The 60,948-nt window shown below is 51.3% G+C and overlaps 1 protein-coding gene and 3 non-coding genes across 4 annotated transcripts; all 4 read right to left on the reverse strand.

Annotated features, from left to right (window-relative positions):
- Positions 1 to 45,739: 45,739 nt before the first annotated feature.
- RPL3 (ribosomal protein L3) lies at positions 45,740 to 53,235 on the reverse strand. The gene is made up of 10 exons (XM_049885203.1): positions 53,176 to 53,235; positions 52,128 to 52,320; positions 51,045 to 51,213; positions 50,263 to 50,398; positions 48,874 to 49,060; positions 48,129 to 48,289; positions 47,326 to 47,427; positions 46,965 to 47,060; positions 46,356 to 46,475; positions 45,740 to 45,840 (listed from the first exon to the last, which is right to left on the reverse strand). Exons 1-10 carry the CDS (start codon positions 53,176 to 53,178, stop codon positions 45,796 to 45,798), a joined length of 1,212 nt encoding a protein of 403 aa, XP_049741160.1. The 5' UTR covers positions 53,179 to 53,235; the 3' UTR covers positions 45,740 to 45,795.
- LOC126076599 (small nucleolar RNA U83B) lies at positions 48,719 to 48,813 on the reverse strand. The gene has a single exon (XR_007517530.1). It is a non-coding gene; the product is annotated as a small nucleolar RNA U83B (small nucleolar RNA).
- On the reverse strand, positions 50,399 to 50,453 carry LOC126076609 (small nucleolar RNA U82P). The gene has a single exon (XR_007517537.1). It is a non-coding gene; the product is annotated as a small nucleolar RNA U82P (small nucleolar RNA).
- Positions 52,629 to 52,693, reverse strand: LOC126076589 (small nucleolar RNA SNORD43). Its single transcript, XR_007517520.1, has one exon. It is a non-coding gene; the product is annotated as a small nucleolar RNA SNORD43 (small nucleolar RNA).
- Positions 53,236 to 60,948: the final 7,713 nt, after the last annotated feature.

The following is a 60,948-nucleotide window of genomic DNA, read 5'->3' on the forward strand; positions in this document are numbered from 1 at the left end:
CACAGGGTTCTGTCACAGACACACATGTGATCACATGTATGTGCATGCCACACGCATGTCCAGGTTCCGCATACCCGGGTTTCTTTTTTGTGTACACGCTGCCTGTCCTGAGACAACCTTCACTCTCCCCCTCCACAGGGCCCTCCAAGGAGCTGAATGGGACTGAGGGAAACCAGGGTCTAAGGCCACAGGCCACACATGGAAAGTTCCAGGGAACCCAGCAAGAAAGCGTTGGTTCTTGTGCTCCTGGGTCAGTGTCCCTGAGAGCATAGGCAAGATGGCCTCGTTCAAACAGATTTTAGGAATCGTGAGCCCAGAGCCCACTGCAGAGGGGAAGCTGAGGCCCAGGAAGGCTGAGTGACTTGCCCAAGGTCACACAGCAACAAGGAAGAGACAGGACCAGAACCAGGACTCTGACTCCCTGGCCGTCATCATTATGGCTGTGTGTCAGCTTGGCTGGCCCATGATTCTCACTGGTTTAGCAGTTATGATGTAGTTTGGGAGTCGTACGATGATGTGACCATTTCCATGATAAGATTTGATACAGTGTGATCACCTCCACGATGGGATCTGCTGTGAGTAGCCAATCAGCTCAAAGGGAGTTTCCTTGGGGATGTGGCCTGCATCCAACATAGGCAGACTCTCTGGCAAGGCTCAGAGGCTTTTGCTCGCTCTGGATCCTGCAGCTGGCCCCTGTTCATCAGACCTCCAGTTCTTGGGACTTGAGCTAGCAGCTTACCTGCTATATTACCTGTAGATCTTGGGATCTGTCAGTCTTCACAGCCTGTGAGCACAAGCCCTGCTGTCTGATCTGCCTGTCTTGGGTTCGTCAGCCCCTGTGGCTGCATGAATCAGGAGAAGCCTCCAGGCTGATCCTCAGACTTGGGACATTCCAGCCTCTACAACCGCCATTTCCTTGATAGGAATCTCTCTATGTAGGTACTTATACGATTTACAGGTTTTTTTTCTCTAGAGAACCCAGCCTAAGACACTGGCCATGCTTGTCCCCTGCACGGTGATACATTTCTGGAAATCACCCAGTTCTGCTTTTCAAAATGAGTGAGCAGCATCTGTACCTCCAGGGCCAACGCTACTCTCAGGGATGCCCTGCCGGGATGCTGACATCTTTCTGAAGTGTCTGGAAGTGGAACTGGCCTGCCCAGGATGAATGATAATGATACCATTTCACTTTTAGTTAGAGACCAAGAAAGCCTTGCAAAGCCTGTTCCTGCCCTCTTCTCTCTGCTCCCCTGTGAAACTGGGGTCCAGACCCCAGGTGACAGATAATGCCACTGGGGCCCAAAGGGGCCACACAGGCAGCCCTGGTTCCCACCCCAAGCCCAGAACCTTCCCTGATATACGGGAGCTAAGGTTGGCCTCTCCTCCAGAGACCCACGTGCCTGGGCAGATCTCAGTAGCACCGATTCTCACCCCCCAATTCTAATTTTTTCGGGTTTTTTTTTTAATGCATTTACTATAAAAGCAACAATACATGTTCACTCAGGAAAATTCAAAAAATGCAGAAAAAGTCAAAATAAGGAAGAAAAATCACCACCCACAGCCCCACCACCCAGAGACGAGCATTGTTCAGGTTTGATGTATTTCCTGCCATAGTTTTCTGTTTTGGGGGCTTTTTTTTTTTAAACATGGCTGAGATCATACTGTAAATTAAAAGGAAAAAAAAAAAAACCCATAGTAGTATCCTTCCTTTTTGACTTGCCATTATATCACGAGCATTTTTCTGGTTATTTCCCTCTCTGTAACCTCGGGGGTTGTTTTTTTTTTTCCTTTTTACTGAACTTCATTTTTATTGGCTGCCTGATGTTCTGTCAAGCGGAAGTTCCAAAGTTTATTTGGGCATTCCCTTAGAGTTGAACAGCTCGGTTATTTCCAGTTTTTCAACATTATAAATAATATATTTTGATGAATCCCTTTGTACAGAAGCTTTCCTTTTTTTCCATATTTAGGGATATCTCCTTGGCTGGAATGGAATTACTGGGTCAGTGAGTCATATACATTTCAGGCACGTTCAATCAAAATGCATTGGAAGGCCCAGAGCTTTGTCCATTCTGCAGGGAGACTCTTCCAGGGTGTTTAAATCTTGAAATGTGCCCGAGCCAATTGGTAACTAGCCATTGCCCCAAGCCTCTGAGTGACCCTTCACTCCCCAGACCCTCCCCTAGAGCCCCCCGACCTCCTCAGCACCTGACTCCCCAGGGTCAGGGCCCCAGCCACAGTGGGTGTTAAGTATTTTGAATCTTCCCCTGTCTGGGCATATAGTAGGTATACAATGACTGGGTGGTGAATGGGTTAAAGGGGGCTGCAAAGCCTGTCCCTGCCCTCTTCTCTCTGTAACCCTGTGAAATCGGGGTCCAGGCTCCCTGCTCTATTCAGCCTCAATTCCTGTCCCCAACCATGGCCCCCAGGAGGAAAGGGGACCTCAGTGCTGCAGGTGGTGCCCCCCCATTTCCCTAGGAACCAGTGGGTGTGAAGGGGGCGGGCAGGGGTGCAGAACAAGAGGGCTTTGAGACAGCCCTATCTCCGGAGGGAAGTGGAGGAGATAACACACCTTCTCACTTTCACAGCCTATCCCAGACCAGAGATAACGGGGGGGAGGGGTGGGGGAAGATGAGGTGCCAAAGCCCTGCTAGCAGCGGGGCCACCCATCTGCCCCCCGGGTCTCCCACAATTCCACTATCGTAGTCTCTGGGCAAAACCCGAGGAGCCTCCCGGAAGAGAGGCCGGAGATGGACAGGCAGATGATAACCCAGGCCAGGACTGGTGGGGAGGGGACAAGTCTCCAGCGTCCCCTGGAAAATGACCCGTAGGCTGCAGCTGACCCTCCCCCAATCCTCATTCCACCCACACCTCCCCCAGGGAGCCCACCTGGACCCCCCATGCTCTCCCGAGTTGTCCCAAGACACAGCCGTTCCTGGGGGGCCATTCACAGATCCAAAGACGCTTCAAAGCACCCCAGTCCAGCCCTCTCACTGACCAGTGAAGAACCAGAGACCAGAAGAGTGGCTGGGCAGCCTTGCCCAAGTCACACAGCATTTTGATACAGAGAGAGGACTTGAATGCAGGTCCCTGGTGGCTGCAAGTTTCTCTGCAACCCACCAACTTCCATACCCACATATTGGTCAAACATGAGGTGGTGGGGGGGCCTGTGAAGGGTGGTAGGGTGGAGGGGACCTGGTCTAATTTCTAGAGGGTGGGGCCGGGAACAGGAGACCAGGTCTCCACCCAGCTCTGCAACTAGCCCTGTGACCCCTTGACCTAGTCCCTTCGCCTCTCTGAGCCTCAGTTTCTCCAATGGAGGCCTGGATGAGAACAGTGGTTCCAACCTATTTTTTCCTCCCTGTTTGGGAAGATCTTATCTGCTGGACCATGAGCTTCTCCAGGTCAGGACCGAACTTTTTCGGCCTGGAGCCTGGCCTGGCATGAAAGGAAATGAATAGATGGACATGGACTCGGGGACTGCCATGTGCTCCAGCAGAAGCAGCTCTTTGAGGGTGGAGGTGGCCAGCTAGGCACGTGGGAGTGTGACATTCATAATAAAAAGCAGCCCTGCCACCCACTGAGTGCTTGCTACGTATCAGGTGTCACCCACCTAATAGCTCATTGTTGCTGTTGGGTGCCGTTGAGTCAATTCCAACTCTTAGGACCCTGTATGATAGAGTAGAATTATCATTCCTATTTCACAGATGAGAAAACTGAGGCACACAGGAGTTAAGAAAGTTGTCTGAGATCATTCAGCTACTCAGTGGAGGAGGCAGAATTCCAGTCCATTGTCCAGCTCTTGGATCTCCCCAGCTACCACCTCAAGGACCTGAAGGGTCTGGGAACCACTGGGTTAAGGGTTTTTTTTTAAGTTCATAGTCAGCAAAAAAGAGGAAGACCCTCATAGAGATGGATTGACACAGTGCTACAACAATGGGCTCAAACCTAACAAAGATTGTGAGGATGGCACGGGACCCAGCAGTGCTTCATTCTGTCGTACAGAGGGTCACTATGAGTCGAAAATGACTTGATGGCACCTAACAACAACAAGTTTCTTTCAGAAGGAGCCCTGGTGGTGCAGTGGTTAAGCACTCAGCTGCTATCTGAAAAGTGGGCAATTCAAACCCAGCAGCCATTCCAAGGGAGAAAGATGTGGCCATCTGCTTCCTTAAAGATTACAGCCTTGGAAACCCTACGGGGCAGCTCTACTCTGTCCTTTAGGGTCACTATGAGTTGGAATCGGCTCGTCGGCAACAGGTTTGGTTTAGGGGTTTAAGTTCCTTCCTCCTCCTTGAGCTCCTTGTTCTAAGTTTCCTCCCCTCCCTGCATCCATTGGGGAAGACGGGAGTGAGTCGGGGTGGGAGGTTCCACAGGACACACAGTGGGAGAATCCCCAGGGCCTGGAATGCCACCCCGCTTCCTCCACAAAATACTCCAACTCCAGTTTTTTCATCTGTCAGTGGGGCTGACTGAAGTACAGAATTGAATGAGCTGCTGACGTTTGAATAGACAGTTCTCCAGAAAAAACATGGGAATGGCTAATGAGCATGTGAAAAGATGTTCGACATCATTAGTGATTGGGGAAATGACGACCAAAGCCTCAACGAAATACCACTTCACCCCACTAGGATGGCTGTTATCAGAAAAAAACTGAAAACAACACACGTTGGTGAGGATGTGGAAAAATCAGACCCGTCATATATTGCTGACAAAAATGTAAAATGGTACAGCCACTGTGGAAGACAGATTGTCAGTTCCTCAAAAAGTTAAACGTAGAATTACCATATAGCTCAGCGATTCTGCTCCTAGGTACACACCCAGCAGAACTGAAAGATATGTTCACGCAAAAACGTGCACACAAACGCTTACAGCAGTATCACTCATAATAGTTAAGAAGTGGAAATGCCCGTCAGTTAATGAATGGATAGACAAAATGTGGCCGATCCATTCAATGGTTTACTACTCAGCCATAAACAGGAATAAAGTCCTGACACATGTTACGACATGGAGGAACTGCAGAACCATCATGCTAAGGGAAAAGCCACCATTCGTCTGTCAGCTTGTCGTCCTGTGGTACCTTGCGTGTTGCTGTGATGCTGGAAGCTATGCCACCGGTATTTCAAATACCAGCAGGGTCACCCATGGTGGGCAGGTTTCAGCTGAGCTTCCAGACTAAGACAGGCTAGTATGGCACCTAACAACAGCAAGGGAAAGCCAGTCACAAAAGGCCATGTGTTATACTGTTTCATTTATATAAAAAGTCCAGAATAGGCAAATCCATAGAGACAGAAAGTAGATTCCGTGTCCAGAGCTGGCAGGGGGTAGGGTAGGGGTGGCAATGGGAAGTGACTGTTAATGGGTATGAGGTTTCTTTGGGGGATGATGAAATGCTGTAAAATTACATCATGGTGATGGTTGCACAACTCTGTAGATACATTAAAAATTATGGAATCATACACTTTAACCGGGTGAACTTTAAGGTGTGTGCATTGTATCTCAATAAAGCTGTTCCAAAACATGAGATGCTCCAAGTCCAGGGCACTCAGCACATCGTTAGAGCTCAGAAGGTGGTAGCTGCTACTATTATTATCTCCTTTTCTCATGATTATCTCTTTTGCTCCTCACAACAAGTCTTTGAGGTGGGCATTTTGTTGTTGTCAGGTGTCATTAGGTGCCATCGAGTTTTGACTCACAGTGACCCTACATAAAACAAAATGAAACACTGCCTAGTCCTTCACCATCCTCACAATCGTTGCTATGTTTGAGCCCGTTGCTGGAGCCACTGTGTCAATCCACCTCGTCGAGGGTCTTCCTCTCTTTTGTTGACCCTCTACTTTACCAAGCATGATGTCCTTCTCCAGGAACTAGTCCCTCCTGATAGCACGTCCAAAGTATGTGAGACGTAATCTTGCCATCCTCACTTCTAATGAACATTCTGACTGTACTTCCTGTAAGACAGGTTTGTTCCTTCTTCTGGAAGTCCATGGTATATATATTCAATATTCTTCATCAACACCATAACTTAAAGGCATCAACTCTTCTTCTGTCTTCCTTATTCATTGTCCAACTTTCACATGCGTTTGAGATGATTGAAAACACTATGGTTTAGGTCAGGCATACCTTACTCCTCAGCAGTGTTTTCCATGGGCGTTGATTGTGGGTCCAAGTAAAATGAAATCCTTGACAACTTCAATATTTTCTCTGTTTATCACGATGTTGCTTATTGGCCCAGTTGTGAGGATTTTTGTTTTCTTTACGTTGAGGTATAATCCATACTGAAGGTTGTGGTCTTTGATCTTCATCAGCATGTGCTTCAAATCCTCTTGACTTTCGGCAAGCAAGGTTGTGTCATCTGCATATCACAGGTTGTTGGTGAGTCTTCCTCCAATCCTGATGCCCCGTTCTTCTATATAGTCCAGCTTCTGAGCTTACTTGCCCAGCATACAGATTGAATAAATATGGTGAAATAATACTACCCTGACGCACACCTTTCCTGACTTTAAACCACCCAGTATTCCCTTGTTGTGTTTGAACAACTGCCTCTAGGTCTATATACAGGTTCCATGTGAGCACAATTAAGTCTTCCTGAATTCCCATTCTTCACAATGTTATCCGTAATTCATTATAATCCACACAGTCAACTGCCTTTGCATAGTCAATAAAACTCAGGTAAACATCTTTCTGGTATTCTCCGCTTTCAGCCAAGACCCATCTGACATCAGCAATGGTATTCCTCATTTCATGTCCTGTTCTGAATCCGGCTTGAATTTCTGGCAGCTCCCTGTCAATGTACTGTTGTAACTCTTTTTTAATTATCTTCGGCAAAATTTTACATGCATGTGATATTAACGATATTGTTCAATAATTCCGTATCCTGTTGGATCACCTTTCTTTGAAATGGACACAAATATGAATCTCTTTCAGTCAGTTGGCCAGATAGCTGTCTTCCAAATTTCTTGGCATACACCAGTGAGTGCTTCCAACATTGCATCAATTTGTTGAAACACCTCAATTGATATTCCATCAATTCCTGAAGCCTTATTTTTCGACAATGTCTTCAGTGCAGCTTGGACTTCTTCCTTCAATACCATCATAATTCAATCCATGACACCATTGGTTTTTTATCATATGCTACTTCTTTGAATGGTTGAATGCGGACTAAATTATTTTTGTATTTCTGTGTAGTCCTTCCATCTTCTTTTGATGCTTCTTGTGTCATTCAATATTTTCTCCATAGAATCCTTCAATATTGCAACTTGGAGGCTTAAGTTTTTTCTTCAGTTCTTTCAGCTTGAGAAATATTGAGGGTGTTTTTCTCTTTTAGTTTTATAACTCCAGGTCTTTGCATATGTCGTCATAATACTTTGTCTTTTTGAGCTGCCCTTTGATATCTTCTGTTCAGCTCTTTTACTTCATCATTGCTTCCATCGCTTTAGCTACTCTACACTCAAAAGCAAGTTTCAAAGTCTCTTCTGACAACCATTTTGGTCTTTTCTTTCTCTCCTGTCTTTTTAATGACCTTTTGCTTTCTTCATGTATAATATCTTTGATGTTATTCCACAGCTAGGCTGGTCTTCAGCCATTACCATTTAGTGAGTTAAATCTATTCCTGAGATGCTCTTTAAATTTAAGTGAGATATATTCAAGGCTGTACTTTGGCTCTTGTGGACTTGTTTTAATTCTCTTCAGCTTCAACTTGAACTTGCATATAAACAATTGAAGGTCTGTTCCACAGCCAGCCCCTGGCCTTGTTCTGATTGATGATACTGAGCCTTTCCATCGTCTCTTTCCACAGATACAGTCGATTTGACTCCTGTGTATTCCATCTGGTGAGGTACATGTATACAGTTGTCATTTATGTTGTTGAAAAAGGTGTTTCCAATGAATAGGTTGTTGGTCTTGAAAAATGCTATCATTCGATCTCCAGCGTCATTTCTATCACCAAGTCCATATTTTGCAACCACTGATCCTTCTTTGTTTCCAACTTTCTCACTCCAATCACCAGTAATTATCGATGCATCTTGATTGCATGTTTGATCAATTTCAGACTGCAGAAGTTTGTAAAAATCTTCAATTTCCACATTCTGCATCCCACTTTGGTAAGTGGTGTCTGGGGTCTTAAACACTAGCAAGTGGCCATCTAAGATGCGTCAATTGGTCCTAATCCATCTGTAGCAAAGGAGAATGAAGAACACCAAATACACGAGGTAATTATGAGCCCAAGAGACAGGAAGGGCCACATAAATCAGAAACTACATCAGCCTGAGACCAGAAGAACTAGGTGGTGCCCATCTACAACCAATGGCTGCCCTGACAGGGAACACAACAGAGAACCCCTGAGGGAGCAGGAGAACAGTGGGATGCAGACCTCAAATTCTCGTAAAAAGACCAGATATAATGATCTGACTGGGACTAGAAGGACCACGGATGTCACAGTCCCCAGACCTTCTGTTAGCCCAAGACAGGAACCATTCCCAAAGCCAACTCTTCAGACATGAATTAGACTGGACTGTAAGATAGAAAATGATACTGGTGAGGAGTGAGCTTCTTGGCTCAAGTAGACACATGAGACTATGAGGGAAGCTCCTGTCTAGAGGGGGGATGAGAAGTCAGAGGGGGACAGAGGCTGGCTGAATGGACATGGGGAATACAGAGTAGAGAGGAGTGTGCTGTCTCATTAGGGGGAGAGCAGCTAGGAGTACATAACAAATGTATATAAATTTTTGTATGAGAGACTAACTTGATTTGTAAACTTTCACTTAAAGCACAAGAAAAAGAAAAATAAAAAATCTTCAATTTCCTCATCTTTGACGTTAGTGGTTGGCATGTAAATTTGAATAATAATCATATTAACTGGCCTTCCTTATAGGCATATGGATATTATCCTCTCACTGACAGTGTTGTGCTTCAGGATAGATCTTGAAATGTTCTTTTGGATGATGAATGTGGTGCCAGTCCTCTTCAACTTATCATTCCCAGCACAGTAGACCATGTGATTGTCTGATTCAAAATGGCCAATACCAGTCCATTTCAGCTCACTAATGCCTAGGCTATCAATCTTCAAGGGTTTCATTTCATTTCTGACAACTTCCAATCTTCCTAGGTTCATACTTCATACATTCCTCGTTCCAATTATTAATGGATATTTACAGCTGTTTCTTCTCATTTTGAGTCATGCCACATCAGCAAATGAAGGCCCCGAAAGCTTTACTCCATCCACGTCATTAAGGTCAACTCTACTTTGAGGAGGAAGCACTTCCCCAGTCATATGTTGAGAGCCTTCCAACCTGAGGGGCTCATCTTCTGGCACTATACCAGACAATGCTCTGCTACTATTCATAAGCTTTCACTGGCCAATTTTTTCACAAGTAGATAGCCAGGTCCTTCTTCCTAGTCTTGCTTAGTCTGGTATTTGAAATATTGGTGGCATAGCTTCCAGCATCACAGAGACATGCAAGCCACCACAGTACAACAAACTGACAGACAAGTGGTAGTCCAGTTTGGATGATGAGGCAAACTGAGGCTCAGAGAGCTGGAGTGTCCAGCACAGAACATAATGCAGCCCCAAGGCCAACTCTTGGCCTCTGGAAACTACAAATGCAATGGGACGGGCGGCTGGGGAGGGGAGGCAGGCTAGGTCACTGTGAATTGCATTTCTGAGCCACTTCATGAGCCAAGTGCCAGGACCTATAGTGGACTCATGGAATAGGGATGCGACTGCCAGAGCCCTCAGGTCACACCTGAGCTGTGACCTCTGACCCCCCACCCTTCCCCACAGTAGGCTTGTTCTCCCATCTATCAAATGCTCTCCATCTGTGGTTTTCGAACTGTGCCCCAAGGCACCCTGGAGCCATAAAGGGATTTCAATAGCCCTGGAGAGGATGTCCCCAAGGTCCCCCAGGACTCCACCCACATCCCTGTCTCCCCTCGGGCCTGACCCACCCCTTGAAGACAGGATGTGACCACTGGATGTAGGTGGGGAAGACGAAGGCGTGGGGGGGTCGTGCACAGGGATCCGCATCCTGGGGACCAGAAGATGGGAACTCCAGGTGCCTGGAGCCCAGCTTCCGGCTCCAGCCTGGAGAAGAAGCCTTGGCTGTTGCCTCTCGGGACAAGGCCCCCTGGCTCGGAGCCCAGAGCCCTTTCCGGACATGGACTTCCGCTTCTCTCCTGGTGGGAAGACACTCTGGAGCCTTTTGCTTGGGTGCCTGGATTCTCTGTGGCTCTTGCTACAGAGACCCATAGATCCCAGGTACTCAGCAAGAGGGTATAGCTTGGCCTGTGCTGGGTGCTGGGGTGTGAACCCGCTCAGAAGGCATCCTGCCCTTGAGAAGTTCACACAGCCCCCACTGAGTCTGCATAACTCTATAAACCCCAGTCCATCAAAGACCTTCCTGTCAAGAACTCTGAAAGCTAGGAGGCCTATAACAGCAGGCAGGAATGTAAAGGAGCAATAGGGAGTGGTAGGGCCTGTGGCAAATGGGGAGCCCTTGCCCTGTCCAATCGGAGCAGCTGCTACTTGGCTCTAAAAGTCTGTTGTCAGATTTTTTATTTTTTAAGAGAAGTCAGAAATGTGGATTTTAACTGGAAATCTTCCAGATCTTAGAAAAATTGGGGGAGCAAAACACATTCATGAACAATATATAGCCTGTGGCCCCTTGTTGGCAACATGATCTCCTTGAGCAATACAACCACCGTCTTGCAGTTGAGAAAACAGAGGCTAAGGCAGGAGAAAACATCAAAGCTGTCAGGGACTTCGTTTTACTTGGCTCCACAATCAATGCCCATGGAGGCAGCAGTTAAGAAATCAAATGATGTATTGCATTGGGCAAATCTGCTACAAAAGACCTCTCTCTTTAAAGTGTGAGGACTAAGGTGCGCCTAGCCCAAGCCATGATATTTTCAATCGCCTCATGTGCGTGCAAAAGCCGAACAATGAATAAGGAAGAGCGAAGAAGAGTTGGTGCCTTTGAATCATGGTGTTGGCAAGAATATTGACTATACCATGGACTGCCAGAAGTACCACGAATCTGTCTTGGAAGAAATACAGCCAGAATGCTCATTAGAAGTGAAGATGGTGAGACTATGTCTCACATACTTTGGACATGTTATCAGGAGGGACCAGTCCCAGGAGGAGGACATCATGCGTGGTAAAGTGGAGGGTCATTGAAAAAGAGGAAGACCCTCAGCAAGACGGACTGACAGAGTGGTTGCAACAATGGGCTCCAGCATAGCAAAGATCGTGAGGATGGCACAGGACAGGGCAGTGTTTCATTTCAGGTATACAGAGGGTTGCTGTGAGTTGGAACTGACCCAACAGAGCCTAATAACAACAAGGTAGGAAAAGCAGCAAGAGCAGGGCCCCCGCACCACCAGTGTCAGAGTTCCAGGCTAGGATTGTGGCTTCAAGGAAGGACGCTTCCATAAGGCCATTCTCTGGCTTAAAAAAAAGAGTCTGCTTTCCACCTACAGCCTGGTTAAATAAACGATGGAACTCCCGTGCACCGCAGCCACGGAAAAGAATAAGGAAGCCCTTTAGGTACTGATGCACGCCAATCCCCAAGGTACAAAATAGAACTCTGCCAATTATGGGTGTGTGTGTTTAAGGCAGAGTCCCTGGGTGGTCCAAACAGTTAACACACTCAGCTGTTAACTGAAAGGTTGGAGGTTCGAGTCCACTGAGAGGCACCTTAGAAGAAAGGCCTGGCAATCTAAGTACCAAAAAGTCAGCCACTGAAAGCACTAGGGAGCACAGTTCTACTCTGACGCACATGGAATCGCCATGAGTCAGGGTCAACTTTAAAGCAACTCGTGTTTAAGGTGGGGAAACCCAAAAACAACAAACTCGTTGCCGTTGAGTTGATTCTGACTCACAGCGACCTTATAGGACAGAACAGAACTGTACCATAGATAGGGTTTCCAAGGAGTGGATTCGAACTGTCGACATTTTGGTTAACAGCCAAGCTCTTAACCACTGTGTCACCAGAGCTCCAATATAAATATATCTTTGCACGTTTCTGCACAGACTATGCCTGAAAGAATACTCAAGAAGCAAGCTGGCAGGCAGGGGTGGAAGGGGAACTTTTCATGACACGCCTTTTTGATGGTTGGACCATGTGAATGTATTACCTCTTCAGCAAGAAAATTCTCTTTGTTTGTTTAATTGTCTCCTCCTCTCTCCCTCCCTTTCATTCTCTCAGCCTGGCTCGCAGGAGAGGAGCACGTTTCCTGGGGTCTGGGGCCAGCTCCCTGGGAGCTGGGGAGGGCGGGGCAGAGGGCTAAGCCTGGATGAGGCCTACTGTGTGCCCAGCCCCTGCGTATGTGAACTCAGCCCTCATAACAACGTGTGAGATGAGACAGTTAGAATTCCCATTTGACAGACGAGGAAACTGAGGCTCAGAGAGGGATCACATAGGCTGGAAGTTATGGAGGCTGGCTGGGAGCTCAAGGGCCAGATCCTTGGGCACCCTACACCTCCCCTCTCAGCTGGGGATTTGCAGCCTGGACTCAGTTTTGACTCTTCCCAGACCCCAGGCTCCCTCTTTGGTTCCTTCCGGTGAGCCAGCAGGGCAGTTTCCAGCCCTCTAGCCACACCCTACACTCCTGCCCACCCAGCTGGCTTTGAAGCAGCTGGATTCCTTCCGGGCATAGATGACCCCAGGTCCGGAGACCATCTGGGTTCCTGCCAGAGGCACTTCCACCCACCAACCTCCGGCCCAGCTGGGGGCTATAGAGGCCCCCAGAAAGAGCCTGTGTCTGAGAATTGCTCAGTGCATTCAGCTCAACTTGGCCCTCGAAGGCAGGATACCCGGAGAATTCATGGTATCCCCTTGGGCAATGCTCAGCATTGTTGGGAGAGGATTTGCACCCCCAATGAGTCGTTGGATGTGGAGACCAGAGAGGTTAAGCCACTAACCTAGAGTCACACGGCAAATGAGCTGGAGGATGAAAGGTGCTATGATTCAAAGTCCCGTGGACCTGTACTGGGTTATACAAGAAGCACACAAATATCTTCTTATTGTAAAGGAGTCACACTACGCAGATGAAGCCCCCAGCCCCATCTTTCTCTATCCCCTCTACTTAACTTTTCTCCTCAGCATTTACCCCTCCAATCTTACCTCCATGAGGCCAGGATGTTGTCTGGTGTGCTCACCGCTGTATTCCCAGCACCTTGCACGTTTGCTGAACAACCAAATGAGGCTCATATTGCCTTTGGCAGTCCTCTTTACAGGCCCTGTCCTGGGGGAACCCCTGGTGTCAGCTAGAGTGGCAGGCAAAATAATGGCCCCCAAAGGCGTCCCCGTCCTAATCCCCAGAACCAGTGAATATGTTATCTCACATGGCTAAGGGGGAATGGGAAACCCTGGTGGCATAGTGGTTGAGTGCTACGGTTGCTAAGCAAAGGGTCAGTAGTTCGAATCCACCAGACGCTCCTTGGAAACTCTACGGGGCAGTTCTGCTGTGTCCTATAGGGTCGCTCTGTCCTATAGGGTCACTATGAGTCAGAATCGACTCGACGGCACTGGGTTTGTTTGGGGTTTTTTTTTTTGGTTTTTAAGTGGGAATGAAAGTTGCAGATGGAATTAAGTTTGCTACTCAGCTGACTTTAAAATAGGGAGATTATCCTAGGTTATCTGGTGGGTCCAGGATAATCACAAGGGTCCTCCGGTGTAGAAGAGGGAGGCAGAAGTTTAGTGTCAGAATCACAGAGAGATTTGAAGACACGACATTGCTGGCTTTGAAGATAGAGAAAGGGGCTGCATTCAAGCCTAGGAACCTGGAAAAGACAAGGAATAGATCCTTCAGAAGTAATGTCCCTTGATTTTAGCCCCAATTTTCAGATTTTTGGCCTCTAGAACTGTAAAATAATAAATTTATGTTGTTTTAAGGCCCTAAGCTTATGGTAACTTGTTACAGCAGCAATAAGAAACTAATGCAGTTAATGTCGACCCTTACGGAATATTTCTTCTCTGAGTTTTTTTAAAGTATACGCTATGTTTGAGCCATTGTTCTGAGGAGTTTACACATCTTAACTCGTTGAATCCTCACACCACTCTATAAGGCAGGCGTTCGTACCAGCTTTGCTTTCCAGCAGAGGAAGTTGAGGCACGGCACAGAGAGGTTAAGTCCTTGCCCAGGGTGGCCCAGCCAGTATGTGGCAAGACTGGGATTCAAACCTAGGCCACCTGCCGCTAACTCTGGGCCCTTAACTGACCACAGCCTCCCCTGCCTCTATGTAAACATCTGTGAAACATGTAGCTTTGTCTGTTTTGAGGTGTTTAGAAATTTGCTTCATGCCTGGAGGTCCCACCTGGTCGCCTCTTGTTCTGTCCCACTGTGTGAGGGTGCTAACAGAACTGGCGGATGTCCAGGGTCTCTTTTACTCTTTCACTATTACACACAGTGCCACAGGGACGCCTAGTCCACAGGGAAGTCTGTGAGTGTGGGAGGGAGCATTTCTCTAGAAAGGATTTGGACAGGTCAGGCCTTGGCTTAAGTCTTGTCTGGGTTGTACCCCACTGTGTGACCTTGGGCCTGTCACACACCTCTCTCAGTTTCCTCATCTGTTAAATGGAGCTAATGATACCCCCTTCTCTGTGAGGTCTCCTGATGCTTTACCTGGGCTCAGGGTGCTGGAGGCACAGCTGAGCCAGACCCAGCCCTGCTGCCTGGGCCATTACCAGCTTGTCCTGGTCCTGCCCAGCTTGGTTCATGGAGCAGAGCTCCAGTGAGGGCCCGGCCCAAGGGGAACACCTTGGGTTTGAGGGTCCTTGAGCCCGGGTCATCAGAGCCACTGGGTCAGGGGCACCAGAAGGGGAGGGTAAGGGACAGCTGCATGAGGAGGGAGAGCAGGGGACTCAGAGCCTTCGAACCTGAGGTCAAATCCCAGCTGGGCTGCTTCTTAGCTGGAGACTTTGGGAAAGTCACTGCCCAAAGGAGCCTCAGCTTCCTCCTCTGTAAAGGGGACAAAGATGACATCTCCTGGGGGGGGCTGTTACGAGGCTCAGGTGAAGGGCCACATTGCAAACACAGAGGTAAAGACACACTTCCTGGCCTTAAGAACCTCAGGTTCTAGCAGGAGAAAGACACAAGCAAACAGCTTGACCTCAGCGAGTGAGGACTGCCCCCACCCAAGGAGCCAGGAGCTCAGAGGACACTGCAGTCCAGCCTGGGGGGCAGGGAGAACTTCCTGAGTGAGGGGCAGCTAGACAAGGAAGTACCCCTTCGTGGGGTGGGCCTGGGCCCCTCTGAGGCCAGAAGCCCAAGGATATGACTGGGCCTCCCAGCTGGGTTTGCTGGGCAGAATTGTTTCGGGGTCCCGGAGGTGGAGAATGAGGCCAGGTTGGCCTCTTTGGTGGGTGGTTCCTCCTGGTTGGCTCCTGCGCTGCCCAGGGAGGCGGGTCCCCCAGGCCTCCTCTCCGCCAGCCCAGCCGGTGGCCAGGCCTGGGCTGCCCGTGCCCCCGTGCTGACTCATGTCCGCCCAGCCGGCCAGAGGAGGGGGCGGACCCCACTCCACGCTTGACCTTATCAGGCCTTGCTTGTGTCCAGCAGCCTGGGCGTGGGCAGGGCCTTGGCGGGGCAGGCGGCCTCCACACCTCCCGCTCCCCTGCCCCGCCCCAGCTGGGCAAGGCTGCATGAGCTCATGGGAGCCCGAGGTGGGGAAGGGCAGGCGGGCGGCAACCCAAGTAGAGACGAGGGCCACAGCCTGGCTCGGGTGCCCTGTGGGACTGCCCAGCAGCCCACTGCCCGCTGGGACAGGGCTAGGCATTGGCACCGCCCAGCTATTTTTAGTTCCCCAATGGGGCTGGTGGGACCCGGGTGTGACAGCTGCTACAGGGAGGCTGTTCACCGCAGTGACCTGGCTCTGGCTACCCAGCATGGGGGCACCCACATGTGTGGACACACCCATGAACATATACTCATGCAAAAACACCAGCACATATTCACACGTGAACATGCACAAAGGCGTATACACAGATGGGTCTGTGCGTGCATATACATGCACAGAGCGACGTGCCCACATAGGTAGGTCTACACCCGTTCGTGCAGACACTCCAACAGGTATCACGTGTGTACACACATGTACGCTCCCTACCTGCACCTGGCCCAGGCACACCAGCACACACAAAGCCCTCCCAGGTGTACTCTCAGGGTGCACAGGCCCACTGTGCTGAGGGTCCCACAGCTGCACGAGCACCCCCAGAACCTCCGTTGTGTGCACTCACACCATGTCCCAGCTTTGGAGGCTTCAGCCACTCAGTGGTCCTTCTAATGATGTCCTTGAGGGGCCCTCAGTCTCGTGACTGTAAACAGGTAATGACCACACAGTGGGACCCACCTTGTGGCAGGAGGAAACACAGGGGACAGTAGGTTCATAGAGAGGGTGGCAGCCCAGCCTGGGGCTGGTCAGGGAAGGCTCCTTGGAGGAGGAGGTCCCCAAAGGAATGAACAGTGGAGGATTTGCCTGTTTTTTGTCGTGGTGGTGGTAGAAAAAATATACCTAACAAAACACATGTCATCTCAACAATTACTACACGTACCATTCAGTGATATTGACACGTTCTTCAAGTTGTGCAACCAGTCTCCCTCTTCCTTTCCAAACTGTTCCACCACAGTTAACATCAACTCAGTGCCCTTTAAGCAAAAACTCCCCCTTGCCCCTCCCTTTCTATGTATTTGCTTATTTCACGTAAGTGAGATCATATAGTATTTGTTCTCTTGTGACTGACTTATTTCGCTCACCCTGAGGTTTTCCAGGTCTACCTGTGTTGTAGCATGCATCAGGACCTCATTTCTCTTTACAGCTGAGTAGTATTCCACTGTATGTATATACCACGTTTTTGTTATCCAGTCACCTGTACATGGACATTTTGTTGCCACGTGTTTAGCAATTGTGAAAAGTGCTGCAATGAATACTTGTGTACAGGACCTGCCTGTTTCAATGAAGTCTGGGGCGAGTAATTTCCTGCCGGTCCCATACCGGTTGCTGTCGAGCCGACTCCAACTCATAGCGACCCTACAGGACAGAGGAGAACTGCCCTCACAGAGTTTCCAAGGAGCGCCTGGTGGATTCAAACTGCCAACGCTTTGGTTAGCAGCCATAGCACTTAACCATTATGTCACCAGTAATTTCCTACAGCCTGCGAAAATAACAGTAACGGTGAAAGGAGCAGAAACAGCTACCGTTCACCACGCACCGGCACTGAGGCCCCTGGGTACGCTGGCCTGCCACATCCTCACTGCGGCCATACCAGGCCAGTACTATGACATTCACCGTTTGCAGATGAAGACACAGGCCCAAAGAGGTCTCGGTCTCACGGCTAGCGAGTCTGTCTCCAAAGTCCCTCTTCTTAACCTGGCCTCTGGCACTGGTGGTGATGTTGTTGATCGCAGGAGTGCTCCAGGTATCTCTAGCTCTGTAACGAATGACCTCATAACTAAGCAGCTTTAAGACAACAGCAATCATTTGTTTCACTCACAAATCTACAATTTGGGCAGGACACAGCAGGAAAGGTCCCTGGATGGCGCAAATGGTTTGCACTCAACTACTGAACCCAGTGTGACAGCTTGAACCCGTCCAGTGGCACTGTGGAAGAAAGGCCTGGTGATCTGTTTTCTTAAAGATTACAGCCAAGGAAACCCTATGGAGCAGTTCTACTTTGTAACACATGGGGTCATCATGAGTCAGGTTCAGCAGGGAAGGCATGTCTCTGCTCCACATGGCATCAGCTGAGGCAACTCAGCTGGGAGCTGAATGAGCCATTCTGTCAGGACTGAGAGTTGGAAGCCTCTGTTCCTCTCCACAAGGCTTTTGAGCATCCTCACAGCATGGTGGCGGGGTTCCAAAAGGTAGACGGGAAGTGGAAGCTACTAGTCCCTTCTGGACCGGGTCCAGAAACCCATGCAGTATCACTTCCATCATATTGTCAAGCAGCCACAGAGCGCTGATGTGAGGGAAGGGGACACAGTCCCCACTCAATAACAGGAGTGCCAAATAATTGGCGCGGGGCATGTGAGAATGGAGGCAACCCCAAGGCTGGCAACTAATGTCTGGCCCAGCCCCCTGCTTCGTCCCAGGTCTCGGAGCTCCAGCCAGGGCTCACAGGTCAGTCCTGGAGCAGGCAGCCCCATTTCCGCCACCCCCACCCCTGCCCTTTCCATTCACATTTCCCTTTGTGCTGTGCACAGAGGGGCCATTGTTTGTGGCCACAGAGGCCCAGCTGGTCTAGCACATCAGCTGGAAAGGGACAGCATGAAAGATCAGAGAAACAGGGTACCCAGGCCGGGGAGGCACCTCATTCACCAGCCAGAACTCCCTCAGAGCCCCTGAGGGTTCCAGAGCCCCCAAACCTATTTCTTCTGCTTTCTCTTTGCCCACCCCAGGGGTCTGAACCCAGGCAGGGCTTGGAGGTAGTCGCCCCAGCACAGATGTCCCCTCTAAGGTCCGCTCTAAAGCCCCACCCCCCCACGCCCTAAAATCGCATGATCCTGAGGTTGAAAGTATTCAAGACTGTAAAATCTAAAAGTCTGCATTTCCATACTTCTTTCCCTCTTGACATTCTAGGTTTTGAACGCACTTTGACTCGATTTCACAACACCAATAGGATTGTGAAATGAGTTTACTGTTTGACTCAGCGATTCTCCTTCTAGGGAATCTACCCTCCAGAAATCGTCAAGCACTTGCATGAAGAGATGGTGCAAAGATGTTCATTGTGGTGGTGTTTACGTTGGAGAAAAGTTAGAGACTTCTCCACGCCCATCAGCAGGGAGCTGGTGAAATAAGGGCTGGTAGATCCCCACAGTGAGCTCTCTGTAGCTCTTAGAAAGGAGGACGTTGACTCGATGAGCACGAACATGAAGAGATCTCCCTGATACGTGGTGCCTCAGTGCTGCCACAGCAAAATAACACCAAGAGGGTGGCTTTAAAGAGCAGAACTTTATTTTCTCATGGTTCTGGCTGCTAGAAGTCCACATCAGGGTCTCAGCCATGTCAATTCCCTCTGGGAGCTTTGAGAGAGGAACCGTTCCATGCCCCTCCCTAGCTTCTGGTGACTGTCAGCAACCCTTGGCGTTTCTTTGCTGCTAATAGATGCAAGTGCCTCCATCGTCACATAGTGTCTGTCTTCCCCATGTGTGTGACCGTTTCTGTGTCTGTCCTTCTGTTTTATAAGACACCACTCAGGAGGGACTGAGATCAGGACCCACCCTACTCCTGTATAACTTCATTAACTTAACCGAAAACACCTGCAAAGAAAAACCCTATTTCTCCAAACAAGGTCACATTTACCACTTCAGGCATTAGGATGTCAACACATCTTTTTGGGGGATACAGTTCAATCCATGACACACAATGAGGTAGGAAACAACACAGAGAAAGTGTGTTTATGGATTTGTATATTACTTGCGCTTTCATTTTAATTAAAAAAAAAAATCTAAAATCCCAGAAGAGAAGACCCCCCTCAAAGATCCTTTGCCTCCCCAGGGTCCATGTTCCAGATTTCCTGAGGCCCAGGGGTCCCCTCAGCAATGAGGTGACAATGGGCAGTAATAGTGGGCAGGGCTCCTGCTCCTCCTGGCACTTGCTCCGAGGCTGGAATTCCACGCTCAAAGTCCCCTTGGGGTCCTCAGACCTCCAGGTAGGAGCCTTCCTGTGTTACTGGAGAGGATGCTGAACTCACAGCCCAGAGCCTGCCCCCGTGTCTGAGCTGAGTGCCCTGGGGCATGACGGGGATGGGGTGAGAAGCTGGGGGTGCTACGTGGCTCCAACCACCCACCTGCCAGTAGAGGTGCCTCCAGGGTCCTGGGCATACACTGGTCTCAACCACTCATTTTACAGATGGGGAAACCAAGGTTCACAGAGGGGTCACATCTGAAATTGGCAGCAGTGTGTCCTGTCCTGCTGCACCTTGGCAGACCCTGCCCCCAAATCTCTCTCACACACACACCCACCACTGCTGCCCCCGATTTGTCTACTAGAGATTTACCCTTCCCATGTTTTACCCTGCAAGGAGAGCAGGACAGGAATTATTACCCCTGTTTACAGATGAGGAAAGTTGAGGCTCGAACAGGCAGAGGGTGTCAGAACTCAGACGAGGCTGTCATCTGTCTGGTCAGCAGGAGGCAGGTATTGGACTCAGCTCTCCCTTGGCCAGGCCTCGCTGGGCACAAGGACATAATGACACACAACCATGTGCCCCTGGGGTGTTCAAACTGACTCTATATTATGTGAGTTCCCCAGGTTTTGTCTTCCTTCCTGACAGCCGCTGCCCCTTGCCCTGTCCCCTGGCCCCCAGTCTCTCTGTCCCTCTGCAGGCCCCCTTCCTGCTTGACTGGGGACCAGGCCCCAGGATGAAGCAGGGTTTGCCAATGGCCATGACAATGAAGCCCCTGCTTGTGTCCGTGAGCCTGCCTGGACCTCGTCCATGTGTCCCCCCTTCTCTTGTTGGGGGCTGGGGTATGGGGGAGAGGACTCCCTGGTCACAGGCATCAGGCGCACTCAACCGAGCCCCCGTGGGTCTTGGGTTATTAATGAATCATCAAGCTGTTTAAAGATTAACAACAGCAGACGTGGGGGAAAGGCTTAACCCAGGATGGAGGCGAGCTTGCCCCAGCCCCTGTGGGGTGTGTGGGGGAGGCTGGGGGAGGCCGGCTCTGCACCTCCACCTCTCCTATCTCTGGGCTCCCTCTGCTTCAGAAACTACATGTGGTGGGGGTGGGGCGGGGCGTAGGGAGGGCACAGTGGGAGGCTGGAGGCTGTGTGAAATGGGGTCAGAAGCAGGGGCAGATTAACCAGTAAGCACGGTACCCACTTACAGTAACCAAAGATGTGATGAAAAAGAGGTGAAATTGTGCACTACAGATTAGTAAGCACAAGTAAGCTTTGCATACCTTGCTTACTGGGTCCCTGGCCAGAAGAGTCCTCCAAGGACAAGATAGTGGCTTTGCTCAGACCCCCTTCACAGGCACTTACCTGGGCGGGTCACTTCCTACCTACCCTGAGCCTCATCTGCAAAATGAGGACCTGACAGGGGGGTGGTTTGGGAATTCACAGAGGTAATGAGCCTAGCATTTAGAAGGTGTTCAAGGATGTCTTGTTTAGACACCCAGCACCTTAGGTCCTTGCATTGGGACCCCCACCCCGGCTCCCACTTCCCACTCCTGCCCCCCCACCGCCCCCAGGAGAGTCAGCCTCTCTTCTGAGAGTAACAGTCGAGTTCTTCCAACCTCCAGGGAAGGGAAAGTGGCCCTTTCCCCAGGGCCAGGTGGGAAAGGTGAGTCATGCTGCCTCACCTGGGCTGATCCACACCTGGGCTGGGGGTGGGGTGGAGGATGGGGAGGAGACAGACAGAGAGAGAAATATTGCTGTTTTTTTTTTTTTTTTTCACCCTGGTGCAGCCACACCCTCGGGCCCATGCTGGACAATCCCAGCAGGCTCAGCTGGAATGGGGGCGTATTTCCAGATGAACCCACCCCAGAGGGGGTGATGTGGTCTCGAAGAGGCAGAAAGCGGCAGGGGTTGGCCCCACACCTCAACACACCAGAGGCGGCACACTTGTCTGGGGCCTGAGCTTCTCCCCCAACCACCTGTACCGTTAGGTAACCAAGCCCTACCCGCCCACCCCCCGCCCCGGCTTCCTCCCCTTCCTGCAGGTGCCCACAGGGTCAGTGAGCGGTGGGTGACTCAGGAGTGGGAAAGGCCCATGAAGTCATCCGGCTGCCCAGCCACCTCTGGAGTCCTAGAGCCTGTCTGGGCCCCTGGACCCACAGGCCCGGGAAGTTCCCGGGAGGGGGCCGTCTGCTCCCAGCTGCAGGAGGGAGGACCTGAGGATGTGCATGGGATGGGCCTCGGGGTTACCCAGCCCTTGCCCCAAACCCCAGCCCGGCAGGCCAGGCCTTATGCAAGCAGGGCCCTTTGCCCGTCTAACCTCCTGTCCTGTCTTGTAGATGGAGGTTCATCACCGCCACCCCACCTCAGAGAGGATCAGAGAGGGTTTAAAGAGACGCCCCAACCAAGGAGTTGGCACCAGACCCGGCCCAGTGAGAGTCGGGAATGTGACCGTGATTATTTCTATTATTTGCCGGCATTCCACCTGCACTTTCTAAGTCTTTATTACCATGATCGTCAGAAACGCTAAAAAAGTGGTGAAACGCTAAAAAAGTGGTACCCAGTACCAAAGGCTACGGACACTGGAGTAACAGAGACCAACCCAAACCCTGGCTCTGGCCCTCCCCAGTCATGAGGCTTGGAGCTGTTCACCCAGCCTCTCTGAGTCTCAGTTTTCTTGTCTGTAAAATGGACACCACAAAAGCTCTGTAGCCTGGTGGCTGGAAAGACAAACCAAGTGCCTGAGTCCATGTCCTGGCAGGAGCCAGCCTTCGGGGGTTTCAATGAAGAAACGTCAAGGACCGGTCTCAGCTGAGGTAGAAGCACCTGGGGAGAAGCAAAGGCAGAGAGCTGTGGCCACCTCCAGGCTAAGGGGCAAGGCGAGGGGCCACATGAAAGCCAGCGAGGACTATGCCATGGTGGGACACAGCTGAGCCAAGGACATGGCGCCGAAGCAAGAGGTAAGCTGAAAGAAGTACCTGTCTCCCCCCATCTGCCAGTGCCTCCCATTGGCTGGACACCCCTAGAAGCTTCAGACAAGGCCCAGATTGCAGGGCTGAGAAAGGTGGAGAAAGATCTCAGGCCAAGAGGCAGAGAATAATCTGCAAAATAACAAAAATGCCTCACTCAACAAATTTTTACTGAGCAGTGCCGTGGTCAGGCCTTGTTCTGGGCCCTGGGGACAGAGGGGTTAGCAGTTCAGATCATTCCCCCCACCCACTGGAGAGAAGGAAGTAGGTAGCTGAGAGCCAGGGACATGTCTGGGCAATGAGATGTCTTACCATCAGTAAACAGTGAGGAAACACTGCAGGGTGATCCGGGCCATTCACACAGATGGGGAGGCTGAGGCCCAGAGATGGGCGGGGACTTGCCCAAGATCAGCCAGCACTTCGCTACATAGGGAAGCCCAGTGCTCCTGTCCCTCACCCCCTGCCATTCTCACTAGGCCCAAAGAGTCCCATTCAGCCAGCCCCTCCCTGGGCCTTCTGCTCCTGCTGCCACTCCAGGCTCTCAACCCAAGCAGCGGGGCAGAGGAAGCCCACCGCAGGGAGCGGTCCCGCCAAGAGAGATGCGCTCACATTCCCAGACAGGCCGGGCACATTCCTGTCGGGGTGTTCTGCCACGTGCCCCGCCTTGCTGCCCTGCACACAGTGCCCATTGTCTGCCCCGGAGACTTTGAGCCGCCGCCGCGCCCGGCCTCCACCTCCCCACAGCCACCCCATTCCCAGGTGGGGCTCCACAAGCCAGAGCACCCCTCTCCGGTCCCACTGCTGTGCCATTTGTCTTGGAACCAAGCAAGGACCAGAGAGGGGAAGTGACTTGCCCCAGCCCACACATGCCCAAATCCAGGCCCCTGGGCACCAGCTGGCTCTTCCCTAAGACCCCCTTCTCCTCCTCACCACCCCCCTACATGGCTGAGCACCCACTCGACAACGCAGACCTAGCCCCCCAGTGCCTCCATGGGCCAGGCCCTCTAGGAACCCTGCCTCACTGCGCACCCCAGCAGCCCTGCCCCTGCATGAGTGTCCCCATTTTACAGACCAGGAAGTGGACTCAGGGAGGAAGGAGCCTGCCAAGGCCACCCAGCGAGGAAACCACTGACACGAGCTCTAGCCCAGGCCACGAGTCCCCAGCCCACGCTCTTTCCACCCCCTGAAGCCAGGGTGCAGCTCAGCTCCAAGCAGGCCTGGGTGGGAGGAATTCAGGGTGCAGCCAAGGGGAAAGTGGTGTCCAAACAAAACTTTGTGGAGTAATGTGCTGGATAGGCAAGGCGGGCAGGCCCGAGAAGCCGGAGCCTGGGTGTCTTAGTTATCTAGAGCTGCTATACAGAAATATCACAGCTTAGGAAGCAGAAGTCCAAATGCAGGGTCGGCTCTAGGGGCAAGGCTTTCTCTGTCAGCTCTGGAGGAAGGTTCTTGTCTCTTCTGAGCCTCTGCCTCTGGGGGATCTTCACTTCACCGTGGCTTGGGATCTCTCTTCCCTCCATCTCTGCTCTGCTCCTTTGTTTAATCTCTTTTACATCTCAAAAGAAATTGACTCAAGATACACCTTATACTAATTCTCCCGCATTAACGTAATGGGATTATAACCACAGGTATTTAAAAAAAAAATTGCCCTTGAGCCAATTCCAACTCATATCAACCCTATAGGACAGAGTAGAACTGCCCCATAGAGTTTCCAAGGAGCACCTGGTGGATTTGAACTGCTGACCTTTTGGTTAGCAGCTATAGCATTAACCACTATGCCACCAGGGTTTCCACCACAGGTGTAGAGGTAGGAATCTACAACACATATTTTGGGGGGACATAATTCAATCCATAACACTGGGTTTGCTTGTTCCTTCACCCAACACATGTTTACAATGAGATCTCATTCTAGGCAAGGAGGGTGCTAAGAGCTGCAAATGCTCCTAGCCCAGGGTAATGGGAGCCTGTTCAGAGAGAAAACAATAGACACGGAGTAGTCAGATAATAGGTAGTAAATCTGGGGACCTCCTTGTCTAAAATACTACCCCCTTCACTTCTCATCCCCCTCCCGGGGGTTCTCTGCCTCCTTAGCTTTGGTCTCAATCTAGTCTAACCTTGCTGCTGTTAATTGCAGTTGGGTTGGCCCTGACTCATGGCGACCCCACGCACGACAGGACACGTTGCCTTGTCCTGCACCATTCACTACTATTGGTATGTTTGAGACTATCAGACAGCATTCTGTTGTGATCCATAGTGTTTTCACTGGCTGATTTTCGGAAGTAGATGGCCAGGCCTTCCTTTCTAGCCTGTCTTAGTCTGGAAGCTCTGACGAAACCTGCCCACCATGGGTGGCCCTGATGGTATTTTGAATTCTGGTGGCCTAGCTTCCAGCATCATAACAATGCACAAGGCACCACGATATGACAATCTGACAGATGGCTGGTGGATTCTAGCCTATGACAATATGTATCAGTATATACTTGCTTTATGGATTTCCCTCCTAAGGATCTTTGCACTTGCCGCCCCTTCCCCTGGGACACCCTCACCCCAGAGAGGCTCATGGCTCCCTCCCTCACTTCCTTCAGGTCTCTGTCCAGACACGACCACCTATAGAAATAGCAACTCCATACTCTTTCAACCTAACAACAGAAGACAAACAACCCAACTGAAAAATGGGCAAAAGACGTGAACAGATGTTTCACCAAAGCGGATATTCAAATGACCAACAAGCACATGAAAAGATGCTCAATGTCATTAGCCATTAGAGAGATGCAGGTCAAGACCACAGTAAGATACCACCTCACCCCCAATTAGAATGGCAATGATCAAACACAGAGAAAACAACAGGTGTTGGAGAAGTTGTGGAGAAACTGGAAGCCTCGTCTATCGCCGAAGGGAACGTAAAATGGTACAGCCACTGTGGAAAACAATTTGACAGTTCCTCAAAAAGCAAACGTAGGACGACCATATGACCCAGTAATCCCAATTCTAGGTACATACCCAGAAGAAGTGAAGGCAGGAATGCAAACAGAAGAAACCTACGCACCAATGTTCATTGCAGCACTTTTCACCATAGCCAAAAGGTGGAAACTACCAAAATGTGCGTCCACAGATGAGTGGATAAATAAACTGCTACACACACACGATGGAACGCTACTCAGCCACAAAGAGAAATGAAGCCCTGGTACGCGCCATAACATGGACGCACCTCGGAAGCATGACTCTGAGCGCAGTAAGTCGGCTGTGAAGGGACAAATACTGTACGGTCTCAACTATACGAAATAAACAAATATGTAGAATCCAAAGCTTACCTGTGGTTACCAGGGTGGGAGGGAGGGTGGAAGGAGGAGTTTTTTCTTAGGGGGCACTGAGTTTATGTTAATGAGACGGAATAATTTGGAAAAGGGCCGTGAGAATGGTGGCACAACTTGAAGGATGTAATCAATGTCACTGAATTAGCCATGTAGGAATTGTTGAAATGGTGTGTGTTTTGTTATATCTTCACCACAGTAAAAAATTTAAAATAAAATAAATTAAAAAAAAAATAGCAGATCGACTCCTACCCTGCGCCCGGCATCCTGACTCCCGCACCTGCATATTTACCTTCACAGCTCTTCCCACTGAGTGACAGCTTAGCCACTGTTTGGCCTGTTGAACATCTGCCCTTGCAGGCCTTGCTCGAAAGGAAGGTCGACGAGAGTTTGGATTTTTATCTGTTTTGCGGGATGAAGCCAATGAATGAAGAGAAGACTCAGGATTTCCAGTTCACCTTTTTAATTCAACATACCCATGAAACCGGCCCCCAGATGACACGGAACACTTCTGCCCTCTGCCCCCTTCTGGTCAGCACCCACACCTGGCCCCCAAGGGTGATCCTCTCCTGGTTCTATCGCCATTGGTTCTACTAGCTTTTGTTCTTTGCCTGAATGAACTCACACAGCATGGGCTCCTCGGTGCATACTGGTGAGATTAGTCTGTGTGGCTACATGGAGCCAGGGTGATTGGTGCATTTGCAGCTAAAACACCTAGGGGAACAGCGGTGCCATTTCCTAAGTGGGGGACGGTCAGGAAGGAGCAGGATGGAGGGGATACACAGCCCTCTTTTGGCCCATGGGCAGACTCAGGGAGGTGTAGAGGAGGTGGCTGGGCACAGGGCTGGGGTGGGAGAAGGTGAGGGCTAGAGGTGAAAAATCAGGTAACATCAGCTCATTGACGACTTCTGAAGCCACAAGCATTGGTGTATTTTTGAATCATCTCTAACACTGATGGAATCGTGTCTGGATTCAGGGTACCTACCTCCCTCTACCGCCCTGCCATGTGGCAGCTGAAGGAACCAGTTTGGAGCTGACCCCTATCTCGGGAGAGGCTTTGAGGCCCAGAAGGGGGGATTGACTTGCCCAAGGTCACACAGCTGGTTAGAGTTGAGCCAGAACTCCTTGCTCTGCCCGAGCCCCTGCCCTGGCCTCTAGGCGCTCCAGTTTAGTTTGGGGAGGACTGACTCATAGCCAACTCGGGATCAAGCCCACAGTGACCGTCCAGGAAGCTGGAGGGGTTCCGAGTAGCAGCATAACCCTGGAGGCTCCCCATAGACAGCAGGCCTGGCCCTGGACCCAAGGAGCCTGAGGCAAAGTAACCCCTATGTGAAGTCACCATCTCTCCAGCTGCTACATCATTATCCAGCCAGACTGCTCCAGGCTACACAGCTAGTGGACCAGGCTAGCTGAGGCAGGGCCAGGTGGGCACCTCCAAATACGCCACCAGCCCCAGGTCCAACCTCTCTCTGCAGCCAAAGGCCCCTAAAATGTGACTGGCCCCATCTGCCTTGGGAGCCAGAGTCGGAGGACAACCAGGCAAGGAAGGCACCCCATCACCATCTAAATACCTCATTTTAAAGACGTGGAAACTGAAGCTGAAGAAGGCAATTACTAGTCCAGGGTTAAATGGCAAGTGAGGTGCAGATCCAGGACAGGAACCCAGCGCTCCCGGCTCCCAGCACAGTTGCTCTCCCCTCCAGGCATGTCCTGGGACATCTTGCCCAGCCAAGGGTCACTGTCCCCAGTGCCCTGTTGGGTTGAGGTGATAGGAGAGGCAAGAAGGACAGCAGACATCAGGGGGTGTGTTCAAGAAGGGGAGCCACAGGGTACAAGGCCAGGTGGCCCCTACCCTCAGGATCCCACAGTCTAATAGAAGGGTTGGGGCAGCAGACGAAGCAACACACCAACGTCTTCAAACATGGTAGGAAGTGGGCTCAGGGTGTACTCCTGGGCCATCAGGGAGACCTTCTTGGAGGAGGCAGCTCCACAGGATGAGAGGTCAGCCCTGGGCACAAACCTGCATCTCCAGCCCTGGCCACTCCATGGCGCTGTAGGCTCTAGTCTCCATATCTCCTCACAATTGAGCATCTCAGCTTTGTAGTTAGCTGCCACGGAGTTAGCACCCAACACGTGGGGACCCCAGGCACAGCGGGAGGAAATGCTGCCCAGTCCCGCACCATCCCCGTGATCTGTTGCAAACTGGACCGTTGTAATCCACAGGGTTTGCACTGGCTGATTTTTGGAAGTAGATCACCAGACCTCTCTTCCTGGTCTGTCTTAGTCTGGTAGCTCCGCTGAAGCCCGTTTAGCATCATAGCAACCCTCAAGCTTCCACTGACAGACAGGTGGAGGTTGTGCATAGGCACATTGGCTGGGAATTGAACCTTCGTCCCCTACATGGAAGGCCAGAGTTCTACCACTGAACCACCACTGCCCCCATCCTTCCCATCACTGTACCTCAGCGCATAGCCCATGGCTGCTCCTGGTCCCAGTCTCCATCCTTCCCCACCTGCACTATTGCAATAGCCTCTTCTCTGTTCCCCCATCTCCTGCCCTGACACTCCACAGTCAACTCCCCACCCAGCAGCCAGGAAAAAAAAAAAAAATTTAGACCTAAACGATGGATAACATGATGTCATACAGAATAAAGCACAAGATGTTTCCCCCAGCTTCAAGGTCCTGGGAGGCTCTCTGACCCACCTCCCACCCCTCCTCTCCCCTGCAGCCTCACTAGCCCATCACGGATCTTGATAACCCTAAAAGCCCGTGCCAGCCTCTCCCACTCCCCCTGGCTTGCCTGACTTGGCCCCCCGACAGTGCAGACCACCTTCTGCTCATCCAGGTCTCTGCCCAAAGGTGTCCCCTCCAGGAGGAAGCAGACCCCAGCCACTCTCTGACCCAGCACCATTTGATTTTTGTCTTTGTAAATGCTCTCCCTCTGCAATTATATCACAGGTTGTGTCTGCATTTGTTTTCTGTCCCCTCCACTGGAATGTAAGCTCCATGTGGACAGGACTCCTTTCTCAAAGTCTCACTCATGGCTCCCCAGCACCTAGTTCAGGGTCAGCACACAGTCGACGCGCAACAAATTCTTCTTGAAGCAGTGAATGAATCCACGTTATTGTCGTTGTTAGCTGCAGTCTGGCTGCCCCTGACTCAAGGGGGCCCCATGCACAACGGGACAAAACGCTGCCAGTGCTGCATCATCTCCAGGATCGGTTGGCCGATTTTTGGAAATAGGCCACCAGGCCTTTCTTCCTAGTCTGGAAGCTCTGCTGAAACCTGTTCAGCATCCTAGCACACAAAAGCCTCCGCTGACAAACGGGTGGAGGCTGCACATGAGCTACATCGGCTGGGGATGGGACTCGGGGCTCCCCCCGCGTGGAAGGTGAGGATTCTACCGCTGAACCGCCACCACCCCCGGGAGAATCCACAGAAGCGTATAAAAGAACTGTGAGAGCTGTTACCATCTGTACACATGCGAGGGCTGAAGTGATGACATTACAGAGAAGTGTTGGGGGACATGGTCCACAGAACCCCTCCCCATGTGCTCACTCCCACTTCTTTTCCCAACCCCTCCCCCACTCCCACCCCAGCTTGCCCTCCTGGATGTTCCCAGGCCAAGGCTTCCTCTCCCACCTTCACTCAACCCCTGTCTTCCAGCTTGTCGCCCTGTCCCTTCCCACAATTCCTTCTTCCCCGGGGCTTTTTGGGAGCGAGAGGGAGGATTCCTGGCCCCAGTCAGAAGAGGTGCTCTGGCAGGCTGAGACCGCATGCACACGCCAGGGACAGCTCCAAATTCCAGCTCCCATGGGCCTGCTGGGAGCCCATCAAGGGGGCCAGGGAAGGGCATGGAGCCCCTCCTCACAGAAGCCAGGAGGGTGGGAGAGGCAGGCAATGGCCCACCACCTTCACTGCCTAGATGGAAAGACAGAGGCGCCTGGCATCAAAACTGATGGCCAGGGGCTCAGGGATGGCCAGGTGTGGGGGAGGGGAGGTCTATAACCAGCGTCCAAGCTTCTGGGGAAGAAGAGGAGGCATCTGAGGGCTGATTAACATGATACCCAATATCTGTCCACATTGCGGGGGAGAGGGGAGTGACACAGCGGAAAGAGCCCTGGTTTGGCAGTAGGGGGTCCTGGGCTATCCACAGGACCCCAGGAAAGTCCTGCCCCCTGTCTGTGTCTCAAACTCCCCATTTGTCCCATAAGGAGGTTGACCTAGGTGGGCCCACACAAGCAATCGCTGAGTTCAGGGATGGCACAGGTTGGTGGTCTTGGGGCAAGGGAGAGGGTGGCAGAGCTGTGGAAAGCTCTTGACCTGGCCTCTTCCAGGTGGATCCCTCTCCCGTCCCTGTCCCCTCCCTGCCCTGGGTCAGGGCCAGGAGTGATGGGCTCAGGCAGCGGCCCCTGCCCAGCTGTCAGCACTGGAGCTGCCGCCAACGCCCACACCAGTGCACCTGGCCTGCCACTTCGCCACCACCACTGCTCCTGCCCCAGCTCCTCCTCTGTTCCCCCTCCTGTGCCACCGCAAGCCACAGGGTGGCATTGGAACTACAGGCTCTTGAATTCAGACTTCCAGAACCACAGTGCCTTTGAACTAGAAAATTCCATAACCATGGGCTCTTACAACCAGAAAATTAAATTCCAGGCCTTTTGAATGTTGGAACATTTTCCATCCCAGGCCTAGGAACTCTTGGAATCAAATAATTTCAGAAATGCGGCATCTTGCAAACCAAAGTCAGAACCACAGAAGCTTGGATTCAGGGAATTCTGGGAGCAGGGGCTCTTGGAACCAGACAAGTCCCAAATGGTGGAACACCAATCCCGTTGTCCCAGAGGACATGAGCCCTGAGTTCTTCTCACCACCCAGACTAACAGACACTTAGGAACAAGGCAAGCTGGGCTCTGGGACATTGGATGAGACCCCTGGCTCCGGGCATTTACCCCCAGCTCAGGCCACAAACAGCAAAGACAGGAAGGAAGAAGGGAAGGGAAGGGGCACTCCTAAGGAACATCGAAGGAGCTGAGTGCCTCTCCTCCCGGCCCCAGGAGGCCACCTTTGCCTTGGCCAAGAGCCAGAAGGAGGAGAGAAAGAACGACGTCGATGCCACAGGGTTTGGCGGCGGGTCTGTGGTCAGAGGGGGTGGCAGGATCTCCCCCCACTTCCCACTACCCTGTGGGAGCTTGGAATTTTCTCCTGGCAGGAAAGGCCCACCCTCCCAGGAATGGAAAACAATCCTTGGCATCTGGCCCCCACGGGCGTGCAAGGTCTCTGACAATCAAGCATTATTAGGCTCTCTGCCCCACCCGCAGCCCAGTGCAAAGGGGAAACCAAGGCAGTAGGGTCTCTGTCTATGTCGAGAATCTGAATGTGCCCCTGACAGATTCAAGGTGCCTCTGATCGCAGAATGCCAAAGCTAGGAGAGCCACAGGGAAAGGACACCATCAGCAGGGCAAGTGGGAACTAAGACCCGAGAGGGCAAGTCCTTTGCTCAAAGTCACCCAGCAACAGAGTGTCTTATTTCCTCTATTAAGGCACATTTCCAGAACCTCCCCCCGCCCCCCACCAGGAAGCTTTCACAGATCACTCTCCCCTGGGCCCCTTTGGCCCTTATAAACTTCACCACTCTGCAGAGTGGTGTGCTCTAGCCACTGTGGCCTTGATTCTGAGTGTAAAAATGTCACATCTTCCTAGCCTATGCTATGATGGTGTCTCTCCATTGGCCTGGAACCGGACTCTGCTCCCGATTTCCCTGGGGACAGTACTTAGGGCCCTGTGAAAGGTGGGCTGGTGGCTACACTCCAGCTCCATCTCTGGATCCCACTGGACACCTGTCTCCGGGAATGACCTGCAGCCCCCGCCCCCAGGCTGTCTGCTATCTGCAGGCTGGGGCCTCACTGCTCAGCATCCTGCCACCAGTTGGCCCTTCCCTCTTTCTCAGACAATTTCTCCTCCCCCCTGAGGCCTCAGCTGAGATGGCCTTTCTCAGAATCCCTCCCTGGGGTGGGCGCCTCCTCTGGACCACTCTGGGCTTCCGTTTCACGCCTCTGCCTGGGCGCCAGCTCCAAGGACTGGCCCGGGCACCCTCAGGTTAGGCCCTGCCACCCTTGAGCGGGATCTTAGACTAACAGCCCCTTCAAGGATATACCGTGGCTGGCTGCTGGCCTCAGCCTCACACAAGCATCCACTCAGCAAACCCTCAGAACAGCAACAGGAAGTGGGGTCTTGTCTTCTCATGCCCATTTTTCAGATTGTGAGACTGAGGCATAGAGTAGTCAGATTGCCCCCTCAAAGTCGTGTTGTCAGTAAACAACAGAGCTGGGATTGGGAACCTGAAAGTTCCACTCTGGAGCTGTCCCCATACCCCTCACTGCCCAGGGAGGTGAGGGAGGGAGAGATGTGCAGAGCCCCACAACACCAGGGAGCCTCAGGCACCTAGGCCAGGAGCCTCTGGGCCAGAGACCACCCAGCTCTCCCCTTGAGGCCCCAAGAGGGGATGTTCCTTGCTCGAGGTCTCACATACACACACACACACACACACACACACACGCAGACACACATACATATAGACACGCAGAGACACACATGTAGACACACACAGACACAGTTTCACACGCAATCACACAGTCACACACGTAGACACACAGACACACTCTGACACAGTCACATACATGTAGACACACAGCCTCACACACACAGTCACACCGTCATGCACATGTAGACACACACAGACACACTTAGTCACACACATGTAAACACACACACAATCTCACGCACATAGTCACATACATGTAGACACACAGTCTCACACAGTCACACAGTCATGCACATGTAGACGCACACAGACACACAGTCACATACAGACACACACAATCACACAGTCGTATGCATGTAGACACACAGACACAGTCTTACCCACACAGTCGTATAGTCACACACGTAGACACACGCAGACACACAGTCTCACACACACAGTCACACACATGTAGACATGTAGACACACACAGACACACAGTCCCACGCAGACGCAGACACACGCCTTTGGCTCCTCGGGACCGGCTGCCGGAAACACTCGGCTGCCCAAGCCCTTTTCACTTCAGCTTTTCCTAAATTTGCTTTGAGGAAGTCGTCACCCCCTTGGAGCTCTCCCCAGTCTCTCACGCGCTCCATACCACATCCCTTTCCAGCCCCACTTCTCTGGAAGCCTGAAGAACAGTGACATAAATAGGGGGCACTGCCCTGACGGGAGCAGGGGGGACAGTAAACACATCAACAGTCTGCTCTGCAGATGTTAGCGGGGGAGAGGCCAGGCCAGCAGGGTGTGGGCAGGTGGCAATTTTAAGGAGCATAGTCAGGAGGGCTCACTGAGAAAGTGGCGTCTCTGAAAGTTTCTCGGGAGGAGAATATTCCGGGCAGAGGGAAGAGCCAGTGCAGAGACCCTGAGGCAGGAGTGAGCCTGAGGGACAGAAATGAGCACGAAGGGAGGGGAGGCCAGGAAAGGCCTGGGGGCCACTGAGGTGAAACGGGCTTTTACTCTGCGTGTGGTCGGAGCCACAGGGGGTTTGGAGCAGTGACGGGGTGCAGTTTGATTTAGGTTTGAACAGGATTGCTCCGGCTGCTCGGTGGATACTAGAGGTGAGAGTCCAGGACAGAAGCAGGGGGACTGGCCAGGAAGGACTAGTAATAGTCCAAGAAGAGATGGTGTGTGCTGCCCAGAAGCAGGACCCCTGGGTTGACCATGGCCATGCTGCCCTGACCATCACAGTGAACTTCCGGGAACCCTGACATGGAGGGGTGGGCAGGAGAGTCCTCCATGAGGAGGAAACGTTGGAGCTGAATGCAGAAGGGCAAGTTGTGTTAACCAATGTGGAAAACAAGGATAAGCATTTGTCTGAAGGCTTTGAGGTGCTAACCTCCTACATCTATAAAAAGGCTTCCTCTCCTTTCCCTCCTCCAAGTAAAACGGGCCCAGGAGAGCCTGAAAAGGGGGGCAGGGGCAGCCCGACTTCCTCTTCTGTGAAATGGGGTCCTCTTAGTGCCTGCCTCACCCAGCTGCGAGGAGCAAAGAGGCCAAGGGTGGTGCTGGCACACAGCAACGGACAAGCCCTGAGATCACCCTCTCCTCCTCACTCATCCCATTCCAGCCTGGAGAACCAGGCCCCACACCATGAGGGGCAATCGAAGGTCTCAGGAAAGGCCTCCCACCGTCCCTCCCAACTTGCTTTCTGCATCATCCCTTTGAACTCTGACTTTCCCACCCTTCCAGAGCCATCCATTCGCATTCAGGTTAGCCTTCACAACTCATCTCATGGCTCCCTCTCTCAGAAAGCCTTCCCTGATTGCTGCAGCCCACCAGGTCTCTCCCTCTCCTCACTTTGCACTGGCCTTTGGCTGAAAGGCCCTGGGAAATCTTATGTTACACAGGAGCTCTCAGGGGAGCTGGGACTGGAGCCAGGCTTCCAGGTGCCCCACCCGGTCACCTCACTGCCCGCTACACTGCGAAGCCCATGCGGATGTTATTTGCTGTGAGCATTTGTTAAGTGTATTATAAGACATGTCACACAGGCCAAGGGAGAGGGAAGGATCTCCCGTGTCACAAGCTTCTCTGTGGCCTGCTCTTCTTGCTCATGAGGGATGATGACATGCGGTTCCGTGGCCAGGCACGAGTTGCAGAACCCCTGCCGAGCGGGCCGCACTCTCCTTCCTCTCCTCTCCGGCCTGCAGACCTCTGTGTTATTTCCTGGTCTTTGCTATCCATCAGGTTTTAAAGATAAAAACAAAGTCTGCAATTTCTGAATGCAACCCAAAACCCAAACCCTCTGCTGTCAAGTCGATTCCGACTCATAGTAACTCTACAGGACAGAGTAGAATTGCCCCACAGAGTTTCTAAGGAGCGCCTGTTGGATTCCAACGGCCAACCTTTTGGATAGCAGCCGCAGCTCTTAACCACTACACCACCAGGGTTTTCCCTGAATGCAAAACCATGTGTAAAACCAGCCCCGACAGGCAGGGGGCTTATTCATAGGGACGTGCCCCAAAACTCATTGCCATCGAGTCGATTCCGACTCATAGCAACCCTAGAGGACAGAATAGAACTTCCCCATAGTGTTTCCAAGAAGTGGCTGGTGGGTTCGAACTGCCAGCCTTTTGACTAGCAGCTGATCTCTTAACTACTGCACCACTAGAGACATCCAGTAGGCACTTTATTTGGTCCTCTATTCCAGTCCCTTCTACCTTCCAATCCCTCGCTGAGCACCTAAAGTGACTCCCAGGCAGCACAATTTACTGGGTGAGAGTGGGCGCCTCATACCCCCACAGGAGCCAGGTGGGAGTGAAACCCGGACGGGCAGGCAGGTGTAGAGGGTGTGAATGGGGAGCCGCTTCCCAGCTCCAGTCTGCTGCTGCTGCTGCTGCCAGACCTTCCTGTTTTCAAAAGAAGCTGGAAATTTGAGTGACAATTTTTAACACTGAGGGCCCTAAGCCTGCCGATTACCACCTCTGGCAAAGTGGATAAACTCAAGGACTTTGGTGTCAAGACCAGGAGGAAGCATTTCCTAGATGCATGACCACTGGGGAGTGAGCATCTCTCTCTGAGCCTGTTCTGTCGTCTGTGAAATGAAAGTAAATATTACCTTCTCACGTGGCTGTTCATGCGTTCAAGGAGTATTTACTGATGGGGGTATAAGCCTCGCCTCGAGACCCATAGGGAAGGAGCATACATCAGGCAATGACTCTGTTGCAGGAACTGGGCTGGGCAAGTCACCTACACGATCCCGTTTAAATCTCACTACAGCCCTGAGAGGCCCCTTCCCAGGCATCACACAAGATTCCAGACAGGGCACCAAGCACAGTCAGGAGGCTGGGCCACGCAGGCCCTGGGCAGGGTGATGCTGGGGTCCCAAAGGCTGAGGCACAGCCGCCAGCAACCAGGGACAATCTGGGAAGTAGACTGGGGCCAAATTGCAAGGAGCCTTGAATGCCACCTAAATTGCCTGACACATAGTAGGTGCTTAATACCTGTTGTTGATATGTATGGTATGAATGGATGTGCAATGTGGACCCACATGTGGAGCTATGGAAAGCCTTTGAGGAAGGACTGGCACAGCCTTTGATTGAGTGTATACGTAACTTGCTTAGAACAGAGGCTGACACCGAGGAAAAAAGAGTGGACTCCTGGGCGCTGTCCTGGATCTTCTCTTTGTCCGTCCAGGTCACCATCCTCCTCCCCATCCTGTGCCCGGGAAAATGACCTCTAGGGACTACATCAACCCAAGTCTTTTGCCTTTCAGCTTCCAGTTGGGCTCAGCCAATGGGAATCACCAGCAGGAAATCAGAAAGTTGGCCTAGTGGTACGCTGGTAAGTGTTTAACAACCAGCTCTCTGGAAGAGAAGCCCTAATTTGCAGTGTTTGCCAATTTTCCTGGTGTAAAGACTTCTACCATGGGTGGAGATGGAGGTGTTGTTTTTGTGTAGATGGCAAGGTGTGTTCACGGGCCCTGGGCCATGATGAAGACTGTGTGGTTATGTTGATAGGCAGCTGTGTTCACAGGCACTGGTATGTGGATGGACTGGTGTGTTCACGGGAGCTGGTGCCCCTCTGTGCTCCAGTCTCCTCGTCCATAAAACGGACGATAACTCTCCTGCCTCCTGTTGAAGGATTGTGTGGGATGAGGCACATCCACACCCGGCCCAGTGCCTAAAGGAGGTGAGTCTTCAATAACGACGGCCACAGTTGTCCTGGGGCCTGAATCCCTGCACTATGCCCCAGGCAGATGACCAGGCTCTGAGGAGTGGCATGGAAGCAGACATCTGGCCAGGCCTCACTGAGGGAGCCCATGGGGACAAGGTGGTGGCCAGTGTGAGGATGCGGAAGTTGGCGGGTCCGGCTATCTTTAGCGCCTTCTCTCACAGCAGTTTCCCTCTGCTCGGGCCGGGGGTTGGGGACCAGGCAAGGAGGGGCCACTTCTCCATAGTCACATGAAGCCTGGTGACCCGGAGGCCAGCTGTGGGGCTCAGAGCCCGCGGAGGGTGGGGGCGTTGTGGTACCCAGCTCCTCTGCCCCCAGCGGTGTGCTAGCAGCCTGAAGGAACATCCCCCACCACCCCGTCTACAAAGAAAGCTTGGGCCCGGTGTGAGCCCACGTGGGGATGGGAACGCTGCCACAGCTGCCGGGAAATGGGGTCCCTCCCCCTGCTCACCAAGAGCCTTCATGCCCTGCTCCCCGAGGGCAGTGCGTGCTGCGGTTAGGCGCTCAGTTTCTGGAGCCTGAATTGGAATCTCTGCTTCACCCCTCCCAAGAATCAGAACTTGATGCCATTACATAAGCTCTCTATGCCTCAATTCCCTTGTGAAAACAGGAGTGTTACGGAAGACCAGTTAATATGGCTATTATGCAAATTTACGCACCAACCACTAGGGGCAAAGATGAAGAGATAGAAGATTTTTCTCAGCTGCTGCAGTCTGAAATTGATCGAATATGCAATCAAGATGCATTGATGATTACTGGCAATTGGAATGCAAAAGTTGGAAATGAAGAAGAAGGATCAGTAGTTGGAAAATATGGTCTTGGTGATAGAAACAATGCCAGAGATAGAATGATAGAATTTTGCAAGACCAACAACTTCTTCATTGCAAATACCTTCTTTCACCAACATAAACGACCTCGCCAAATGGAACACACAGAAATCAAATTGACTACATCTGTGGAAAAAGATGTTGGAAAAGCTCAATATCATCAGTCAGAACAAGGCCAGGGGCCGACTGTGGAACAGACCATCAATTGCTCATATGCAAGTTCAAGCTGAAACTGAAGAAAATCAGAGTAAGTCGTCCACAAGGGCCAAAATATGACCTTGAGTATATCCCACCTGAATTTAAACCATCTGAAGAATAGATTTGATGCACCGAACACTAGTGACTGAAGACCAGATGAGTTGTTCAAGGACATCATACATGAAGCAAGCAAGAGGTCACTGAAAAGACAGGAAAGAAAGAAAAGACCAAGATGGGTGTTAGAGGAGACTCTGAAACTTGCTCTTGAGCATCGAGCAGCTAAAGCAAAAGGAAGAATTGATGAAGTAAAAGAACAGAACAGAAGATTTCAAAGGGCCTCTCGAGAAGACAAAGTATTATAGTGACATGTGCAAAGAGCTAGAGATGGAAAACCAAAAGGGAAGAACACGCTTGGCGTTTCTCAAGCTGAAAGAACTGAAGAAAAAAATCAAGCCTCGAGCTGCAATAGTGAAGGATTCCATGGGGAAAATATTAAAGACACAGGAAGAATGAAAAGAAGATGGAAGGAATACACAGTCATTATACCAAAAAGAGTTAGTCGATGTTCAACCATTTCAAGAGGTAGCACGTGATCAGCAACTGATGGTACTGAAGGAAGAAGTCCAAGCTGCTCTGAAGGCATTGGCGAAAAACAAGGCTCCAGGGATTGACTGAATATCAATTGAGATGTTTCAACAAACAGATGCAGCGCTGGAGGTGCTTACTCGTCTATGCCAAGAAATATGGAAGACAGCGTCCTGGTCAACTGACTGGAAGAGATCCATATTTATGCCTATTCCCAAGAAAGGTGATCCAACCAAATGTGGAAATTATAGAACAATATTATTAATATCACACACAAGGAAAATTTTGCTGAAGATCATTCCAAAATGGCTGCAGCAGTATATCGACAGGGAACTGCCAGAAATTCAAGTTGGTTTCAGAAGAGGATGTGGAACCGGGGATATCATTGCTGATGTCAGATGGATCCTGGCTAAAAGCAGAGAATACCAGAAGGATGTTTACCTGTGTTTTATTGACTATGCAAAGGCATTCGACTGTCTGGATCATAACGAACTAATGATAACATTGCGAAGAATGGGAATTCCAAAACACTTAGCTGTGTTCATGAGGAACCTTTACATAGATCAAGAGGCAGTTGTTCAGACAGGACAAGGGGATACTGATTGGTTTAAAGTCAGGAAAGGTGCGCGTCAGGGTTCTGTTCTTTCACCATATCTGTTTAATCTGTATGCTGAGTAAATAATATGAGAAGCTGGACTATATGAAGAAGAACGGGACATCAGGATTGGTGGGAAACTCATTAACAACCTGCATTATGCAGACGACACGACCTTGCTTGCTGAAAGTGAAGAGGACTTGAAGCACTTCCTAATGAAGATCAAAGACCACAGCCTTCAGTATGGATTATACTTCAACATAAAGAAAAAAAAAATCCTCACAACTGGACAAATGAGCAACATCATGATAAATGGAGAAAACACTGAAGTTGTCAAGGTTTTCATTTTACTTGGATCCACAATCAACAGCCATGGAAGCAGCAGTCAAGAAATCAAAAGACCCATTGCATTGGGTAAATCTGCTGCAAAGGACCTCTTCAAAGTGTTGAAGAGCAAAGATGTCACCCTGAAAACTAAGGTGTGCCTGACCCAAGCCATGGTATTTTCAATCACACCTCATATTCATGTGAAAGCTGGACAATGAATAAGGAAGACCAAAGAAGAATTGATGCCTTTGAGATGTGGTGTTGGCGAAGAATATTGAATATACCATGGACTGCCAAAAGAACGAACAAATCTGTCTTAGAAGAAGTGCGGCCATAACGCTCCTTAGAGGCAAGGATGGCGAGACTGTGTCTTACATACTTTGGACATGTTGTCAGGAGGGATCAGTCCCTGGAGGAGGACCTCATGCTTGGCAGAGTACAGGGTCAGTGGAAAAGAGGAAGACCCTCAACGAGGTGGATTGACACAGTGGCTGCAACAATGAGCTCAAGCATAACAGCAATTGTAAGGATGGCGCAGGACCGGGCAGTGTTTCGTTCTGTTGTGCATAGGGTCGCTATGAGTCAGAACCGACCCGACGGCACCTAACAACAACAACACTGGATTGAATTGTGTCCCCACAAAGTGTGTTATGGAGTCCTGGTGACCTAGCAGTTAAGAGCTCAGCTGCTATCCAAAAGGTCTGCAGTTCAAAGCCACCAGCTGCTCCTTGGAAATCCCATGGGGCAGTTCTACTCTGTCCTATAGAGACACTATGAGTCAGAACTGACTCAAGAGCACCTACCAACAACAACAACAAAATGTGTTGGAATCCAACCGCTATACTTGCAATGTAATGTAGTGTAAAGCTTGTCTTCCATGATACAATCTAATGTTACATAAACAATGTGTTGAGGTCATACCAGTGGAGGGTACGTACTAAACCTACTCACTTATGAGTTATAAAAAACAGCAGACTAGACACAGAGACACACAGAGACACAGCGGAAGACAAGTGACATGTGAGGACAACCTACAAGCAAAAGAACATCAAGGATCGCCAGCAGACACCAGAATCTAGGAAAGAGGCCACAGAAGGATCAACAGGGCTGAGACCCTGATCGGGGCTGCTAGCCTCCAGAACTGTGAGAACGTTAAGTTTCTGATCTTTAAAGCCAGCCCCTTGTGGTATTTCTGTTACAGCAGCACTAGGAGACTAAGGCAAGGAGGGATACTAACAGTCCTGACCTCACAGGGCTGTTAGGACCATTCAGCACGTCACAGTATGTGAAGGGCCTGGCAGAGCACATTCTAGCTGCGTGACCCCAGAGGAGCCTCTGAACCACTCTGGAGCCCATTTTCCCCATCTGTGAAACGGGAATAGTGGCTGCAAGGCTTAAATTAGGTAACTCTGGAAGGGTCTAGCATGTCTCCTTTGTAGTACTCAATAAATAAGTTCCCCACTTCTCTTTTGAGTCAAAATAAGCTTCGTAGTCCCCTAGTAGCATAGTGCCAGGATTAAGGGGTACCTGGGCTCAAATCCCAGCCCTACCACTTATAAACTGTGTGCCCTTGGGGCTCTATGAGCTTCAGTATCTTCATCCGTAAAATGGAGTAACAATAGAGCCCGCCTCAAGGGATAGCCCAGAATATTCTGAGTTAGTATACGTAAACAATTCTTCTTCGAAGCAAAGATAGCGAGACTTCCATGTTACATATTTTGGACATGTTATCAAGAGTTACCAATCCCTGGAGAATGACATCATGCTTGGTAAAGTAGAAGGTCAGTGAAAGAGAGGAAGACCCTCAACGAGATGGATTGACACAGTGGCTGCAACAATGGGCTCAAACATAGCAACAATTGTGAGGATGGTGCAGGACTGGCAGTATTTCATTCTGTTGTACAAAGCGTCATCGCTATGCGTTGGAATCGACTCGGTGGCACGTAACAACAACAACAACATACGTAAAGTACTCAGAAAAAGACCTGATTTGGAATAAGGTATTCACTGTTATTACCACCTGCCAGCCCCGGCACTGCCCTCGGGAATCCTTCGAAGTTAATGGACCACAGATTATGTGGGCGAGAGATGCTGAGGTTGGGCCCTGGGCAGTGTTGAGTGGGCCCAAGGGGCCGATGGATGCTGAGAACCTGGTGGTGATTCCAACATTTAATGGGCCTAGTGTGTTCACGGGCCATGGAAGGTTCCTGGGTGCTGCCTCCCTCACCCCTGGGCCCATGGATGCAGCTTTCCTGCCCACCATGAGGGTCAGGTCAAGCCTCTCTCCTCTCAGCCGTTATCTAGGGCTCCTAAGCCTGCTCCTAGAAGGTAGGGGGAAGGCTACTGGGGTTCCTGGAAGCGAGCCAGGCAGCTAGACTGGGAGAGGGGACATGACAGTAGAGAGGTCCAGCAGCAGGACATTGCATGGAGGGTGCAGGACCCTCAGAAGGTTCTGAGCAGAGAAGCAGCTGAGAACTGACGGGAGAGGCTGAGGCCACGGGAGTGAGCATGGGTACATGGCATGGGGGAACAGAGGGCCAGCAGTGCCGCCCTGCTGGAAGAGCTGTCCACTAGGACCCAGAGGAGAGAGAGACTTTGGGATGAGCCCAACTGCCCCCCTCTATCCCCCACAGCCACCTCCAGGTGAGCTCAGTGAAGTCACCAGCTCTGTCACTCCTTTTAAGGCAATGGTGTCTCCCGCCACTTCCCTGTCCCCACTTGCTCAGAAATTCCCAGCAGGTTTTTTCTGCTTTTTCAGGAGGAATGGAATGAGGCTCCTTGTTCTGTTACCACAGGATTCCAGCAAGGCCCCGTCGGGGGATTCTGGTGAGAGGGAAGCAGGAGACGTTCCCTCAGAGACCAGCACAAGCATGGACTGCAAGGCACGTGGCCCGCTGCCCCACCCCCCCACTCACAGAGCACCCACGACCCCTGAGACCCATGCTGAGACACACACACAGACACAGGCAGAGTCGCAGGGACACAGGAGCCTGCAACACACACTTGTGAGCTTCTACAATATGCTGGGCCCTGTGCTAGGAAGGCCTAGGGAATTCTGGTAACAAGGCAAATGAGCAGAGCCCCACCTCATGGAGCTTACATTATACACAGACCTTCCCCTGGGGTACAACCTCCCTCAGGAGCTCAGACCAGAGCTCAAAAGCTTTTCCACCTCAGGGCCTTTGCACCTGCTATTCTGTCTGCAGGGGCGGAGGGGGGCATGTTCTCCTCATAGAGATTCTTCACCAGGCTGGATCCTTCATACCCGCAGGTCTCAGCAAGGCCTCCCTGCTCCTTCCACACCTCTCCACTGGACTCTAGCGGCCTGTGTAACACCCATCACTCCTAAAATGGTCTTATTTACCTGTCTACTTACAAGCATATTCTCTGCCCCCCTAACTAGAACATAAGCTCTGTAAGTGAAGGGACTTTGTCCGGGTCTCCACTGTTTTCCTAGGACCCGGAGTGTGCCGGAGTATACTGAGCAGACATTTCTCGAATGAATGAGAGAATGAATGATAATCACAAGACAGTAGCCCTGTATGCCTGCCATCACCCTGGGCCAGCTTTCACGTCCATCCCTCCTCGGTTGTCACAGCCACCACTGAGGTGGCCACTGTTGCCATTTCAGGAGACGAGGCTGAGACTCAGAAGTGTTGTGGGATATGGGCCATCCCACTCGCCAGGACACGGCCCAGGAGAGGAGGGGAACGCGGGGATGGTCGACAGCCAAGGACTCAGCCTCTGGGAACAAGCCTGACCAAGGGGCTTCTGTGTACATGTCATGCATTTGGGGACATATTTGGGTAAGGCCAATGTCTGCCTGTGCCCTGTGGGCACATCTATGCTGCTGGGTGTGTGTGTCTTCACCTGCTCTCTTCTGCCCCTAGGGGGCATATGTCCCCTGGATCCCGGGTCCCCAGAGTCATCCTGGCCACCATCCTGAGCACAAAGCCTGGATAGGAAGTGAGGTCTGGCCAGGACTCCTCTGACTAGCAAAGCCTTTCCTCTCCGCGTCGGGCAGGCAGCTGGGCTCCAGGCCCCGCCTGAGGGTGAGGGGTGGCCCACAGTACAGAGGCTGGGACAGGGAATGGGTGTGGATGCTGCCCAGCTCAGGATCCCCTCCAGGTCCTGAGAGACTGACAGAGGCTGCCCTGGGGCAGAGCAGGGATCAGGGATCAGGGTCCCATGCCTGGCTGCCAAAGAATCCCTACAGGGCATCGATTTCCCTCGTACAACTGGCTTTTCCCTCGCCTCCCAGGGCTGTGGGCCTTCCAATATCTTGGTGAAGAATCTCAGCCCAGGTCAAGCCCTTCCGCTGTCCTGTGAGTGGCTGGCCCAGCCCAGAGCTGTGCACTCTCGCCCCCTGGTGGCTCCGTCCTGCAGTGCAACTCCAGCCACTCCAGCAGAGGATGGAGGAGAGGATGGGAGGGAAGCACGGGGCCCCTCGCCCATCGCAGACCCCCAAGCCAAGGGGTCCTTCTGCAGCTCAGAGCTGAGCCTTACAGCCTGGTTCTTCAAGGCCAAGCCCACAGAGAAGGCTCCCTGCAGGTGGTGAGAACCCCTGCCTGGGCACCCTGGCTCTGCCTCAAAAACCACAGCAACCAGACACCTCCTCCACCGGCCTCGATGACATTGGACATTCTACAGCCTCACCCCACTTACGCTCCCAAGCTGAGTGGGAATGGGGGAGCAGTGGGGCCATCTCCCCAGTCAGTGGTCTTCTCTCCTAGCTGTAACATCATAGAGGGCCATCCCAAGCCATCACTGCCCCTAGGCAGAGGTCTCCATTCCCTCCCTCGTGGACCATTGATGGGGACCTGCTGACCCTGTGGTGGGATGGGGAATCAGAGGTGCTCCAGCATGGGGATACCCGCCCTTACGTAGCTCTCTGGGGCCGTACAACGTGACCCAGGAAGATAATCAAAAAACATGAAGAGAGAGGCGTTCGTGTGGCATCTAGATGTGCTCCAGATCTGGTCCCGAGTGGTCACTGGGAACAGCCAGCAAGGTGCCAAGCAAGGAAATTGGAATTTATTGAACATCTACTAAATGCCAGAGGGCAACCACAAGTGGCTGAGGGACTCCCAGCCAAAGCACCTCTTTCACAGCCATCAGCCAGTAGTCGTCTGCATGGAACCTCCAGTTTTACAGAGACCAGGCAAAAAGGCCTGGTGATCCACTTCTGAAAACCAGTGAAGATCTTACGAATCACAGCAGTCCAATCCACAGCTGAACACGGCGATGGCACAGCACTGGGACACACTCACTCGTCGTGCATGAATCGGAGGCAGCTACCACCACCATTAAATGCTAAGAACTGTGTTGGGGGCTTCAGCAAGGCCAGTTCAGGTGGGCTCAAGTGTGTATCAGAGAGCCCTGAGCTTCTCTGCAGGTCCACCTGCAGGGGGCTGCGGAAGCTCCCAGCCCAGCATGGACACACAGCCCGCCCCTCCCAGAACCCACAGGGCAGGGGTACAGGCTCATCAGGGCTCCACTGTGTTTAGCTCCTGCATGTGCACCCTCACCTGTGCCATGAAGGACACACAGCCTGCCCCTCCTAGAACCCACCCAGCAGGGGTACAGGCTCATCACTGCTCCACTGTGCTAGGCTCCTCTGTGTGCATTCTCATCTATACTGCGAAGCTGAGCCCTTTTCAATGTAAACACTCCAGAATGTTTTCCTATTTGCTCCAGGTGCTGTGCAGGACTCTGCAGGACCCAGAACAGGCAGCACTTAAGCTTGAAGCCACCACACCCTCCTGTGCCATACCCCCTCCCACCACCTGCCCTCCAGGTCCGATATCCACTGCCAGGTTACAGAACCTGCTAGGGTGCCAACCCACAGCAACCCCGCATACAGCACAATACTGCCAGCCCTGTGCCATCCTCCCCGTGATTGCTGTTTGAGCCCACCATTGCAGTCACTGTGTCAACACATCGTTCAGAGCCTTCCTCTCTCACTGACCCCCCTACCAGGGACTGGTCCCTTCTGATAACATGCCCAAAGTTTGAGTCCAAATCCCACCATCCTATCTTCTAAGTATTCTGACTGTACTTTCAAGACAGATTTGTTCACTCTTCTGTAATACCACAGCATATTCAATACTCTTTGCCAACACCATAACCCAAAGGCATCAATCCAGTGTTCTTTATTCATTGTCCAGCTTTCCCACTCAAGAGGCAATTGAAAATCCCATGGTTTGAAGTGACATTTTTGCTTTTGAACACTTTAATGTCTTCTGCAGATTGGCCCAAAACAATGCTTAATCTCAACTGCTGCTTCCACGGGTGTTGATTCAAAAGGACCTAACAAGCCTTAACTGGAAGCCGCCCCTGCCTGGATTAAGGGAACCCACAGTAGGCCTGCCCTGCTGTGCTCATGCCATCACCTCCTCTCCATCTCCACAGCACCCTGTGCAAACAACCCGCTGCCCGAGGCAGGGGCAGACCACGGTTTGCCAAGGCTCACATCCCCCCACCCCATCCAGTCCAGGTGTAGCTGAGGGAAGCACCCCTGTACTGTCTCTGCCTTCTCAGCTTCCCTGGACAAAAGGTTAAGACACAGGTGTCACTGGAAAATAACTTTTATTGAGACCCCACCAGCTGCACCATCTATTCCTGACATCAAGCTCCTTCTTCCTTGGCAATTCTGTCTTTCTTAAGTGGTCCCTGTGGAGAGAGGTGCAGAGGGGTTAGGATTAGGTGGAGGAACGTGGCCAGTGACAAACACCCCGCCCTAAAACCCACTGTGATGGAGTCAACTCCAACTCAGAAACCCTTTAGGACAGAGAGAACTACTGCACAGTTTCCCAGGCTGTGCTCTTTCCGGTAGCAGACTGTCATCTTTCTCTTGTAGAAGCAGCTGACAGATTTGAACACCTGGCCTTTCAATTAGCAGCCATGTGCTTAACCACTGCACCACCAGGGCTCCTTACCCGACCCTCTTGTGTGCCATCGAGTCGATTCCGACTCACAGAGACCCTATAGGACAGAGTAGAACTGCACCATTCGGTTTCCAAGGAGTGACTGAGATTCGAACTGCCAGGAGGCCAATACTCTAGGTCAATCTCCAGACACAATGCTGCCTGACCCTTCCCAAGACCCGCAGAGCCAGCCCAGCTGCTTCAGTCTGCCCAGCTCCCCCAAAGACTGATGGGGGCCCAAAGCAGGCTACATCAGCTCACCATGAACGCCTTCTTCTCCTCCATAGTCTGGAAGCGGCCATGGCCAAACTTGGAGGTGGTGTCGATGAACTTGAGGTCAATCTTCTCCAGAGCCCGGCGTTTGGTCTGTACCAGCAAGGACTGTGGGACAAGAGGCACTTATAAAGAGCCAGGCCTTTCTCAGTGTCACATTAAGTCACGACCCACCCACCACCTCTGGAGACATTAAGATCCACTGGGTCTGCTGAGTCAGGGAACAAGACCACCCCATCTGGAGTAAAGGCTCCTCCCCACTCTTCTCCCAGGCACCTCCTGATCCGAGGCCAGAAGGTACCCAGCTCCCACATGCCAAGAAACACTCTCTGCCACCAGGCAACAAGGATGCATGTGAACAGAGGCAAACAGCCCCACCGGGCCAGACTGGGAATTTTCTCCTCCCGGGACTTCAACGCAGTGGCAATACCCTCCTCCTTCCTTCCAACTCCCCTGCAACAAGACTCCCAAAGAAGGCCTGTGTGTCTGGGGCCCACGTTCTCAGTCTGTTTAACCTCTCTGCATGGGAGTCAGCCCCTTGCTGAAGGGTCCCAGTCACAGCACCCTGCCCACGCAGCCAGGAGGGACCAGCCTCACCTTGCGGAGAGTAAGCACTCGCTTCTTGGTTCCCACCACACAGCCTTTCAGCATGACAAAGTCGTTAGTCACTTCACCATAGTGGACAAAGCCACCCTGTGAGAAAAAGCCAGGGGGTCAACAAAGGTCTCAAACGTGGGGACCAGAGACAGGTAAGACCAATAACCCACAGGCAAGTTAAGGTGTGCCACAGGAGTACACAGCAGGCGCCTTGGCTGGATCGGCTAGTGCCTCTGCAAACAGCCCCCACGAATCACAGGCCCCCGAAGCACCTGGCTCCCCACCCCACAGGCCACTCAGCGAGGCCCCACAGGGCAGGCCGCATACATCAGAGACTTGGCGGAGACAGCTCATTGCTCACCAGAGGATTGATGCTCTTGTCAGACAAATCATAATCGGTGGAGGCATTGTTTTTGATCAGTTTGCCATCCTTGATAAGGTAGCCCTGGCCAACCTTGTAGATCTAAACAGAAGAAGTACATGTGAGCAGAACATTCAAGACAGGGAAACTGGGCAGGGAGCCAGCCTGGGAGGCCCAGGGAGGCACGTAGCCTAGACAGGGCGGGGGGAAGGGTCGAGGAACTCCCCGTGCTTGGTGGAGTAGCGGGTCAGCAAAGAGGAAGACCGGAGACGAGATGGCCTGACAGTGGCTGCAACAATGGGGTCAAACACGGCCACGACTGTGAGGATGGCGCAGGACTGGGCAGTGTTTCATTCTGTTGTACAGAGTCGTTACCAACCCGGCAGCACCTAACAACTCCGACACACCACTAGGCTGGCCTGCAATGGACTCTAGGAAGGCAGCTGTAGCCTCAGTCCTAGGTGGAGTCAAGGCACCAGAGATGCCCAGCCCATAGTTCATAAGGGGCCTGGACCTGACTAATGACACTGTTGTATAACTCAGAGATGCCTTAACCTCTTCTCCCTGGGCAAGCCAAAGGTCAGCCACACCAGACTTCCTGAAGGATGGGAATTCACAAAGTGCCTTGACACCAAGAGCCAGAATTGCCCTTTTCAGATGAGTGATTTAAGTCCACGTGGTACCAGAAGTCAGAATAGGGCTGAAACAGACTGGAACCCCACCCCCCACTGCCCCAACTGCCAATCCTGGGATTGTCTTTCCCTGCCCAGGGCTGCCATCCTCAGTTGACAAATCTCCCTCACCTTCTTGTTGATCTCAGTGCGGTGATGGTAGCCCTTCTGCCCGGCACGTGCCACAGAGAACGCCACACGGGCAGGATGCCAGGCCCCGATACAGGCAACTTTGCGCAGCCCTCGGTGGGTCTTGCGGGGTAGCTTCTTGGTGTGCCAGCGGCTGGTGACCCCTGGAATGGACGCAAATTGCTGTCACTGAGTGCACCATCAGAGGTGTGCACCTCACCCCGCTGGCCCTTCTGTGGTGAATGCCCATTTGTGTTCTTGAGTTTGAGGTGCTAGTACAGTGTGTTCAACATTGAAACAATTACCACCCAATGATAAATAAATGAGGCACAAACACAGGTAGATTCAACCAGCGTCACACTCAAAGCCTCAGTGCCTCTCCTTAGAGCTGTATCGTAAGCTACAAATCCGGGCAAGAGCAAAGCCTTGGAGAAGCAATCCTGAACCAGATTGTGCATGCAAGCATTGAAACCCATTAACAATGTGGTTCACTGACGACAGAAGTACCTAACCTTCAACTTTTGCAGTGCCTGCAGACAGTAGGGGTTCACGTGTACAGCAGCCCCACCACCCCAGCCATCTCTGCCCACATGGCTGTTCTCAGAAGGAAGGCAGCAAGGAACGTTTCCGCAGTCTTGACTCAGGCGCTGGGCACAGCGCTCATTCCACAGCCTCATCACTGAACAGCTGGGCCTGACATCACTTACATTAGAGGGTAAACCAGAGACTCAAGACCCACAAACCTCACCTTTGTAGCCTTTGCCCTTGGTCACCCCGATGACGTCAATCATCTCGTCCTGGCCAAACACCTGGCTCACAGGCACCTGCTGCTCCAGCCTCTCACGGGCCCAGTCCACCTTCTCGGCCACTGTGCCTCCATTCACCTGGATCTCCATCAGGTGGGCCTTCTTCTGGCGCAGGGGAAGCAGGCGCATCTGGGAGAAGAAATGATGCTTAACTTCCCTGGACTTGAAGTGCCCCTCACATGGCAGAAGGGCTGAGGCATGCGGTCCGCTGTCAAGGTAAGCAAGGTCCCTCTGAACGTCATTCAGGTTTCCCCACCGGCAAAAGAGAAGGACTGCCATGTGTTAACTCCCCACCAGGTTCAGTTCTCCTTTCAAATCTGGTGTCTGACCCAGGGTCAGAGACACGGGGCTCACGCCAACCAGGCAGATCTGACCAGATCCTGTGACCAACTCATCCACTGTTCCTTCTGGCGTGGCCATCTAGCCTTACAACCCACTCTGACATGGAGAAGATAATACAGCAAACAACCAAGATCACAGGCTGATCACACAACTAAAGGAGAAAACGAACTTAACCACAAAGCTCGCAAAGTTGCCCAAAAAAACCTTCCTCATTCAGTGACAGAAACATGCTACAAACCTGTGGCCACTAGCCACAGGGCTACTGAATGTACAAAACGTGGCTAGTGAAACCGACTAAATCCTTAGAGCTATAAAGCAGCCCGTGGCCACCATGCTGGACGGCACAGAGCTGGGCATTCTGGGGTCAGGAGCAGTTTACCTGCCTGGCTGAGCAGGGGTCTCAGAGGGCAGCAGTGTGCAGGGAGGCCAAAACACTCAGTGAAAAATGGAAATATTCATTCTATTCAGGCAACCGATAGGCATGGCTCCTAGCAGTCAAAATCCCTAACAGCCAGCCTCTGACCACCACTCTTTCAAGCAAACATTATACAATACTAAGTCACCAGGCCAAAGAATTTTCCTAAAAACGGGTATGACTTCCCTACTTAAGAGCCAACAGGGACACAGTGCCCTCTGCTGGCAACAGAAAAACCTAAGCACCAGATATGGGGGACTGGACGCATTCTGAAGCCACTGTCAATCAAGTGGCCCCAGAAGCCCAGGGAGTTACTGGACTGTGCTGCTGTGTAACCAACCTCAAGCTGCTCAGTGGCCTGTCTCCTCCACTCGGAGGTTAATGCTTACGAAACCTGAAAGCAGCAGTCTTATCCCTGCCCTGGATCCTGAGGCTTAGCAATTATCAGTTTGAGCTCATGATGAACCCACAAGATCACAGCCACCAGAAGGTGGCATCGCACACGCAGGTTGCCTCAGGAGACAAAGGGGCAGCCAGTCAAGTCACCCTCTGGGGCACCACCACAGGTGCTCACCTGGGTGTGGGCGATGACGCGGATGACCTGGCAGTACCTCTTCATGCTGCTGAAGTCCTTCTCCAGCTGCTTCTTGCCGTCATCATCCTGCCACTTCTTGCAGTACTTGGTGAAAGCCTTCTTCTTGGACTTATGCCTTCAGGAGCAGAGCAGAGTTGGGGAGGGGGCCGGGCACAGGCCTTCATCAACCCCTCCGAGGAAGGGTGAGCGGAAGACACACTGGCACCAGGCGGGGACGGGGCTCATTGCCGGCTTCTAAGGAGCCTTTTCCACCGGCAAGCGGAGCCTGGATGGAGCTCATCGGGCAGAGCCGAGCGGAGCTGAGCAGAGGTCCACAAGTTAATGGAAGGCATGCCATTCGGAACACACACGCTAATTCTTGCTCCAATCTAGCCACTCACAGGGTGCTACAACACCCCATGGTGTTCCTCAGAGGGAGGGAGGCAAATGGAAAACTCAAGCAGGTCCAGAGACCGTGGTCAGACCCCATCTCCAGGCAGGATGGCCGGGGTGGAGATGTCCTAGCTCCTCTCCCGTTCCTACAGCTGGGGCTCTCAAACTTTCCCAGCAACCAAGTGTCCTCAGCCCCAAGCCCAACACCCAGCATCTTGAAAACAAGAGCTTTGCTCCCAGTTCAGGAACCCAGTGGCCCCTCCAGCCCATCTGTCCCCAAATACTATTCTTAAAGCAGCAATTAAAATGGGGCCAGAGCGGCCCTTCCTCTCTGAGCACAGGACTCTCCCTTCTCTGCAGCCCCTAACCTCAACAGCCCTCCTCCTCACCAGTTCTTGTAGAAGCGTCGTTTGCACTCATCGCTGATATGCTCGGCAAAGACGGTCTTGAAGGTCCGGAGACCTCGAGGAGTTTCCACGTAGCCCACGATGCCTACCACCACCATGGGTGGCGTCTCCACAATGGTCACGGCCTCCACCACTTCCTTTTTGTTCACCTCTGCAAAGAAACCAGGCTGTCAAGACTCAACTGGCCAAGTCCACTATTCAAAAGAGGGTACGGTATTTTGTAGAAAAATAAGTAACGGTAACCACTTTATATAAGTGCGTGTCAAGCAGGAGAATCATCAAAACACAGGTTAGTGGGCAGAAGAGAAACCCATACAGAACACCTGCACTCAAAACCAGTGTCACTTAACATGTCTCGGTCTGCAGGAGTCTGCATTTTTAACGCCACTGCATTTTAAGGCCAGCCAAAGACCAGTCTGTTTTACATTTCCCCAGTGTTCCTCTCCTCTTGTTACCTGAACAATACTCCTAAGTACTGCAGCTGTAACTCGGCATGGCAAACGACAGACGATATTACCACCTGCTGTTAATAAGAGTCCTTGGGTGGCGCTAACAATTAAGTGCTTCAATACCAGCCCCAAGGTTGGCAGTTCAGTCTCGCCACCCAGAGGCACCTCGGAAGACAGACCTGGTGTCTCCAAGATCACAGCCTTGAAAACTCTGAACAGCTGTAGTCTGCACACACGGGGCTGCTGAATTGGAAATCAACCCGATGGCAATATTAGTACCTACCATGGCTCACTACCAGTGCTATGGTCTTCTACTTTGAATTTCACCCTAACACGGGGGACTTCTTGGTGAGGCAAAAATTTATGCTCAGATAAGTGCTCCCGCCAAAATAAACGCAGACAGTTCCTCTTAAAGCCTCACCCACTCCAATCTCAAAACTAGCGCACTTCTCTGCCTTGTAGCTCTTGACCGACACGCTCACATCACGTTCAATTTCAATCAACAAGCCTAGAACATGCTCTTGAAAGGGTTCTGACAAGCTACACGTTCCCCATTCCCCTTCGGAGTCTGCCTGACTCCTACCCACCCCAATATGAAACGTATAGGTGTACATACTGGATCCTGGCCTATCGACCTCCCGCACGATGTGGGTCATGCCAGCCTTGTAGCCCAGGAAGGCCGTGAGGTGGACAGGCTTGGAGGTGTCATCTTTGGGGAAGCTCTTCACCTTCCCGCGGTGCCGGCTGCTGCGCTTCCGAGGCAAGAAGCCCAGAGACCCGTGCCTGGGTGCAGAGAACTTCCTGTGAGACTAGGAGACAATGACAGACATTAACATTCAAACTTACAAGCAGCTCTCAGTTCTCTGGTTCCCTGCTACCCGGCTGAGAGTCTCATCAACGAGAATACTTAAGAAGGTTAATCATCTTTTTCTCTACCAGCCCATTTACTTGATGCACAGTAAGCCTCGTACAGATGGTTTCATAGATCAAGATTCCGACCGCAAGAAGACTTCAGGAGCTGGGTGGCTGAGCTACTGATAGGTAACGCCAGGTCTCCTCCCTCCAGCTCCCAAAGGAGCGAGACTGGTAAAGCAGGCCACTAGAGCTCGACAGAGCCCTATCAGAACATTGACAATCAGCACAGCGTTGTCTGTCCGCCCGTCAATAGGCTCATCATCTGTGGATTCTGAGAACTCTAGAGGCCTCACCAGAATTGTCCCAACCACTTCGGAACTGGGCCTCAACAACCCTCGCCCAAAGTCACCCCTCCAGCACCCTCCTGTAATCGCTACACCTCCTAGTTTAGCAAGTACTGAAAGTGGTGCCCCGCCTCTCTGACTCAAGGTCCCACCGATAGGCACAGGTACGGCCAGGTGAAGTGCTGATGGCCCCCAATCGCGATCAGCACTTAAAAAATGACGGGAAGAGCGGCAGGGTGTGGAACGTCGGGCCCAGTCAGGCCGCAGGCCCCGAGGCTCATCTTCCACGCGGCCATCTCCTCGGGCCTCGTCATTTCCAGAAATAGGCCTGACTTCGGATCCCACTGAGTACCTCCTGCTTCTAAAGCAGGGCCCAGGCGCCTGCTGAGTCCAGATGGCGGCGATTCGCCACGGATTCGGGGGCGAGGTGGCCGGCAGCCACACAGCCGCCATTACCCTACGTACCATTGCGCCGTCGAATCCTGCCGGTAGAGGCCGGCAGACGGTGGGCGCGCGGTATATAAAGCGTACATGGCCCCGCCCCTTCCGGCGTGCGAGCGCGCGCCCGCGGGGAACGTCCGGTCAGGGGGCGGGCACCGGCGCCACTTCCACGCATGCTCCTCCAGGTCTAGCATTCTTTCCGACCTAGACCTCAACTTCCGAGGCACGCATGGGAGTTTCTACGGCGAGTGGTTGGGTTCAAACTTGGTGAAGCGCTGCTGAGACGCAAGCAAGAGATTTACGATGCAACAGATTTACGGCGCTCGGCAGCAGCCAAATATGACAAAACGCGCTGTTACGCAGAAGAAAAATGGCGGCGTCGCTTATTTTCACGTGAGCTGCCGTGACCGCTGCAATTGAATAACCCTGCTATAGGCTTCGCTTCCAAGGCGCTTTAACACATGGCGAACCCCGTTTCAGTAGGTCTGCGTTGTTACCATTTTGCAAGTGAAGAAACAGGTTCAGGGGAGTGAAACAAGCTCCGCCGGTCTTACCAGCTCTTGAAAAGAAAGATTAAAACCTTGGTTTCCTGGGTCCCAACTCAGTGCAAAAATTGAGAGAATTCTTTTTTTAAGAATGCTTTTTCACGACACCAACTTGCCTTCTCTGAGTCCTGATTTTGGGCTCCCTCCCCCAAACCCCATCTCTTCCTGTCTTCCCGATCTGCAGCTGGAGTGGCCCGCGCTCGAGCTGAGGGTTTCCCAGGCGGCGAGCGGCGTCCGGTGTCTGCGGAACCGTCTCAGGACTTGGAGTCATGGCTCCAGCTGCCCGGCCTCGCAGAGCCGGGCCTGTGGGCCGAGAGGCTCAGCCCTCCCTGCCTTTCAGACCCCCTGCTTGAAAGGGCCCTCCCTCATCTCTCCCAAGGCCCCCGGGTCACTCCGCAAGCCCCTAACTGCTCTCCTTACCTCCAGGCTTGCTCCCTCCAAATCTTTCTTCGAATCAATCTCATCGTGTTACCTTCCGTGACTCCGGATTTCCTCAGGATTAAGCATTAAGTCCTGAGGCTGCCGCCCAAGGTTCTAAGCCCCCAGCCTCCTCACTACACACACGTTCACACGCTCCCCTATTGCCTTCCAGTTCCTCCATCCCATCCAGACATGTTCGATGATTCTGGGCCTAGTCTTTGCTCCCACCATTGTTTACAAACAGAAGAAATCCTCTCCCTTAATCTTCACACCATCCCTGAAGGGCAGCAAAGATAGAGATCCTCAATCACTTTCTGGAAACCTTTGGGGCCAGATGTGTTTCAAAAATCAGCACTTTTCAAGTTTACAAAAGGTAATATGGTGCACGGGTTGTATGTAATGTAATCGTACCAGTACTCTAATCAAACATATTAGTATTTCTGCAGGGAGACATATGAACATCCACAGGGGTGGGATAAATATAAATAGCCTCACATCAGCTCGAGGCAGGCTTCGCTGCTTAAAGCATTCTGGTCAGTTTAGATTTTGCCACTAAATAAGCCAAAAAAGGCAATTGTGGACCTGCACTGTCCCCTTTTGACAGAGAAAACTAAGCTTCAGGCAAAGGGGCTCATAATTTCACAAAAGTTACACAGTTAATAAAGGACAGCGCTCAGGTGTGTCTGACTGTAGGCTGAGTTTTCATGACATCTGCCTTAGTTATCTAGTGCTGCTATAACAGAAATACCACAAGTGGTTGGCTTTGACAAACAGAAATTTATTTTCTCACAGTTTAGGAGGGCAGAAGTCCAAATTCAGGATGCCATCTCCAGGGGAGGGACTTTTCTCTGTCAACTCTGGAGGAAGGCCCTTGTCTCTTTTGAACTTCCGCTCCTGGCAATCTTTGTGTGGCTTGGCATCTGTCTTCCCATATCTCTGCTTGCTGGATTGTTTAACCTCTTTTATATCTCAGAAGAGATTGGTTTAAGACACCCTAAACTAATACTGTCTCTAAAAGTAAATCATAACAAAGAAAATCCATTCCCAAATAAGTTTATAACCACAGGTATCAAGTTAAAAAACCCGTTGCTGTCAAGTCAATTCTGACTCATAGCAACCCCACAGGACAGAGTAGAACTACCCCACAGGGTTTCCAAGGAGCAACAAACTGCCAACTTCTTGGTTAGCAGCCATGGCTCGCCATAGCTCATAACGACAAACGTAGGAGTTAATATTTACAACACATATTTGGACACAATTTAATTCATAAAAACATTCAACACAGGGTTCAGTGACCTCCTTCCCAGAAAAGGAGCTCTGAGGTCCCGAGCCACTCATTCACTAAATAAATTAATTCTTACTGAAAGCCTGCTCTGGGCTGGGTACTATACCAGGTCCTGGAATACAGCAGGAAACAAGGTCTCTACTATTACAGACCAAATAAGACAGTTTTAATTTAAAAAGAAACAATACCCCTAAAGCAAACCTGGGCAAACTATTCTTTGCCAAAGGAATTCCCTCTTTCCAGTCAAGAGAGAAGCCAGCATCAATAGATATGCACTGTCATGCCCAGCTCACTGGGCTGTTGCCTTGGGCCCAGTTTCACCACCTGTCATATGAGTCATTCATTCATTCATTCAACAAATGTGTATTGAGCCTGCTCTACTTAGCCTAGTGCAGGGTTCTGGGACACAGAAGTGGAGCGGATGAGCCTCTGCCCTCCAAGAGATCAGTCTTCCTGTGTAATAGCTATCGATCAGAGTTCTGTGCAAAATAGGATTGAAATATGGAGGGAGAATTGGTAAATTTGTCCTGACTTGGGAAAGGATAACCTGGGAAAACCTGGGAAGCCTCCACTAAAGAAATGTTGTTTGAACTAGGTCTTGAAGGATTTCTATTTGTCAGGCAAAGAGGGCAGCTTTTCAGGGAGAGGGAACACTGTGTGTAAGGGCACAGAAGAAAAAAGGACAGTGACCTGCTCAAGGACTAGCTGTGATTTGGTGTGGCCAGAGAGTAGGGGACAGTGGCAGGTAAGCTTAGGAAGATGAGCGGAGTCCTAAAGGGTTGAAACTTCATCCTGAGAACAATAGAACACGCATCTGGCATTTTAGAAGAATGACACTCAAGGGCCAGCTGGATTGGGAGAGGCCTGTCAGCAGATGGGGACAGGGTGAATGGCCTTTTCATGATTCCATGCAAGCTGTCAGAGTGGGTTTGATGGTTAAAGATTGTGTGACAAATTGGCTGGGCCATGATTTTCAGTGGTTTGGCAGTTATGTGATGATGTAGTTTGCAAGTATAATAATGTAGTTTGGCAGTTATGTAATGGTGTAGTCATCCTCCATTTTGTGAGCTGATGTGAGCAGCCTATCAGATGAAAAGGGAGTTTCCTTGGGGGCGTGGTCTGCATCCAATATATGTAAACATTCTGTAAAGCTTATTCACTTGCTCTGGATCCTGCATCTGGCTTGTCATCGTCTGACCTCCAGTCCTGGGAACTTGAGCCAGCAGCCTGCTGTATTGCCTGCTGATCTTGGGTTCATCAGCCGCTGCAGCTACATGAGTCAGGAGAAGCCTCCAGCTTGATGCCTGACCCACAGACTTGGGACTTGCCAGGCTCTACAACCACATGAGCCATTTCCTTGAGGTAAATCTGTCTCTGTCTGCCTCTTTCTCTCTGTCTCTCTGTATCTGTCTATATATGTATGTATACACATACAAATGTATATATGTGTGTATATATGTACATATATATGCGCTTCACTGGTTTTGCTTCTCTAGAGAACACAGCCTGAGACAGTGACTTGGAAGAGGACACAGAAGGTGGCCATATAAAAGGGATGGAATCAGGAGGTGAAACGGTCAGGCTCTGAGGGCTGTTTTTATGAGGTAGGAGCAGTGAGGGCAAGAGGGTGTCCATTATGGGATATCGGGTAGATGGAGTTACCTTTAGAAGGGAGAAATCATTCATACATGTAGTTACGAATTCATTTATGGGGTTGTTATGGATTGAATTGTGTCCACAAAAATATATGTTGAAATCCTAACCCCTATACTTGTGGATATAATCCTGTTTTGGAATAGGGTTTTCTTTGTTATTTTAATGAGACCATATCAGTGTAGGGTGTCTCCTAAACCTAACCACCTCTGAGTTACAAAAAGAGCAGATTAGACACAGAAGTAGACAGGGGAAGACAGAGGCTGTCAGATGAGGACGAAGGCAAATCCATCTACACACCCAGGAACTCCAAGGATTGCCGGTTACCCGGCACGCGTCCACTATACGTTCTGTGAAACAGAACGTTACGTGATTTGACCGTTGTTCCAACACCACATCATATATAGGAGAGAGGCGCGCAGAACAGTCACTGGGCAGGGACTGCACGAGAACCTTGGCTGCTCTGCTGCAGGTCCTGCATGGTGGCTGCAGGTCTCAGAGAGCCACGTCCAGCCCCCACAGCGGCATGCACTGGCCGCCCAGCTCGCTACCTCCAGGCTCACTACTGACTCCTTCTAGGGGCGGATTATCCAATGAGCAAGGTAAGCATGGGCTTACTTGTACTTAGTTACTAATCTGTAGTGGACAATTTCACATTTTCACCACATCAAAGAATCTGCTTCTAGGTAGGGCTGGCATCTATCTCTCTCCCAACACCACAGCACCTTCTTACAGAATCAAAGATTCTTTTCAAAGAATCAAAGCTCCGGCAATGTCTTTGAGGTCCCTGTCTGAGGCAAGTGCAGTGGGACAGGCAGCCAACAGGACCCCCTCCCCCTCCTGTCCCAGAGCCGGGGCTGACACAGACAGGGAGAGCTAGTGAGAGACAGATAGGATCTACCTTACTTAGCAATGTACGTCTGCTATGTCCTGTTCCCCGATCAGAGTTTCTGAACTCCATTACAGTATAACCTTATGGGACCACAGACGTATATGCCGTCCAGCGTTGCCAAGTGGACATTATGGGATGCATAGCTGCACTGTTGTTGTCGTGTACCATTGAGTTGATTCCGACTCATAGTCCTATAGGACAGAGTAGAACTGCCCCATAGGGTTTCCAAGGAGCAGCCGGTGGATTCGAACTGCCCACCTTTTGGTTAGCTGCCTGAGCTCTTAACTACTTTGCCACCAGCGCTCCATACCTGCACTAGAAGCTGAAATAGACTAGGAAGGACATCCGCCTAGAGCCACACCCTGAATCCGGACTTCTAACCTCTCTGAACTGTGAGAAAATACATTTCTACTCTTGAAAGTAGAAACCCTGGTGGTGTAGTGGTTAAGAGCTGTGGCTGCTAACCAAGAGGTTGGCGGTTCGAATCCACCAGGAACTCCTTGGAAACCCTACGGGGCAGTTCTACTCTGTCCTATAGGTCGCTATGAGTTGGAATCGACTGGATGTCAGTGGTTATATGGGTTACTCTTTAAAGCCACCCACATGTGGTATTTCTGTTACTGCAGCACTAAGAATCTAACACAGGTATAACCATATCCCTCCTTCTTCCAAGAAGGGATCACAGGCTACATACCAAGATGTACACAACCCCACAAGATAAAGGGAAGGGAGGAAAGGAAATAAGTTAAAGCCAGAAGTGGGATCATACCAAAGGTACACATTTTAGATCTCTGTGTTTGTGCCAGGAGTAGTCCTCCCATTTGGTTCTGAGCCTCTGTGCAGTCAAATCAAAAAGGTAAACATTAGTAACATGATTCACAATTACCCGCCCATTGCCATCTAGTCTATTCCGACTCACAGCGACCCTGTCAGACAGGGTAGAACTGCCCCATATGGTTTCCAAGGCTATAAATCTTTACAAAAGCAAACTGCCACATCTTTCTCCCACGGAGCAGCTGGTGGGTTCAAGCTGTGGACCTTTCTGTTAGCAGCCAAGTTTAACCACTTACTCCACCAGGGCTCACAATAGCCTCATGATAAAAACAAACCACCCAAAACCAGGGACCAGAAAAAGCCCACGATGGCTGAAATAAAGCTTGAAAGACATTTGTCCCGGGGGGGGGGGTCCTCCTAAAGGGGCCAGAATGGGATGCAATGATGCCTGGAGCTTCATCCCACAGAGACCACACAACAGCGGTGTACAGTCAGTGGAAGCCAGTGAACTCATGGCAACACACCCAAGTGGCCGTAACAAGTGGCCAAAACAACCAATCATCTGGTTTAATCCAAAGATAAAATCCAGAGTCTGAAAAGAATTGGATTGACTTCATTGGTAAATGGTCCTGCATCAATACTACTTTTCAAAATGGAACTTCAAGGAAGCAGCAGAAGAAGGTCCAAGGTTTAGCTCAAACATTCTCTGCTGCCAGGTAAAACCAGGGGTGCTGATTCTAACCTCAGTGGGAGGTCAGGAGGGACTGAGAAGGAGCTGGGTTGGGGGAGGCTGAAGGCCAAGAGAGAAGAGCTGAGGGAAACTGCCTTGTCTTGACACTATTTAAATGTCCATCTCCCCTTCTAAGCTGGAAGCTTCACAATGATAGTCTTCTCTGCCCCGTTCCCCACATGCCCAGCGCCCAGCACAGAGCCTAGCACAGATGAGCCTCTGGGTCACGTTTGTGGGATAAGGGCATGGACATGGCAGGCCCAACCTAGAACATGACAATTTCACTTTCAAAAGTCACTTGCCTACAGCCAGACACCTCGTGGGATTTAGTTCCCTGGTTTGGAGGTTTAGGGTGGTGGTTTTCGGGCACATCCCATTTAATTCGTTAGTGCTTCTGTTCTGCCTCCTAGCTCGTTTCACAGTACCTGAGTTCTTAAAAGCTTGCAAGTCGCCATCCAAGGTACAACAATTGGTCTCTATTCACTTAGAGCAACAGAGAAAGAAGGATACTAAGGAATAGGAGGAGGAAACAGAATGGCTAATTGCCTTCAGGAACAACTGCTTCTTTGCCACGAGACCGGAAGAACTGGATGGTGCCCGCTACCATTACTGACCGTTTTGATCAAAGCGTCTATAGAGGGGTAATGTAGAACAGAATTTCAAATTTCCATGGATTCCAGACTTTCTGGAGCCATGGAGGCTGGATGAACCCCTGAACCTATGCCCCGAGATAATCTTTTAACCTTAAACCGAAAATATCTCCTGAAGTCTTCTTTAAACCAAAAATAGTTTAGTTTAACTAGTAAAGAATGTCTGCCTTGAGTGCTGAGCTCTTTTAAGATCTATCTATATGGGATCAAATTGACACAGCAACTCAGATACTTAGCAAACTTAGGAGGCTATAAGTTCATGCTAATGGGGGAGAAACAACTCAGAAAAGAAGGGTAAGAATATTTGCACAACCCAAAGAGTGTAATCAATGTCACTGAATTGTACATGTAGAAACGGTTGAATTCGTGTATGTTCTACTGTGTAAATTTTCAACAACAACAAAAATAAAATAAACTATTAAAAAAAGTCACCTGTCTTGCCCCCTTGAAGCAGTAATGCCCCCTCTTTGAACCTGAGCTCACCTCCTGGTCTTTTGTGCTGTCATTGATTGTTGCCAAACCTCCCAGGCCAGGTGAGAGGACGTTTGAGCCAGAGGGTCAGTTAATATGAGCTTGTGGCACGAGCTTAGCCTCATGCCCTCAGGGCGAAAGCCTGGGCACAAAGCCTTTGGGGCATGAAGGCCCCCATCCCTGCTCTTCCACCACTGGCTGCAGGGGTGATGCCCAGCAAAGTGGGAGCTGGCTGGGCAGGAGCGCCTCGCAGTGTCTGCCCCTGTTCCTGTGAAGCGTGCGCCTGATGAAGATCCACATGCTGCTGCCAGAGCCAGGGGCAGCCACAGTGGAAGGGGCTGCCTGCTGGCTGTCAGTCTGCGTGCTGGGCCTCTGCA

This window comes from Elephas maximus, chromosome 4 (genome assembly GCF_024166365.1).
Source record: "Elephas maximus indicus isolate mEleMax1 chromosome 4, mEleMax1 primary haplotype, whole genome shotgun sequence".
NCBI classification, from domain to species: domain Eukaryota; kingdom Metazoa; phylum Chordata; class Mammalia; order Proboscidea; family Elephantidae; genus Elephas; species Elephas maximus.

Excerpts from the sequence above, each read along its gene's own strand:
- RPL3 (XM_049885203.1), bottom strand. Across the intron at positions 50,399-51,044 it reads CGACGCTTCTACAAGAACTG|GCATAAGTCCAAGAAGAAGG; the intron begins GTGAGGAGGAGG and ends CTGCTCCTGAAG. Across the intron at positions 49,061-50,262 it reads GCGTCATCGCCCACACCCAG|ATGCGCCTGCTTCCCCTGCG; the intron begins GTGAGCACCTGT and ends TTCTTCTCCCAG.